The sequence below is a fragment of the Entelurus aequoreus genome, linkage group LG21 (genome assembly GCF_033978785.1).
Source record: "Entelurus aequoreus isolate RoL-2023_Sb linkage group LG21, RoL_Eaeq_v1.1, whole genome shotgun sequence".
In the NCBI taxonomy this organism is placed as follows: domain Eukaryota; kingdom Metazoa; phylum Chordata; class Actinopteri; order Syngnathiformes; family Syngnathidae; genus Entelurus; species Entelurus aequoreus.
Window position 1 is genome coordinate 37,178,300 of NC_084751.1, and position 70,000 is coordinate 37,248,299.

Genomic DNA, 70,000 nt, shown 5'->3' on the forward strand with positions numbered 1-70,000 from the left:
CAAGAATGTGTGTGTGTGTGTGTGTGTGTGTGTGTGTGTGTGTGTGTGTGTGTGTGTGTGTGTGTGTGTGTGTGTGTGTGTGTGTGTGAGTGTGTGTGTGAGCGTGTGTGTGTGTGCGCGTGCGTGTGTGTGCGTGTGTGTGTGTGATAATGACTCAAGTCAATAACTGAATCAGCTGTCGTATATTTTCGGAGCAGTTTTCAGTAGAAGTGATAACATGTACACAGCTGTCAGTGATATCAGTATATTGGTAAGAAATATTAATAGAGTTATATTAATAGGCTTTTGTTGCATACTGAAAATCTTGTGAAAGTGTGTCATCCTCGAAAAACAATTTATACAAAGAACATGTACAAAACCCAAAACCAGTGAAGTTGGCAAATTGTGTAAATGGTAAATAAAAACAGAATGCAATGATTTGCAAATCATTTTTGAACTTATATTCAATTGAATTGATTGCAAAGACAAGATATTTATTCTTCGAACTCAAAAACTTAATTTTTTGCAAATATTCATTTGGAATTTGATGCCTGCAACATGTTTCAAAGAAGCTGGCACAAGTGGCAAAAAAAGACTGAGAAAGTTGGGAATGCTCATCAAACACTTATTCGGAACATCCCACAGGTGAACAGGCTAATTGGGAACAGGTGGGTGCCATGATTGGGTATAAAAGCAGCTTCCATGAAATGTCATTCACAAACAAGGATGGGGCGAGGGTCACCACTTTGTGAACAAATGCGTTAGCAAATTGTCGAACAGTTTAAGAACAACATTTCTCAACCAGCTATTGCAAGGAATTTAGGGATTTCACCATCTACGGTCCGTAATATCATTAAAAGGTTCAGAGAATCTGGAGAAATCACTGCACGTAAGCAATGATATTACGGACCTTCAATCCCTCAGGCGGTACTGCATCAAAAAGCGACATCAGTGTGTAAAGGATATCACCACAAGGGCTCAGGAACACTTCAAAAAAACACTGTCAGTAACTACAGTTTGTCGCTACATCTGTAAGTGCAAGTTAAAACTCTACTATGCAAAGCGAAAGCCATTTATCAACAACACCCAGAAACGCAGCCGGCTTCGCTGGGCCCAAGCTCATCTAAGATGGACTGATGCAAAGTGGAAATGTGTTCTGTGGTCTGAGGCGTCCACATTTCCAATTGTTTTTGGAAACTGTGGACGTCATGTCCTACAGACATAAGAGGAAAAGAACCATACGGATTGTTTTTGGCGCAAAGCCAGCCTCTGTGATGGTATGGGGGTGTATTGGTGCCCAAGGCATGGGTAACTTACACATCTGTGAAGGCACCATTAATGCTGAAAGGTACATACAGGTTTTGGAAAAGCTTCAAAAATTGGTCTCCTCAGTTCCCAAACGTTTACTGAGTGTTGTTAAAAGGAAAGGCCATGTAACACAGTGGTAAAAATGCCCCTGTGCCAACATTTTTGCAATGTGTTGTTGCCATTAAATTCTAAATAATGATTATTTGCAAAAAAAACAATAAAGTTTCTCAGTTCGAACATTAAATATCTTGTCTTTGCAGTCTATTAAATTGAATATAAGTTGAAAATGATTTGCAAATCATTGCATTCTGTTTTTATTTACAAATTACGCAACGTGCCAACGTCACTGGTTTTGGGTTTTGTACTTTAAATGTCTTCATTTGAGATCCAAGTCATTTAAATTCACCAGGCTACTGGTTTACTTCATGTATTATCAAAATGACAATAAGGAAAATAACATGATCTATTTAACATGCCTAAAAAAGAGCAGCAGGGTTCTTGGAAAAGGGAAATTGCTCTATAATGGTCCTACTCGACCTAAATTAAGTGTGCATTTAATACGATCAATCATCAAGTCCTGAATAAAAAGTAACGTGGGGTGCCAAAGGGTTCTGTTCTGGATCCATTTTTTCTTTTGACTTACTTTTTTACTCTTGTATAGTGTTACATGTCGCTAATTGTGTAGTAGACTTGTGTAATGTATAAAGTATTGTGTACAAGAAATGAGCAGCATGACACACTGTGAGGGGGGGGCCTGGTCTGCGGGGTGTGCAAGGACCGGCCTCGAAGCCAGCGGCAGGTGAGTAGATTGCCCAGCTGGGGCTGGTTATCTAATCACCTGTCGCCCTTATTAGCAGCAGCCGGACCGAGACACATTGTTGGAGTTGGAGAGAGAAAAAGACACACGCTGGAGAGCACAAGGGAGAGCAAGAGATACTGAGGCTGAAAAGTCGAGTGCGGTTGCCGCAGAGTGCACTAAATAAAAACATTATTGAATCCAGAATACCGGGGCTCTCGTGCAGTGTGTCACACACACAATTGCAAAATAGCAAAAACAAAGAAGAGCTATCAATCAAAGTTTATTTGTATAGCCCTTAATTAGCCCTTAGGCTGGGAAGTATAATGTGAGTTTATTCCGACCATACATATTGGTTGGTTACATAGAAGATAGACCTAACAAAAAATTCACCGACGGGAGATGGCAACAGGAACACCCCCTTAAAAAAAAGGAAACATCCAGAAAACGGTAAAATTTGGTGTGCATTGAACACACTCGTAGCAAGAGTCTAACATTTTGTTTAATGTTATTATTCTGTATGTTATTTTGGTATACTATATTGTAACTTATGTATTATTTTGAATGTTGATTTTAGGCTGTGAAACACCTTGTAAATTATGTCTGCTACAGTGCTATAGAAATAAAATTGTACTTTTTTTTCTCTTTTTTTTAAATTAATCAATCCAACGAAATAATACACAATAATACCATATTAACACAATTCCAATTCCAAAACCAAACCCGGCCCAGCAACATTCAGAATAGCAATCAACAGAGCAATCGAGAGGACACAAACATGACACAAAACAATCCAAAGGTAGTCAAACAAAAATGAATAATATCAATAACAGTGTCAATATTAATAAGAATTCCAACATAATAGTGATTAGAAATTCCTCATTGACATTATCATCACAGCCATTTATAAAAAAATATAATAAAAACATTTTAAAAATGCCGTACATTTAAACAATAGACATTACACATCACAAACAAAAATAACAAAAAGACATCATACATGACCAACACATTTACAGGCTCCATAGCTTGTGTATAGAGATGTCCGATAATATCGGACAACCGATATTATCAGCCAATAAATACTTTAAAATGTAATATCGGAAATTATCGGTATCGGTTTCAAAATGATCAGTATCGGTTTCAAAAAGTAAAATGTATGACTTTTTAAAACGTCGCTGTGTACACGGACGTAGGGAGAAGTACAGAGCGCCCATAAACCTTAAAGGCACTGCCTTTGCGTGCCGGCCCAATCACATAATACCCACGGCTTTTCACACACACAAGTGAATGCAAGGCATACTTGGTCAACAGCCATACAGGTCACACTGAGGGTAGCCGTATAAACAACTTTAACACTGTTACAAATATGCGCCACACTGTGAACTCACACCAAACAAGAATGACAAACACTTTTCGGGAGAACATCCGCACCGCAACACAACATAAACACAACAGAACAAATACCCAGAACCCCTTGCAGCACTAACTCTTCCGGGACGCTACAATATACACCCCCCGCTAACCCCCTACCCCCCAACCTCCTCATGCTCTCTCAGGGAGAGCATGTCCCAAATTCCAAGCTGCTGTTTTGAGGCATGTTAAAAAAAATAATGCACTTTGTGACTTCAATAATAAATATGGCAGTGCCATGTTGGCATTTTTTTCCATAACTTGAGTTGGGTTTTTTTGGAAAACCTTGTTACATTGTTTAATGCATCCAGCGGGGCATCACAACAAAATTAGGCATAATAATGTGTTAATTCCACGACTGTATATATCGGTATCGGTTATATCGATATCGGTAATTAAGAGTTGGACATTATCGTAATATCGGATATCGGCAAAAAAAACATTATCGGACATCTGTAATTATTATATCAAATTTCCTACTGATATCATCTCCATAGCTTGTGTGTAGCAGTCAGTATGAGTTGGACTATTAATATCTATCCATCCATTTTCTACCGCATTTTTTTTATATTACCGGTTTTTGTTGTGGTGCATGTTGAAAGAAATGCATTTTTACTTTATGATAGCACGTTACTAAATTGATGCAGAGCACCAAGAATACACATTTGCAGTGTCATTGGGATGTTTATATTTGGGATTGTGATTGCTTCTTCTGTTGTTTTCAACCATAACTCTTTTATTCTCTGACATTCCCACAATAAATGAACAAGAGTTCCCTCAGCTGCCCGACACTTCATAAATTGTACTTTTGATTTATATCGACAGACTCCAACCTGAACAGGATAAGTGGTCGGGAAAAAGATAAAGAATTGTGTTTATTAAGGAGGACTACAGTGATGTTTAAGATCAAAATGTTGGCTTTGTTGTTAATTCCTCTTGGTTAAAAATGCAATAGTTATTATTATAATACATAAAAGTATACTCCTAAAACAGTTTAAACAGGAATGAATATTATTTGATGTTTCTTTAAGCTTCATTGCAGAGGAAATAATCTACTCGTGCAAAAACCCTGTTGCTGCAGTTTAAAGTAAAAAGACCACCACACAACAATGACTTTGTTGATTGATCCGTGACTCCTTTAATAACTCCTCCCTTTAATGATTCACACTGAAGTAACAGGAAGAGCAAAGGTACAGCTGTGGAGTAACACTGTTGTGTCACACAGACACAGACGTACACACTTATCAGACTCTTACTCTCCTGTAAAATTCCACAGACCCGCACTCGGTCTGTCTAAATGATGAATAAATTCTCCGTTTCATCAAGCGCCACTTTTCATACAGTGCCTCAGTCACATGGTCGCCATGACAAACTTCACAGTTATCGGATCAGTCGAGCCAAAAACAGTTAAACTGACACTAACGCTAAAAATCAAGTCTGCCAAAAAAAATCCACTGCCAAATTTTTTGATGTATTTTCCTCTCCTGGAATATCTGCACAGCAGCAAACAGAGAAGACAAATATTAGACAGACTATATGCATCAGTGGGACTTAAAAGGGAACTACACGTTTTAGGAATTTGGTCTGTCATTCTCAATCCTTGGGTGAGACAAGCACACATAGGTAAAGTCATATAAAGCAAATGCGAAGAAGCTTACATTGGAGGTTACGTTAATATACATGCTGTAAGTACAGTATATAAGTCATGTAGTAAAAAGCACAATCATAATAATATATCATATTTACGTATTTTCACAGACACATCTCAACGTTTGCTATTTCCTTCAACAACAACCACTACTAACCATGGCAGACTTCATGAGAGACAACGACGACTACTTTGGGGGAAAATGATGATCCAGAAAACGTATATTTTTGAGCCTGAATATAAGGAGGATGAGCTACAAGTGTTATTGTCATGATCCGTGGTCCGGATCATGTTTTTGTTACGTTCTGTTAGTTTAAAAAAGAAAGGTTTAAAGTCATCCAACACCTTCAATCACTGTCCCTGAAAACCTGAAATAAAGCCAGAAATCTTGGGGTTATTTTAAAATTCTGATTTACATTTCGACAGTCACATCAAATCAGTAACAAAATCGGCCTACTATCACCTCAAAAATGTAACAAGACTTAGAGGGCTCATGTCAGCTCAAGACTTAGAAAAACTTGTGCATGCCTTTATTACCAGTAGGCTAGACTATTGTAATGGTCTCCTTGCAGATCTTCCCAAAAAAAACTGTCAGGCAGCTACAGCTTGTTCAGAACGCTGCTGCTAGAGTTCTAACAAAGACCAAAAAATGTGAGCACATTACACCAATTCTAAAATCCTTACATTGGCTCCCTGTACATCAGAGAATTGATTTGAAAATCCTCCTGCTCACATATAAATCACTACATGGTCTAGGGCCCAAGTATATCACTGATATGCTCCCACTATATAAGCCTTCTAGATCACTAAGATCTTCTGAGACCAATCTGTTAGCGGTTCCCAGAGTAAACTCAAATCAAGGGAGATCATCATTCAGTCACTATGCAACAAATAGCTGGAATAAACTTCCTGAAAATGTCAGACTTTCCCCAACTCTGACTACTTTTAAAACTAGACTGAAAACGTTGATGTTCACCTTAGCTTTCAGCTAAATCTTTTAATCTTTTAACTTTTAACGCCCGCACTGTTTTTATTTTTATTGTCTGCATTTTAATTTTGCTTTTATTTTCTTTCATTTCACTTTGTTGTCTGTGAAGCACTTTGAGTCTGCCTTGTGTATGAAAAGTGCTATACAAATAAAGTTGCCTTGCCTTGCCTTCCCTTAACTCCATAGTTCCTGTTTTTTGTGCACTCTTGTTTGTTTTGGTTGCCATGGTTGCATATGATTTTCACCTGCCGCTGGTGTTCGGGACGCTCACCTGGCTCTAATCAAGAGACACTATTTAGACCTGCCTTTGCCAGTCAGTCGGCCTGGCGTCATTGTTCGGTTCATGTCTGATTCCAAGTTTATGCCAAGTGTTCGCTTCATGCCTTGTATACGTAAGTTTTTGTTTGTTCTTGCCACAGCTAGTAAATTTTCCTTGTTATAGTTTATGCTAAGTGTTAATTTAGCTCCAAGTGCGATCAGCGCGTTGTGCCTTCGCCTTGTTTTCCGTTTTTTTGTAGTACTTTGAGTTTTGAGAAGATTAAAGGCCTACTGAAACCCACTACTACCGACCACACAGTCTGATAGTTTATATATCAATGATGAAATTTTAACGTTGCAACACATGCCAATACGGCCGGGTTAGATTAGTAAAGTGCAATTTTAAATTTCCCGCGAAATATTCTGCTGAAAACGTCTCGTATGATGACGTTTGCGCGTGACGTCACGGATTGTAGCGGACATATTGGGACACCATTGTGGCCAGCTATTAAATCGTCTGTTTTCATCGAAAAATTCCACAGTATTCTGGACATCTGTGTTGGTGAATCTTTTGCAATTTGTTTAATGAACAAGGAAGACTGCAAAGAAGAAAGCTGTAGGTGGAAAGCGGTGTGTTAGCGGCTGGCTGCAGCAACACAACCAGGAGGACTTTGAGTTGGATAGCAGACGCGCTACTGTGAGTACGTAGTTTTGGCTCCCAAACATTTGATCGCTTGCCCGTACGTGCATGCCGCTATGTGCATGTCACGTACGTAACTTTGGGGAAATATATGTGCTGTATGAACTTTACGGAGGTGAAGGGTACTTTGGGCTGTGGGATTGAGTGTATTGTGCGGGTGTTTAAATTGTATTGGCGGATTATATGGACGGGAGGGGGGAGGTGTTTGTTATGCGGATTAATTTGTGGCATATTAGATATAAGCCTGGTTGTGTTGTGGCTAATAGAGTATATATATGTCTTGTGTTTATTTACTGTTTTAGTCATTCCCAGCTGAATATCAGGTCCCACCCGCCTCTCACAGCATCTTCCCTATCTGAATCGCTTCCACTGCCCTCTAGTCCTTCACTCTCACTTTCCTCATCCACAAATCTTTCATCCTCGCTCAAATTAATGGGGTAATCGTCGCTTTCTCTGTCCGAATCGCTCTCGCTGCTGGTGTCCATGATTGTAAACAATGTGCAGATGTGAGGCGCTCCACAACCTGTGACGACACACTACAAGCTACACCCAGGCAAGGCTTTTTTATCAGCGAACAAAAGTTGCGAACTTTATCGTCGATGTTCTCTACTAAATCCTTTCAGCAAAAATATGGCAATATCGCGAAATGATCAAGTATGACACATAGAATGGACCTGCTATCCCCGTTTAAATAAGAACATTTCATTTCAGTAGGCCTTTAATAAATATGTTCCTACCTGCAAGACTTGTCCGGAATAGTCCGTTTGCATTCCGGGAGAACAAACCTCGCAGTAAGCTGCAAAAACCCTGGCGTGACAGTTATAAGCTGGAGTGATAAGCAGATCCAGCAGGTAGCGCCGTTGCTAAGTGCTCAACAAGAAATACAAATGACAAACATAATTTAACAATCGCTTACTGTACAATGTCTGCTCTCACTGGTGGGATGTTCATATCTTCCCAATGAGGTAAAGAGTTAATCATGATTAATTGGTGCAAATAAACGTCTTTTAATGTCTTTCTCCTGGATCTCAAGTTGTCCAACTTCTCGGTAAATGGCCGCAACTCTCCACTATACGAGTGAGAAGCATGATTTATAAACTGGAATGACCTTTTACCAACTCAGAGGCAATGCAGCAGCTCACCGGCTCAATATGTCAATAGCTGAGTAATCTAGTTACCTCTCTGTGATCATGGCACCCTCTAAAATGAGTGCCTCTGTGTAAAGGCTTATAATAACAATATCGTTAATACTTGGTTAATATGCAGGTTACGACATTTAAATGGAGTATTGTTTGCCGTTTTTGGATGTTTAGGGCTTTATATTAGCTGCATTATTACCGTATTTAACGACTTAGAAATGCATTATAAAATAAAAATATATGTGTTTTTGTCTTACATAGGGATTGGGAATGATAGGCAAAATCAATTTAAAAAAAATCATTCCAAAACAGATATAATGCATTTACAGTAGAGTGGATAGTAGTGTTCCCAACTGTGTTGAAAACTGAATTATCCTGGACATAGAAACTATATACACGTCTCGTATGTTGTTTATATGGGACATATGTTGTCAGTATCACTGGGAAAATCAAAACTAGTACTTTAAGTAAGTACAGTATGTAGCGGTATGCTGTTAAACCGAGAGAGTATTTAGTAATTAAGTTAGAGCGTATAGTTATAATATATATTTTTTTGTAATGAGCCGTACAATTACAACTGGTAAGTTAAAGTATTGTTATAACTTTAATGTAATTAAACACAGTTACAGTAAATTGCTGCAAACATATATCACGGTAAATCTTACTGCAATTGTAGCCAGTAATTTCCTGTGAATCTACAGTTTATTTTTTTACAGTGTATAAATGCTTTTAGGGCACAGTCATACTGGAAAAAAATGAATATTATATTTCCTAAACTGTTCACATTCAGTTGGAAGCACATGCTTTTCAAAATAAGTCATATTGTTTTAAAAGAAGAGCTGTACAAGTGCAGTCCCTTAATGGTTGTGTCTTAATACTTGTAACCATAAAGTTTTAGTAATAAAAACGTACAACATAACGTTTAATGCGCCGACAATCCATCAAGCGGTGCGGCTTCATAGCTTACCAAAGTCGTACAAAAAACATTTTGACAGATTTTTGAGTGCATTTAAAGTTTTGGTGTTGTTTACTGCCATCATATTGCAGTCTACACGTATCTCTTATTTATGACTGCCATCTACTGGTCCCACTTATCATTACACCATGTACCAAATAAAATTGCTTCGAGGTCGGTAAGCACAACCAGAATTATTCCGTACGTTAGGCGTACGTTAGGGTTATAAGGCGCGCTGTCGATTTTCATCCGAAAAATACGGTATGTTGCACATTCTTGTATAGTTAGTGGGGGTTTGCTGTTAAACCGAGAGAGTAATTAGTAATTAAGTTAGAGAACATAGTTATAATATATATTTTTTTGTAATGAGCCATAAAATTAGAACTGGTAAGTTAAAGTATTGTTATAACTTTAATGTAATTAAACACAGTTACAGTAAATTGCTGCAAAGATATTTCACGGTAACTCTTACTGCCATTTTAGCCAATAATTTGCTGTGTATTTACTTCTTTTTTTTTCACAGTGTATACATGCTTATAGTTCATACTAGGGAAAAAAACTGAAAAGTGTATTTCCTAAACTGTTCACATTAAGTTGGAAGCACATGATTTTGCAAATAAGTCATATTGTTTAAAAAGAAGAGCTGTACAAGTGCAGTCCCTTAATGGTTGTTTCATAAGTATCATGTCTTAATAGTTGTAACCATAAAGTTTTGGTAATAAAAGTATACAACATCCTTATTCATTAACTCAAGTGAACTGAGTTTCCCACCCAATCATGTGTTGCACACCCAGATGTTTGCTGAAGAAACAGATATATTTGCGACATGTCATCTCATGAAGTACAGGCTGTCTTCATGACACATGCGGGGAATCTTCTTACTCAACCCTCCCCTCAGTCCTATGACAGCCCTGCCCAGCCTCCCTGCACAGCATACTTAAGCATCACATAATACCAAATGTCTCACACATCTCTCTGGAGTTGACATACACTCACTTAAAATACAATACACCATACATACATACATACATACTTTTTAATACAAGGACTTCACAGCTATTCCTGTCCCAAAGGGGAAGGTAAATGAATAATATTTGTTTTATTTGACTCACTTTTACCCTTTTTGGCATTTGCAATCTTGGGTTATATGTATCCTGTTGTATCCATGTATTTTTATTTTTTTATTTGTTTTGCTTTTGCAGACTAGGACCAGCCAGAGATGACACTTCTACCATCTTCACTCATCTTTTTCCTTCTTGCCACAGCCGGTAGCAAACCAGTAAGAATTCATTTGAATAAATAAGTATTCCGTGTCTACTTAACTTTAAAGTTCTTCAAGTAATTCTATTGTAAATGGAAACTATGACAAAGGGAGACATCGTTTTTTTTTTCTGGAATGCGTGGAGTTTATTTGTTTTGCTAAATCAGGGGTCCCCAAACTTTTTGACTCGGGGGGCCACATTGGGTTAGAAAAAATCTGGCCGGGGGCCGAGCTGTATATAAATATATATATATATACACGTTAGGTCAGGAAAAAACACAGAGGCTATTTCATACCTACAAGCCTGTTTCGCAGGTTTCCCTGCTCTTCAGGGGATTTTATAATATATACAATATAACATATAACAATATACATAATACAACAAAGCTCTACCCCGGTATTGAGCACTGCATAACGGATAAACCACAGAAACCTTGACTATATATATATATATATATATATATATATATATATATATATATATATATATATATATATATATATATATATATATATATATATATATATATATATATATATATATATATATTATTATATGTTATATTATATATTTTTTTTATTATATATATTACAAAAATCCCCTGAAGAGCAGGGAAACCAGCGAAACAGGCTTGTAGGGATCAAATAGCCTGTGTTTTTTCCTGATCTAACGTGTATATGTATGTATATATATATATATATATATATATATATATATATATATATATATATATATATATATATATATATATATATATATATATATATATATATATATATATATATATATATATATACATACATACATATACACGTTAGATCAGGAATATATATATATATATATATATATATATATATATATATATATATATATATATATATATATATATATATATATATATATATATATATATATATATATATATATATATATATATATATATATATATATATATATACACGTTAGATCAGGAAAAAACACAGGCTATTTGATCCCTACAAGCCTGTTTCGCTGGTTTCCCTGCTCTTCAGGGGATTTTTGTAATATATATAATAAAAAATATATATAATATAACATATAACAATATACATAATACAACAAAGCTCTACCCCGGTATTGAGCACTGCATAACGGATAAACCACAGAAACCTGGACTATTATTATATATATATATATATATATATATATATATATATATATATATATATATATATATATATATATATATATATATATATATATATATATATATATATATATATATATATTATTATATGTTATATTATATATATTTTTTATTATATATATTACAAAAATCCCCTGAAGAGCAGGGAAACCAGCGAAACAGGCTTGTAGGGATCAAATAGCCTGTGTTTTTCCCTGATCTAACGTGTATATGTATGTATGTATGTATGTATATATATATATATATATATATATATATATATATATATATATATATATATATATATATATATATATATATATATATATATATATATATATATATATATATATATATATATATATATATATATATATATATATATATATATATATATATATATATATATATATATATGTGTGTGGCGAAGTTGGTAGAGTGGCCGTGCCAGCAATCGGAGGGTTGCTGGTTACTGGGGTTCAATCCCCACCTTCTACCATGTTAGTCACGTCTGTTGTGTCCTTGGGCAAGACACTTCACCCTTGCTCCTGATGGCTGCTGGTTAGCGCCTTGCATGGCAGCTCCCGCCATCAGTGTGTGAATGTGTGTGTGAATGGGTGAATGTGGAAATACTGTCAAAGCGCTTTGAGTACCTTGAAGGTACAAAAGCGCTATACAAGTATAACCCATTTATCATTATTTATTTATATATATATATATATATATATACATGTATATATATTTATATATACACTACCGTTCAAAAGTTTGGGGTCACCCAAACAATTTTGTGGACTAGCCTTCATTTCTAAGAACAAGAATAGACTGTCGAGTTTCAGATGAAAGTTCTCTTTTTCTGGCCATTTTGAGCGTTTAATTGACCCCACAAATGTGATGCTCCAGAAACTCAATCTGCTCAAAGGAAGGTCAGTTTTGTAGCTTCTGTAACGAGCTAAACTGTTTTCAGATGTGTGAACATGATTGCACAAGGGTTTTCTAATCATCAATTAGCCTTCTGAGCCAATGAGCAAACACATTGTACCATTAGAACACTGGAGTGATAGTTGCTGGAAATGGGCCTCTATACACCTATGTAGATATTGCACCAAAAACCAGACATTTGCAGGTAGAATAGTCATTTACCTCATTAGCAATGTATAGAGTGTATTTCTTTAAAGTTAAGAGTAGTTTAAAGTTATCTTCATTGAAAAGTACAGTGCCTTTCCTTCAAAAATAAGGACATTTCAATGTGACCCCAAACTTTTGAACGGTAGTGTACATACATATAATAATATATATATATACAGTATATATACAGTATATATATATTATACATATTATTATATTATATATTGTATATATTATAAAATCCCCTGAAGAGCAGAGAAACCTGCGAAACAGGCTTGTAGGGATCAAATAGCCTCTGTGTTTTTTCCTGATCTAACGTGTATATGTATGTGTATATATAAGTAGCGGTAGAAAATGGATTAGAAAGGACAGATTTTTAAAAATTATAATAAAAAAAATATATATATATATATATATATATATATATATATATATATATATATATATATATATATATATATATATATATATATATATATATATATATATATATATATATATATATATATATTTTTTTTTTTTTTTTTTTTTTTTTTTTTTTTAACTTGGGACTTGGGCCATAGTTTGGGGACCACTGTACTAAATGTTTTATTTTTGTATGTTCCCTTTAAAGATTGCTGAGAACCGGCACCAAGATGCTGATCAGCAAAAACCGGGATCACTGGATGAGTACGACGGAATCTCTGAGTGGCTTTCTTCTGGCTCCAAAGTAGCTAAAGCACATGACTTATATGAGTCCAGAGATTTTTCCGAAAGTCAATCCACCGAGGGGACGTCGCAAGAGTCAAATGAGGAATCAATGGCGGAATCCTTAGGGGAGTCTTCGGAGGAATCATCGAAAAAACCTTCGAAGGAATCATCTGAAGAATCCTCAAAGGAATCATCCGAGGAATCCTCAGAAGAATCTTCGAGCAAATCATCTGACGAATCATTTGAGGAAACCTCAGTTAAATCTTTTAAGGCACCCACAAAGGAATCATCTGAGGAATCATCAGACGAATCCTCAAAGGAATCTTCTGAGGAATCTTCTGAGGAATCATCTGAAGAAATTTCATCTGAAGAATTTTCAAAGGAATCATCTGAGGAATCATCTGAGGAATCATCTGAAGAATTTTCAAAGGAATCATCTGAAGAATCCTCAAAAGAATCTTCTAGCGAATCATCCGAGGAGTCATCCGAGGAAGTTCCTGCCACAGGTGATCCCACCATGTCGCCCACTGCCACAGCACCAGACACAACATATGACGGAAGAACCCCCACACCCAGTCCTGCACCCACAACGCAGAACATGGATGAGACAACTACACCTGAAAAAAGAGGAGACAACTAAGACGGTGAATAACTAAAAAATATAATGTCATTCATTTTCTTGTTCCTTTCAATTTGGAATAATATTGTGACTTAATATTGTATTTATTGAATTACTGTGCAATTATTACAAACAAACATGGTTGTTCCTGCATAGAATGTATTTAAATAGTTTTTGATGCTCATGTATTTATGAATGAATATAATATCACATTAAAAGCGACTCCAAAAATGTTGAAAAAAAACCTAGACAATAAAAAATGTTGAAATGTTTATTTTGTCACACAAGACATTTACACAATGCATGCAATGTACAGAATGCAATGAGACAGAATGCGTGGAGCTCTTTGTTCTCATATCGTTATTTAGCTGCCGGCTAAATAAAAGTGTGAAAAATACTTTAATGCCTCTATGTAGTGTTTAGAACCTTTTTTTGAGTTTAAGCGCATATTTTATCACATACCCAGGGGTCGGCAACCAAAAACGTTGAAAGAGCCATATTGGACCAAAAATACAAAAAAATAATCTGTCTGGAGCCGCAAAAAATGAAAAGCCGTATATAAGTCTTATATTGAAGTCAACACATGATGTAAGTGTCTAGATTAGCTATAAAAGCCTACTATCAAAATGACTATGGGTCGCAGGCTGAAGCAAATCTTCGTTGACAGAAATGTTGAAATGTAATATTTATTCTACACATTTTTACATTAGAAACCATTACTAAATCAGAAGCTACTCAGAAGGTGAAATAACTCCTGGAAATTACTGGCTTTTAATGGCCAAAGGTATAGATGTGTGTGTCCAAGTTAAAGGAAACGGCAGGCTGTCTTCTTTTAATAGATTTATTACAATCTCTGGCAAGCTAGAGGATGTTTGCTGTGGTCTGGAACAACGTGGCACACAAACAACTATCAGAAATGCAGCCAATATTACATACATATAATGTGTCATTAGACTTAGACTTAGACTTAGACTTAGACTTCCTTTTTATTGTCATTCAAATTTTAACTTTACAGTACAGATAATAATGAAATTTCGTTGCATTAGCTCATGGTAGTGCAGGATAGAAAAGCAATAAGGTGCATATATAAATAAATAAATAGGTTACTGTACAGATAAATATATTGCACTTTTTCATATGCATCCACGTTTATTGTGGATGTATGTTATATTGTCTTTTTTATTCCAGCATGTTAATCCATTTTGGGGATCCATTAGACATGCAAAACTAAATAATATACAAAAAAGATCAAAGTAAAGGATATTAAATGAGCTCAAATATACATACAAATGAGGCATAATGATGAAATATGTACACACAGCTAGCCTAAATTGCATGTTAGCATCGATTAGCTTGCAGTCATGCACTGACAAAATATGCCTGATTAGCACTCCAACAAGTCAATAACATCCACAAAGCGCACCTTTTGTGTATTCACACACAGCATAAAAATTTTGGTGGACAAAATGAGACAAAGAAGGAGTGGACGATTTTACATGTGAACAAACTGTTACGTCACAGTTCACACTATGGTGAGTTCAAGAACTGCCGAAATTAGTAGGACAAAACCATGTTCACCAAATAGTGTCATCAGTGAAGCATACACACAAACATATTAAACAGTGGGCTGTCTAACAATTGGGAAGGTTTGTGTCATGTTTGTTCTCAAACAAAAAACATACTAAAACAAAAAAATATATTTTTGCCCCATCTTTTTCCATATTCAATTTTTTTTTTTAAATGCTCCAGGAAGCCACTAGGGCGGCACTAAAGCCACGGGTTGCTGACCCCCACCCCCCAGTCCCCATATACCAATGGTAAATTACCTACCTTCTGCTATCTAGTGGAAGAGCATTGCATTGTTCTGTCACTAAACTATTATGTCTTGGCATATACAGATGCACAAAGGTACATTATTTGGTACAGTACGGTGTGGTTTATTACAAGTTACATGAAACAACATCACATGCACAATGAAACATGGCTGGAAAGGATTAGGACTAAGCAGATATTATTTAATCCAGCTAGCGCCAGGACGGACAAGCTTCACAGTGTCTTGGCTGAATGAGCAGGTATCGGACACCTCGGTCTCCTTGGACGTATCCTCGCTCATCCATGCAGACTGGACACTGGCAGAGATTTAGTGGGCGGCCGAAGGTGGAGTCGGCTCTCTTGGTTGCTTTGTTGGGTCTGCTCCAACAGAGCCTTTTCCATTGCCGCCCCTAAGCTCTGGAACAGCCTTCCCCTCCACATTAGGTCAGCCCAAAACCTGGAGGTCTTCAAAACCCTTCTTAAGACCTACCTCTTCTCGCTGGCCTTTGACCTGAGCTGAGTCCGCCCACTAGGCCACCATTTCTAGTCCCCCCCACCCCCACCCGCTTCGCTTTAGTTTTGTTTTGTTTTCTTGTTTTTTTAAAGTTTTTTTTTCAATTTGTCGCACTTTTATTATTATTTTTATTTTGACATTTTTACTTTTTATTCGAATCCTTTTACCGTATTGCTTTTGCACTATCTTGTTTAGCTCATTCATTGTTTATGTTATTTGTTTGTTTTTGTTTTGTTTTTTTGCTCTATGCTTTTTTAACCTGTAAAGCACTTTGGTCCAATTTAAGAAATTGTTGTAAGCGTGCTATAAAAATAAAGTTGACTTGCCTCGCCTTGCCTTGCTTCCTGTCTCTGGCCATGCTCCCCCCAGCAGACGATGGCGTGGAACACCGCAGAGGTCACCACAGTGTATATGTGATTTTTTTGTTTGTTTGTTTTTTTGTAGTTTTACTTTTGTAGCTGTATGTAGAAATGGCTGGTTGCATCAGCTCTGCTCCTTTGATGTCTTTAATGTCCTTCGTGTTCTTTGATGTTTGAAATTTCCCCTCTTACACACATGTATATGTATATGTGCTATGGCTATGAGGTTTTTTTTCCCTTGGCCTCAGTCTGGATCCCCTCTCCAGGGGCCCAGGCTTAGCGTTTACCTGTTTCTCATCTTTTTTGTAAGTGGTGCCGGATTTTGGCAGACCCGTCAGCGATCCTGTTCTGTCTCCCTGTAATGTTTGTCTGCTCTTGAATGGGATTGTGCTGAAAATCTTAATTTTTTTCTCCGGGATTAATAAAGTATTTCTGATTTTGATTCTGATTCACTTCCACACGTCTGTTTCCTTTGATTACATTTTTTAAATTGAATTGTGTTCACTTATTGTGTAAAAAAAAAAAAAAAAAAAAAAAGGAAAATGACAGATTAGGGAAGGAATACAAATTTCAAAACAAAATTAAACATTTATTAAAAGCAGTGGCAAGCCGTGCATTTCCCACCTAGGCCTTCAGTGATGTCTAACTTCAATAAATACCTCTCAAAATACCATCATTGATGTCGCCATAAAATGAAAAATACTATACAGAAACACACTTATGCACTGCTGGACATCGAATCACCTCAATTTTTCACTAGTGTACGAAACGGGCTATTTTTTGGCACATTTAAAAATCAATAAACCCGCATCGGACGTGGTTCTGTCAAAAAAATAATAAATGTAAAAAACATATTCAATGTAAAAAAACATATATTTGTAACGGCCATTTGATGCCGTATAAGCCATTGGTACCGTTCATAGTTGGTTGATTCGAGTGGAAGTGGAAGCCATACCATTTCACCGCGAGAACAGCTTAACTAGTTTCCAGGGTCGACCAACCTCGTCTCACAAGATCTAGTTTATTTTTAAATATCTTTCTTGAAAATGCCCTTGCAAATATATATCTGCCACCTAATCAACGTTTTGCTCTGCTTCTTTGTTGACTATAAAAGGGAGTACCGCTGATTTCTCCGCTGGCCGGGTATGGCTCCGGTGCCACTTTCTGCTTTCGTAAATCACAACTTGTAATTGCATACTTGGGAGTGACAAATGAGTATCCGATCACAGTCACGTTCAACGTGAGGCTACCTAGATGGGCTACCGGACAACCGCCGCTAATGTTGGTTCAGAAGGCCTCCGGCAGAATTCATACACCGCTGGCAACAAGCTAGCTAAATTCTGATTGGATAAAAGCTCTACCTTAAAAACAGCAACACTGGGGCCTAATATGACGTGAAGAGAATGTGATGAATGATAAATGATTAATTAAAAATAAAATTTACTTTTATCAATTTATGATCATGATTTATGGTAGGCCAGCAGAGAAGGCCTTGCTGGCCCTGACGGCACACCACTGATTAAAAGTACTAAAATAGTTGTTAATGTTATTGTTGTTGCGGTTGTTGTTGTCTCTCTGTCTTATCCCCCTCTTATCCCCACAATTTCCCCCTCTGTCTTCCTTTTTATCTCTTCATATCCCCTCCTGCTCCGGCCCGGCTGCACCAAATAATAATATAAATCCATTTAATAAAGTCAAATACAAATAAGTATAGTAAATTTGTACAGCCGATATGGGCATCTACATCAACAATATGATTTGCCTGAGTAGCTGGACAGGACAAAAAATTAAAAAAAAGTAATAAAATAGGAGTTATTTGAAATATTATTTGAAAAAAACATAATAGAAATATATTATTAATAATGTTGGCACAAATTCTGTGAAATTAAAACTGCTGCTCTGGCGTATTAATTTGAATAATTCATACAGGAGAGTGTTGACACAAAAAAAAAAACAGAAGATCTGGTTGTATGTAAAATAATTTTATTCAAATTTTAGACAAGGTACAAAATAACACATTACAGTAAACCATGCCATCCACATGGGTAAGTAAGAATTGATGACACAAGCAGATTTGATACTAGCAACATATACATACTATTGAAAAGTTTCAATATTTGACGCTTTATTATTCAAATATGGCTTTAATTGCCTGTAATGTAACCCTGCTGACATTTCATGATTTGATTCTGCATTGTGCTGAAATGTTCTTTTTATTATCGTTAATTCTGACAAAAAAACACAAATTGGCTTTTGCAAAAACCTAATAGAAACGGACTGATTTTCTTCATAGAAATGACCCCTTAAAAAACAGCTCTCAAAGTCACCATATCATTTTTGTGGCCTGTGATAGATAGCCTGGAAATAATGTGCGTCAATAAAGCATTCCATCTTTAATGTAGTTCTTAACTTTATATTATGCAATGCAATAAGCTTTTCGGCATTTTTAAATAAACATTTGATGCTAATTGAACTTGAATATCTGCCCGTCACTTTAACTTCGGATTCAAGTTTTTTGGTGAATAATGATAATTGTGTCATAATATCATGATGCGACCCTCCGAGGACTTACGTAAATACGACGTGACCCAAGATGAAAATGAAAAGTAGTACTTGGTTGACCTTAACGGGTCCTAGACTGGTTCTTAGGAGGATACATGCACTTGGTTGTTGAGGATTGTACAAAGCAAAACTTTTTTAAAAAGTGCCTCAGAAAGGGAAAGATCACGCTTGAATGTGGCATGGAGTCTTTATTACACCACCCCCCACTTCCTGCATGACTTATTTGGCAGTAATGACCACGGTATCGGCGTTGGGTCCGGGGCCCGTCCCGCGTTCATCCGAATCACTCTCCGAGCTCTCGCTCTCGTCGGAATCGCTGTCGGCGGCTCCGGGCGTGGCCGCCGCCTCCTGGCTGGCGCTCTCCTCTTCTTCCTCTTCCGGGTTGCTGGAGCTTCCGCTATCGGTGGTGCCCGCGTTCTCCTCCTCCTCCTCTTCCGCAGGGAGGACATCCTGGTTCTCGGAAGGTCCAGAGGTGTCTAGGTTCTCGCTCTCCTCCTCAGGGGTGCTGCTATCCCCCTCGAGTAGGTCGGAATGGACCTGAGGGTAGCTCTGGAAATGAGTTAAATAAACATCAGATGTGCGGCGACCATTCCCGTGATGTTAAGTAAGCTGGTGTAGGTTCCAGCTCAACCTTCATAAGAAGCCATGGTGCACAGGTGTCAAACTCAAGGCCCAACAACATCATTTTATCTGGCCCAATAAAGTACTTCATATTTCTCACTAAATGTAATATATTTTCTTCATTTTGACAGAAAAAATATATGTAATTGTAAATAATATGTGTAATGTTCTTTATTTTCAATGGAACATTTTAAGTTTTGGTGTTGTTTACTGGCGTCATATTGCAGTCTACACGTATCTCTTATGTGTGACTGCCATATACTGGTCACACTCATCATTACACCATGTACCAAATAAAATTGCTTCGAGGCCGGTAAGCACAACCAGAATTATTCCGTACATTAGGTTAGAAGGCGCACTGTCGATTTTTGAGAAAATGAAAGGATTTTAAGTGCGCCTTATAGTCCGTTCTTCAAGAAACTTCCATTTTTGCACAGGGCGTGTTACAAAGGCTTACTTAGCAGAGCACAAGTATGGCGAATGGTAAGGATTGACCCTGCAAAAATTAGGGCCCTAAGCAGAATTTGTTTTGGAAGTCAGCCCCGCCCCATCAGCGGGGGACACAATTGCGTCACTGGTTTGATTGATTGATTGATTGAAACTTTTATTAGTAGATTGCACAGTTCAGTACATATTCCGTACAATTGACCACTAAATGGTAACACCCGAATAAGTTTTTCAACTTGTTTAAGTCGGGGTCCACGTAAATCAATTCATGGTAACCCATAACGTCAACTCTTACTAATGTAACGCATTGCTGCTTTTCACCACCAGGGGCTATGACATCAGCACTAATGTAACGCATTACCGCTTTTCACCACCAGGGGCTATGACATCAGCAGTAGAATGTTGCTGTTTTTCATCACTGACGGAGCAGGAAGTGGCTGGGGAATAAGTTTCATACGAAGCGCCCTGTCATACCTAATTGAAATATTACATGCGCCTCTTCATGCAAAATGCCCCCCCCCCCCCCACGTATCACCAATATGGTCAGCATGTCTGAGAGTAGGAAGATGTTTAAAATGTAAACATACAGTAAATGTTTTAGATCAGTTGTGTCAAACATACAGGTTTTTTGAGTTTGCCAAGTATAAAAATGAGCTGTTTTTTTTTTTTAACGAAAGAAACTGCTGTTCTAAATGTGTCCACTGGATGTCACAATAGCAATTCTGTTAGGGAAGCAAACGGTACACAGTAAAGGGTGACTGTGGCTCCTCCTCCTCCTCCTCCTCGACCCACATGAAACTTAAAACCTGCCGTTTTATGTCTTCTGCTTCGAACACATCGTCATTTGGCGCCCTCGTTGCCCCAAAATGTCTCTGTCAAACACGATAAAATTTAACTTAACCAATTTGAATAGTTTTTACCTCCGTTTCTTACGGTTTGTTGAGTTAGCGCCGGATCCAATCCCAGAAAGTGCAATAATGTTATATGTGTATATGTATATATATGAATATGTATGGATAAATGCATATGTGTGGATATATACATATATATAGATACATATCTTCTTTTTTATCTTTTTATTACTATTTATTTTACTAAATTATTGTGTATGCACCTTAGGGGATCTGCTCCAATTTCGTTGTTCCTTGAACCTTGTTCAAAGTAATAGTGCTTACAAAGTACAAAGAAGAAGAATTATGAGAAATACTTTCAACCTTATTGAAAGTAAGATATTCTTCATCTGAGTATGTTAATAATGACTGAATTAATTAATTACATATTACAAAACTGTTGTGTATACTAATTCACAGATGTTATTTTATTATATCAAAAGGTCAGTAAATGATTCTATATATTTGTAAACGCTCTGAAGTGGGAAATGGGTAGGATTAAATAAACTTTGCTTCTTCCTACTCCTTTTCCGACATGATGAAAAGTGAAATGATATGAAATTGTGATGTATTATACTGTAAGTGTGTTCATGTTCGAAAATAAACTAAAAGAAAGAAAGAAAGAAAGAACCTGTTCACTGTAATAATGACAAATAAAATGACATTCTATTCTAGAAAGACTGTGACTTAAAGTTTGATCCTGGCTTTGTAGATGCACTGAGAAAAAGTCCAAGCTCATTGTGTTTCTGAAGCTGCGCCAATTTCCTCAGAATTTTCCACAAACATGAAGTGTTTTGTCCAAAGGATTATTTGTGATTTGAACATTTTCATCATGTGCTCGTTCTATTTTGGGCCAAAGTAAAACAAAGAAAACAACCTGGAGTTGTCTTTATTTTTAAGTTATCATGCCATGATTTTACCATTTAGATGTTAGTGCTCATTTGAAACAGTTATGCTTTATAAAACACTAATTATGTACGTTACCAGGCAGGCCCAACTGAACACAATAAATGCTTGAAAAAGCAAATTTGACACAAATCTCATGCTGAAAGGGATTTTTTTAACCAAATTTTACCTCCATCTTGTACCCCTTCTCCACCTCATTGCCAGTGGGCATGTCGTAGCCCGATTTCTTCCCGCTGTCATATCCGTAGGACTTGTAAGGCGAAGGAGCCTTGTGATAGTTCTTCTCCTGCATGTAGACGTAGGACTTGTAATCGCCGGGATATCCCCCCATGCTGTCACCGCGGCCCGAGTCTGTGTCTGTGACGATGGTGGGCACCAGGGGCTCCTCTGTGGTTTCATACAGGGGCTCATCCGTCACAATTACGGGGGTCACGGTGTCTGGAGCGAGAGTTGTAGACTCGCCCGACTCTGAGGAGTCATCCTCCTCCTCCTCGTCCTCCTCTTCACTGTCCTGTGAGGACAAAAATGGAGTGAAAAACATCATTTGAATCTGGTCTGAAAAAACTAACCTATTCATTGTTTCCTGTCTGGAATGGACATTTACTGTTTTTAAGTTGAATTGGAGCGGTAATTGTTTTTTGGTGACACCCAATGATCACAAAAATGTATTAAGTTAAGCTCAAATGCAGTATGTTGAATGATGTGGACACGTTTGTTACTGAATACTTTTTAATACGCTTCTGCCTTGGAGACTTGGTATGTGTAAGTAATATGCAACTCTAATTAAAAATGTGCTGTTGTATTGTTCAGTGAATATTGCGTATGTCTAGCTTTTGTGCTACTGTGTGCTTAGCTGTTGTGTAGATGCTAGCTCCTAATAGCTTATAGCCTATATTTTTACTTTTTTAAATGACTCGACTAAAATACAGGAAACGGCGGGCTTATTAGAGGACATTTAGATGTTAACTGGCTGTCCGATAAGTAAACACGCTGCAGGACTGCTTGTGGTAAAACTAATTATGCAAACTTTAGATGCAAGTCGATATAATCTGATACTTGTTTTGTTTTTTTTATGCTACTATTGTACCGGAGTTTAAAAAAAAAGGTGCGTAGGAATATGTATTGCAGTTGGAAGCCACCCTAAATTTGGGCCTGGGCCACTCTTCGACACCCATGCTCTACTCAATATCACACTGGCATGGGAACAGGAGCTCAGAACATCCCATTAAAAGTCATATTTAACAAATAAGAATCATTCCTTTCAATTAATTGACTTTTCATTTTTACTTACACTTTCTTCCGAATCATCATCATCATCATCATTGTCTTCGTCATCGTTGTTGTCGACAGGGGGTGTATCTGACGCGGCAGGATCCGTGGTTTCATAGTTGTTATAATTGACTACAGCTGGGGTGTCGACTGCTACCTGCTATAAAAAAAAAAAAAAAGTCTCAAACAGCGTCGCAGTCGATCTAGTGATTATTCAGGATTGATCAAAATTAAATGAATTCTAGCTCACCTTGTCAGAATTGTCGCTGCTCTCATCTGAGTCGAAAATAGCTGGTGCCAGAAACCTCTGCAAAGCCTGTGTGAAGTTGAGACGTTTGCCACATTAGAGGGATATTACACTTTTATTCAAGCGTTGGATTCAAAAAATGGTAAAAGGGCTGCACCATTTCCTTACTTAGACTTGAAATCACAATTATTTTGAAGAAACTATAATATAAAACACGTTTTCAGTTATTTCACCTTTTTTTGTTAAGTACATAACTCCACATGTGTTCATTCATAGTTTTCATGCCTTCAGTGACAATCCACAACAGAGGTGTCCAAACATTTTCCAGCGAGGGCCACATAGAGAAAAATTAAAGGATGCGAGGGCCACTTTTGTACATTTGTATATGAAAAATACTCAAACCAAAACAATGTAGGTGAACATACAGTATGCTAACATTTGAGGAAAAAAAACATATACATCTTAGCTTTGTGTTATAGATAACAAAGCAATAAAATAATTAATGATTATTTTAATAAGGATTTTATTTGTATTTACACTACCGTTCAAAAGTTTGGGGTCACCCAAACAATTTTGTGGAATAGCCTTCATTTCTAAGAACAAGAATAGACTGTCGAGTTTCAGATGAAAGTTCTCTTTTTCTGGCCATTTTGAGCGTTTAATTGACCCCACAAATGTGATGCTCCAGAAACTCAATCTGCTCAAAGGAAGGTCAGTTTTGTAGCTTCTGTAACGAGCTAAACTGTTTTCAGATGTGTGAACATGATTGCACAAGGGTTTTCTAATCATCAATTAGCCTTCTGAGCCAATGAGCAAACACATTGTACCATTAGAACACTGGAGTGATAGTTGCTGGAAATGGGCCTCTATACACCTATGTAGATATTGCACCAAAAACCAGACATTTGCAGCTAGAATAGTCATTTACCACATTAGCAATGTATAGAGTGTATTTCTTTAAAGTTAAGACTAGTTTAAAGTTATCTTCATTGAAAAGTACAGTGCTTTTCCTTCAAAAAAAAGGACATTTCAATGTGACCCCAAACTTTTGAACGGTAGTGTAACTCCACATGTGCTCATTCATAGTTTTCATGCCTTCAGTGAAAATCTACAACAGAGGTGTCCAAACATTATCCAGCGAGGGCCACATAGAGAAAAATGAAAGGATGCGAGGGCCACTTTTATACATTTTGCTTATGAAAAATACTCAAACCAAAACAATGTAGGTGAACATATGCTAACATTTGAAAAAAAAAAAACTTCTACATCTTAGCTTTGTGTTACAGATAACAAAGCAATAAAATAATTCATGATTAATTTAATAAAGATTTAATTTGTATTTATGTGAACTGTGCTCTAAAGTAAGCTTGTATTTACTATTATTGCTAAGAGGGATGTGTGCTATGGCTGAGTTGTTTTTTTCCTTGGTCTCAGTCTCTCCAGGGGCCCAGGCTTAGACCGATTTTAAACTGTTTACCTGTATCTCACCTTTTTTGTAAGGGGCGCCGGAAGTTGGCAGACCCGTCAGCGATCCTGTTCTGTCTCCCTGTAATGTTTGTCTGATCTTGAATGGGATTGTGCTGAAAATGTTCATTTCCCCTCAGGGATTAATAAAGTATTTCTGATTCTGATTATGATTATACCGTCAACTGAAACGCTTTTGAGAGCTTTAGTACAATCAAAAACATATGTCTCACAAGAAATGTGTACACTTTTGCATCATGACAGGACACACGGAAATCATCAAAGACCTTATAGAGTAAGACGCTCAGGTTGTCGACCATTTTGGTTTTCAGGTCCCATTTTGGGGGGGATTTGATCCCGTTTAATTTTTTATAGTTTTTTCTTCTAATTTGGGACCTGTTTAGTTTGTCTATAGCAGGGGTCGGCAACCCGCGGCTCTAGAGCCGCATGCGGCTCTTTAGCGCCGCCCTAGTGGCTCTCTGGAGCTTTTTTTAAAATGTATGAAAAATGGAAAAAGATGAGGAAAAAAAAAAAGTTTTTGTTTTAATATGGTTTCCGTAGGAGGACAAACATGACACAAACCTCCCTAATTGTTATAAAGCACACTGTTTATATTAAACATGCTTCACTGATTTGAGTATTTGGTGAGCGCCGTTTTGTACTACTAATTTTGGCGGTCCTTGAACTCACCGTAGTTTGTTTACAAGTATAACTTTCTCCGACTTTCTAGGACATGTTTTATGCCACTTCTTTTTCTATCTCATTTTGTCCACCAAACTTTTAACATTGTGCGTGAATGCACACGGTGAGTTTTGTTGATGTTATTGACTTGTGTGGAGTGCTAATCAGACATATTTGGTCACTGCAAGCTAATCCATGCTAACATGCTATTTAGGCTAGCTATATGTACATATTGCAGCATTATGACTCATTTGTAGCTATATTTGAGCTCATTTAGTTTCCTTTAAGTCCTCTTAATTCAATTTATATCTCATGACACACTATCTGTATGTAATATGGCTTTTAATTTTTTGCGGCTCCAGACAGATTTGTTTTTGTATTTTTGGTCCAATATGGCTCTTTCAACATTTTGGGTTGCCGACCCCTGGTCTATAGAATGTGTCGTGGGCCAATAAAAACCGAGCTGCGGGCTGCAAATGGCCCCCGGGTCGCACTTTGGACACCCCTGATCTACAATGTAAATAGTCATGAAAATAAAGAAAACCCATTGAATGAGAAGGTGTGTCCAAATTGTGGTCTGTACTGTATATAATTTAAAAATTACATAGAAAATTATGTGAATATAGTTTTTTTTCTTTATTGCAGCCCTTGTACAATATCAATTTTAATTGAAACCCTGTTGTACCCTGACAGCTGCTGCACGGATTTGGGAAACTCGGTCCACCTTTTTCCTGAAGATAGGAGCGGCAGGTCGTCTCACCTGCGAAGCAGAAGCACGTCAGTCAATGAGAATGTCACACTCTCTCTGTCTGTCTGTTGATACGCACCACTTCTTCAGAGCTCTCGGCAGAACTGTCATATTTTCTTGCCTGGAAAGCAAACAATGACAGTCAGTACGAAGCTATTGTGAAAAGACTTGACTATTGTAAATATGACAGCATTCCATAAAAATCCCCTGATACCGTTCTTTCAGTGGCCATTTTATGGAAGTATTGTTCGAGCAAAATCATTTGTAAATGTGCGGCTCAGTCTGTGCGTCTGTAATCCAATTCACATGCCTGTGTACTAGGGTTGTACGGTATACCGGTACTAGTAAAGTACAGCGATACTAATGAATCATAATCGGTACTATACCGCCTCTGAAAAGTACTGGTTCTCCTTTTTTTGCACAGTTGTCAACATCATAAAATTGATGTATTACGAGCAGAGGAGCATGTTCGGCAGCGCACAATCACGGGATACTTACAAGCAGACACAGTGTGTCGACACAAAAGGGAGAATGGACACATTTTGGCTTAAAAACTAACATTAAAGGTGGAGTTATAACACTAAAACGCAGCTCTGCAAGAGGTGCTTTAAACATGGCTACGTAGCTAGTGGCTAAAATCCATCCGCAGTCTGCAGTGTTTTGGCTACTTCTAAAACACCAATCCTCACTTCTATGGCGACAAATAAAGTACGTTTCTTAAAAGTATCATCCCTGCAGGACGAGGAATAGCTAAATATGCTTCACTACACACTGTCGGAGGATACAATAGCTCACCGCTAACAGGCTAGTTCTCCTCAATGTAAACAAATGCCATGGGTGGATCGACACCTGACATCCACTGTAATGATACCAAGTACAAGAGCGTATCTACTCGATACTACTATGATTACATCGATCCTGTAACAACTTGGTATCGGATCAATACCCAAATGTGTGGTATCATCCAAAACGAATGTAAAGCATCCAAACAACAGAAGAATAAGTGATTGTTACATTTTAACAGAATTGTAGATAGAGCATGTTGAAACAAAGTAACCAGGTATCAACAGTAAATTAACAAGTAAATTAATAATCCATTTTATACCGCTTGTCCCTCATAATGTTGACAAAATAAATGAATAAGAAATGACACAATATCTTATTGCATACGTCAGCAGCCAAATTAGGAGCCTTTGTTTGTTTACTTACTAAAAAAAGACAAGTTGTCTTGTATGTTCACTATTTTATTTGAGGACAAAATTGTTCTTTGATTGCAATAAGAAACAATTATTAAATGGACCATGAGATTTTTTGTTAAAATAAAGCCAATAATGCCTTATTTTGTGATCCCCTTTATTTAGAAAAGTATCAAAGTATCGAAATACATTTTGGGTACCAGTACCGGTACCAAAATACTGGTATCGGGACAACTCTACTGTGTACTAATGTGTGTGTCTGTTTATCAATCTGTGTTGGCGTTGATGCTTAAAACAATGGACTTTTCATCACTTGTTTTACCAAAATGGCCGAAATGATCTGCTCCAGCCTATGTCGCCGACAGAGGAAACGCAATCATTTTGGCCGCTATGTAATTATTGATAACTTACTTGGATACAAAAATACATCTGGCCACTAAGTTACTGCTAAAACATGAACTTTTATTCACAGCGATCGATGAACAGTCCCTTGTTCTTAGCATCAACGCCAACATGAGTGGGGGCGGCTGCAAGGCGTCAACTAGTGGTGAATATAAGGAAAGGCAAGGTGAAGTTCCAGTCAAATCTTTTTGCATGTTCAAATCGTTGTACAGACATACAGATGTGTCGCAAAAGTCACGTGTAAAAAGACAGCCATTAGAGGGTTCCTGCTTCACACACGTTTAAATTCTCACACACATGCCGATCGAAATACTGTGTGTAATGATCTAATTCACAGGTGTCAAACTCATGGCCCAAACCACTTCATTTCATATGGCCCTCGAAAGCCTGGAAATAATATGTATCATTGAAATACTGTAACTTTTCTCACTCACTGTATTCTTTCTTTCTATTTTGGGAGACAAAAAATATATGTACTCCATGTGATCGCAAATTATGTTAACTTAAATATTGTCTAATTGTGCAAAAATGTATTATCAAACATTCAAACCATTTTTTAAACCGAAATAAATACTAATAGTAATGATTTCCAAGCAAGTTATCCATTAAATTGTGCAATGTAAAAGTAGCAATAGATCTCATGTTAAAATTATGTAATTTACTGTGGTTTTTACAGCATTTTTCTCTAAATGAAAAAAAAACAGTATGTTTTTTACTGCAATAAACTGGGATGTCGTTTTGGCATTTACAGTAATACACCGAAAAATCTACAGTTGTGGATTTGCGGTAAAAACAAACTGGCAGCTCAGGTGCCAACATTTTACTGTAAAATTGAATTTTTTTTATTTTAAATGAAATGAAATTTAAAAAAAATCATCAACCATTTCGTGTGATCGGTTTATCAGTACAGATTAGACATATTTAACAATCATACACATTTACACACAAAAAGAAAAGAAAAAGAATGACCGAAAAAGGAATAGGCTGAAGCCAAAGCTTATATTTGCCTATCCCAGGGGTCGGCAACCCGCGGCTCTTTAGCGCCGCCCTAGTGGCTCTCTGGAGATTTTTCAAAAATGTATGAAGAATGGAAAAAGATGAGGGGAAAAAAATCTATTTTTTTGTTTTAGTATGGTTTCTGTAGGAGGACAAACATGACACAAACCTCCCTAATTGTTATAAATCACACTGTTTATATTAAACATGCTTCACTGATTCGAGTATTTGGCGAGCGCCGTTTTGTCCTACTAATTTTGGCGGTCCTTGAACTCACCGTATAGTTTGTTTACATGCAGAACTTTCTCCGACTTTCTAGGACGTGTTTTATGCCACTTCTTTTTCTGTCTCATTTTGTCCACCACACTTTTAACGTTGTGCCTGAATGCACAAAGGTGAGTTTTGTTGATGTTATTGACTTGTGTGGAGTGCTAATCAGACATATTTGGTCACTGCATGACTGCAAGCTAATCGATGCTAACATGCTATTTAGGCTAGCGATATGTACAATAATATTGCATCATTATGCCTCATTTGTAGCTATATTTGAGGTCATTTAGTTTCCTTTAAGTCCTCTTAATTCAATTTATATCTCATGTCTGTATGTAATATGGCTTTTAATTTTTTGCGGCTCCAGACAGATTTGTTTTTGTATTTTTGGTCCAATATGGCTCTTTCAACATTTTGGGTTGCCGACCCCTGGCCTATCCTATACCTTCACTGAAAATTACCGTGGATTGCCTGGAACATCAACGTTAAAAAAAAATCAATGGGATGAAAGTAATTGTTACTATATTTTATAATTTTCAATTATTTCACCTTTCAAGGTTTTCTTAAACCTTAAAGAACTGCATGTCTTCTGCTCATCACTGAGCTTGTTCCACCATTTAACTCCTAAAACTGAAATGCATTTGTATTTTATATTCGTTCTTACTTTACGTATTTCAAAAATCAACATCCCCGTAAATTATAGTTTTCTCCTCTTAATTGAAATAACCTAAGAATACAAGCTGGAAGGCTGTTGTTCTTTACTAGAAACATAATTTACATTGTTTTTAAAAACACAATATCTGAAAATTTTAACACATTAGAACTTATAAATAATGGATTGGTATGTTCATAGTAGCACGCTTTGTGTATTATTCTAATGACCCTTTTTGGAAGAAATTTACAGTAAAAAAAATAAATTGTGGCAACTAAGCTGCCCTTTTTTACAATAATAACAGCAGTACTGTTTTTCCATATACAGTAAAATACACTAAATTTTGAGGTGAGATTAATGCAATTTACCATAGTTTTTTTACATTTTAGTTTATTTTTTAAATATACTAATAAAATGCATTAAAAAATTGTGTAATAATAGTATTCACTGTTAGATGTGGCCAAACATAACTGCAATGTGGCCCTCAGTGACTTTGACACCTGTGATCAAACAACACACACACACACACAGATTGATACACAGACACACACATTAATTAGTACACATGTGAATCGGGTTACACACGCACAGACTGAAATACGCGTTTGCAAATAATTTTGCTACAATAATACCTTACAATACTTTCATACCATTTGACCATTATTGGTCAGGTTGCAAAGATCGGTGGCCCTCAGCAAGAGTGCCTTATGAGACGATGCAAATATGCACCTTTCTGATTGGGCGTTTGCTGTTAGCATCTACTCCATATATGCCTAAGCGTTGCTAACTCAGCGTTCATGTATTAAAGCTGGAGTTAAAACGGATGAAAACATAAGTTGCGGTTGACATTTTAAAGGAATTATAGACGAGAGAGGAAATGACTCACCGATCTGCAAAGAACTCCGGCGAAGAGCAAAACAAAAACAACGGCCACTTTCATGTTGTCCGTTTCTTGTCTGGATGGGAAGGAAACAGAAGTACATGTTTTCCAAATAGGGGAACTAACAATAGTGAATCAGAGTATTTGTATTCTAACAGAAGATACACAACAACATGGACATTTGGCTCTGTCTCAATTTGTTCACTAACTCATAATTCACAATTAAAAAGGACAATAGAAGGACTAAACGGAGAAGGTAAATAATTTGACTGTCCTAATTTGGGAGTGATACAGATACTGTGAGGTAAATGTTTTGGAATTCATTTACTGTGGTTGAAAGAATTTAAGCAAATATGTCAAAATAATTTACAGTACCGTATTTTTCGGACTATAAGTCACAGTTTTTTTCATAGTTTGGCCAGGCTCCTGTAGTGGATTGTCCGAAGCATAAACAGCAACAAAAGTGAGTTTAGTACAAAAAGTTTATTTACCCTTAGTCAAAAGTGCAAGTCGGATTGAGCTGTCCCTGCAGACAAACAAAACGTCCTCCGGAGGACACACGAATCAAGCAATCTTTTTGAGTCCTGGTCTCCTGGCCATTTTTATCTGTTTCCCCATGCGTTTATCTGTTTTCCTCGCGCGTCACGGTCTTGTTGTTTTTGACCTGTCTGTTCCATAACAACCTCGAATCCCTTAGTCATACTTAGACAATCAAAACATTTTGTAGACAGGTTGGCACGACTTCATATTCAACTTTGTCCTACATCTGGTCTATTCAATGGTATAGAATAGAAGAGAAATAAAATGAGCAGACATTCTTAATAGACACAAAATATAGTTCAAAGGTCAGAAATTCTACTACACTCCAGTGCGACTTATATATGTTTTTTTCCTTCTTTGTTATGCATTTTCGGCAGGTGCGACTTATACTCCGAAAAATACGGTACTTCCTTAATTTATGTGAACTTTACAATGATAAGTGTTACAGCAGGCCTGGGCAACTATTGTGACTTGGGGGGGGGGGGCAAATTTTGAGAAAAAAATGTGTCTGGGGGCTGGTATATCTGACTTTTAGAAACACTAATACAAAATCTCCCAATAATGTCTGATTGAATGCTAAAAACGGAATGGAATTTTAAATTTTTTTTACTGAATGAGACACCCAGAATGTACATGAAAATAAAGAATGTGGGATGTACAATATTAACTATGAATGATAAAACACTGAATATTGACAACATATGAACGTCACACCTCCTCTCGATCGACATATTTTACAATCAAGCGAAACGCAACAAAAATGCAACAAACACAGTGAAATATGAACGTGAAGGGTAAAAAAAAAACCACCTGCAATCTGATAAATCACTAAGCTTTAGAACTTTAGTCTGTGTTACAGTATGTAAAATGATTGGCTACAAGAACATTTGGTTACTGCATTATTTTTTGTGCTCTCACAATGTGACTTTATTATATTTTAAAAAAAAAAGTATTATATCAAATAAACAAAATATAATATTCTGGCTATCCTTGCTTCTAATTAAAAAAGCCAAATACAGTGGTACTTCCCTACAATGCTAGTTTGCGTAGCGAATGTCACAGTGAACCCGGTCTTCCTCGCTAGCATTTTCTTATAGCTAGAGATCAACATAATTTTTTTTTCTAACCGTTGGAATGAAGAAAGTAAGTGTGAAGGACAGTGCTGAGAAGAAGAAGCAGATGTTATTTGTGGAATTAAAGAAAGAAATTAGCAAAAACATAAAGCGAATAGGCAGTGCATTTTGAGCAACACACTGCGAGTGTGCACCACATTGGTGCAGAATGAATCTAACTCCAGCCAACGATGTTAAATCTATACATAAACCGGCGGACATTTATATTTAAAAAAATGGAGAACCTGATGATGGTGTGTTTGACGGAGAAGCAGCTGGAATGAGACACTGTAAAGCCCACTCTCCATATTAATTGCTTTACATTGTTATTATACTACTTGAGAAAAAAGTTGTTTGTACTACCGATTAAACCGATTTCCATTCATTTCTAAGGGCAATGCCGTTTTGCAATACATCATTTTCGTCACAGAACCAATTAAACTAAGATCCCGAGGTACCCCGGTATCTAAATATACTAACAAAATCAAGTACCGTATTTTTCGGACTATAAGTCGCAGTTTTTTTCATAGTTTGGCCGGGGGTGCGACTTATACTCAGGAGCGACTTATGTGTGAAATTATTAACACATTACCGTAAAATATCAAATAATATTATTTAGCTCATTCACGTAAGAGACTAGACGTATAAGATTTAATCGAATTTAGCGATTAGGAGTGACAGATTGTTTGGTAAACGTATTGCATGTTCTATATGTTATAGTTATTTGAATGACTCTTACCATAATATGTTACGTTAACATACCAGGCACGTTCTCAGTTGGTTATTTATGCCTCATATAACGTACACTTATTCAGCCTGTTGTTCACTATTCTTTATTTATTTTAAATTGCTTTTCAAATGTCTATTCTTGGTGTTGGGTTTTATCAAATACATTTCCCCAAATAATGCGACTTATACTCCAGTGCGACTTATGTATGTTTTTTTCCTTCTTTATTATGCATTTTCGGCCGGTGCGACTTATACTCCGGAGCGACTTATAGTCCGAAAAATACGGTACAGTGGTACCGCGGTCTTCCTACGCCTTACATTTTGTATGATTCGGTTTTCAAATAAAATCTTCTTTAAAAGTTTGCCAAGGTTTTCGGACACCGTCTTGGTCATTGTACAGCTAAACAACGTGTGTAAAAACTACCCTGTTTTGGTGACCTAAACTCTGCGCCTTTTTTTTTTTATTGTGTACGACTGCAAGATCAGCCACCCTGGGGCCAAAGAAAGCTGTGAGTGCCAGCACTTTGATTAAAAAAAAGGTGAGAAACATGATTGAATTATTTCAGTAGTTTGCACTTTAGCCTCACAGTATATTGAATATTTTTGAATGTGCCAGTTTGGATCTTCGAGATTTTTTGTTGTTGAATTGTTTCTGAACTCCAAGAAAAAATAACAAGCTTAGGGTGTGTAAAACAGTGGTATAATTGGTTACTATTTTTCGCATCCACATTTGAGACACAGTATACAGTTAAAATATGACCGTACACCACAAGACCAAAAATACGTGGACACTGGAGGCCCAAGTACTCACTCACACACACCACACACACACACCACACACGCACACGCACACAGACAGAAAAGCTAACATCTCATTGCAAAACGATGCCTACTAATCTACTGCCGCTTATTTGGCTTCCCACCAAGTTGCCAGGATTTTCTCTTGCTCTCGCTCACCAGCAAAAAGTGTAGAACCAGACAACTGACGTCCGTCAAGCTCACTTCAGCTCACACTAAATATGTTGGATCTAGCGCCATGGGGGAGAAATCAAGTGCACCTTTATCTTTTTTATGCAAAACACACTTGGAAGTATGTTGTAGTGCCCAGGTGTCAAACTCAAGGCCCGGGGGCCAGATCTGGCCCGACACGTAATTTAAAGTGGCCCGCGAAAGCCTGGCAATAATATGGATACTTCATCTTTCTTACTAAATGTTTTCATTGTTTCCATTATGACAAAAATGTCATATGTTTTAAACTTTGATATATATATACAAATATTCGATTGTTATTGGTGTGAATCATAGGGCACCTCGCCATTCGATTCCGATTCTTGGGGTGAGGATTTGATTCATAGTTGATACTCGATTCAACACGATTCTCTATTCAAATTGATTTTTGCAATGTATTATTTGGTAGAATAATAACAACACCTTAACAAAACAGCTTACAGGTTACAAAACCTCCTTTTGGTTGCTGACGTATGACACATACGTGCACCAAGTAAGCATAGAGATGGCCTAAAAAAAAATGTTTTTATTCTTTATTTATTCGTTAAAAAAAATACAATAAATTTAAAAAAAAAAAAATTACTAAAAAAAAATCGGGATTCGATTGTGATAAAAAAAAAAACATTTTTTAGTACCCCTAATTATTATATACTGTATGATAGTTTGTAAAAATAACAATAAATACTTAAATATCTGCTCGTCACCTTGACTTGCGATTTTAAAGCAAGTTATCCATCAATTTGTACGTACAAAAATCAAATAACCAAATGCGTAGGCAATAGTATAATGAGGCGATTATACTTTTATATTCTTACATTCACTGTTACAGGCGGCCCTCTGAGGGCAGCCATGACTGCGATGTGGCCCTGGAAAACAAGTTTGACTCCTCTCTTGTAGTCGTACATTTTTCATTGCAATAATCCATGCATTATTTGTATGGAGTAAAAAAGCCTTTTAAAGCAGAAGGGCCATTTCACCCAATTGGTGCCATTGATCCTCAGGAACTAAAATGCATAAATGCTCAATAAAATTATTGTAAAATAAATATTTTTTTACTCTGAAGTGTCCTGCACTTTGATGAATACAGTTAAAAATATTAATTTAAACGATCTTAAAAAAATAACGTTTCAATACTGTCCTGTTACCTAAATTATTTTTTTACAGTAGAGTTATTTAATAACATGCTATTAGCATATATTTCATGTATTTGCTAATTGTAAGCTAAAAACGCGCTCCTGTTACTTTTATTCCTGTCGCTTTGTACAGTATATTAATCGAAGCAAAACTAAAGTTGCCTGAGATGGGCCAGTACATATTTTGACTAATTCAATTAATTATTTTGAGAGTTTGGCTGGAATTGCTTAGGTAAAAGTACACATAAAATAATATACTGTCATTCTATTCCATCCAAAACTTTGTTAAATAACAAGTTCCCAGATGTTTTTGCAGCTATTTAAAGTAGCTCGTACCGAACATGCAACAACAGCTCCACCCAAAGACTTCATTGCACCAACAAGATGTCATTAATTGGTTCTGACCTTGTTCGGAATAGCAGGAAGCTGCAGAAAGAAGATGTCAGATGAGGTTTGAGCTCAGTATGATCCTGGATGTTGCGCGCTGCCCTGTGATGCTGCTGCAGACTCCCGGCTGCCTTATAAATCCTTCTGATTCTTTCTACAGCCAATCAGAGCAGAGCCTGCGTTGTCATGAGGTTAACCGCTCCATGATCCAGTTCTTTTCTGTCACCCCCACTCTTCCTGTGGCTGGCAGTGTGGGGGCTAAAACACACACACACATACGGGGAATTGAGTGGGTCCACAGACATGATGTAGATTTGAAAAAACATCAACAAGGGTGATGACAATGATTCAACTTCCCTACAGACAAGGGAATGTCTGACTGAAGTCCCTCGAGGTAATCAACAATTTGTCTGCAAGGGGAAGATGGATTCAACTTCAGATGTCAAACAGGACTTCTTTGGGGTTTTCCCTTTTTTTTTTCGTCTATGACTTTAAACCTGTCAGGCACGGATTATATGACATCAACATGGTTCTGGGTTTGACTGGCGCAACCACTAAAAAGTCAATCACCACTAATGTTGTTTAACTTCTAGGGATACACATGTGTGATAGGGATGTGTACCATATTCAGCACTTTTTGAGGATCCATCAAAATAGTACTACTGAGTACCGATTCCCGTAAAATCAAATGGTACCATATTTCCATGCCTTTTCCATATATTTCCAATCATACATGTTTCAAGCCAACAAAGCAAGCATGCCAGATCGAAAATGTTCAAAAGTAAGGCAACCTCGATGTTAATTTACATTGGATATATCATAATAATGCTCCTGATTAGCATGAGTAATTTTACGTGGCGATTTCAACGCCTCCAAGTTTGGTAATGAAAACTTAAACTAAGATACCATCAAACAGCTGGTGTGTAATAAGTACAATACTTACACTATAAACACTTTGTAGGACTCAACAAAAGACGAGACTGGCACATTCAATTTAATGGCAAATACTACTTTCTGGTTACCGCAACATACAATGTAATGTATATTTTCTGCTGTATCTACTAATATTTTTATGCTGCCCCTTTTTTGCTGGCAGCTATTACATACTCTGTAATCTTGTAAATGGTTATTGTAATTTGTTATATATTATGCATGTAAAATATTAAAATCTTACATGTTATATTTTATATTGCTTCTATGGTACATTTTTAGTCTACTTTTTACCTTTTGTTTTCGCCCTCTTTCTGTGCCTTTGTGTGCATTATCCTTTTCATCCTTTGTAACTAAGCTACTGTGCAAAACAATTTCCCTTGTGGATCATTAAAGTTTGTCTAAGTCTAAGACTATACCCACTAAAACCCATACTGGGAAATGAGACACAGAAGTGTAAACAAACAAAATATAAGCTACATATACAGTAACTGGACAGCATCATTTATCATTATCAGCGCGGTGTTAAACAAACAAATATAAATAAAAAATGTTTTCATCCAACAAATTCACATTCATTACCACATGAACATAGACACTACTACTGGTACCGTTGAGTGCCAGTAATGATTCCCGGTACCAGGAATTGGTACTTTATCAATTCAAAGGTGAAAGGTAGACATTCCTGATAGTTTTATTTAATATGAACAAATCTGAGTGTGACAGAGTAGGGGTCAGATAATGTTTACATTTTAAACCAATACTAGTTCCAGATAGGTATTTTAAAAATGGTGCAGATGCTCTAAACCCTACACTTAAAAAATGGAAAATAAAAATTTTGTAAAAAAAATTGTTTTTAATTTTATCAAATGTTGTGACATTCAATTTGAACAGAATAGTAATTTTATTATAACAGATAAATGATAACTAGGTTTCACATTAAAATAAATAAAGCAGATTGTCATAAGTATTGCAGCAACGCAGAAGAACATGGAGAACGTGCAAAAGAAAAATTGCTTTCTGATACTCATAATTCCGGGGTTTCGTGAATGCAACCTCACTCGTCGTTGTCATGATCCGTTGCCCGGATCATGTTGTATTTTAGTCAGACTACCTTAGTTCTGTTTCAGCACTCCTGGGTTTGTGTGTTTTTGGTTACCATGGGTGCTGATTAGTTTCACCTGCCTCTGATTAGTGCTCGGGACGCTCACCTGCTCCTGGGCACTAATCAAAGAGCTATTTATTCCTGAATTTTGCCACACTCAGGCTGGCTGTCTTCTGTCACGTCAAGGTCGTATGGTTATGCATGAGTCATTTTCCTAAGATGCAGGCGGAAACTCCGGAGGCAAGGTGCAGGTAAGACAGTGATTTATTCTTCATGAATCAGTCAGGATACAAACAAAACAGAAGCGTGCCGATTGCACGGGGAGCTGAGGCAAAACCTAGCACAGGAATCAAGACAGGTGAACAACATAACTGTTGCATTGAGCAAATAAGACAGCCAGACTGAGTGTGGCAAAATGCAGGAATAAATAGCTCTCTGATTAGTGCCCAGAAGCAGGTGAGCGTCACAAACACTAATCAGAGGCAGGTGAAACTAATTAGCACCTGTGGTAACCAAAAACACACAAACCCAGGGGTGCTGAAACAGAACTAAAGGCCTACTGAAATGATTTTTTTTTTATTTAAACAGGGATAGCAGATCTATTCTGTGTCATACTTGATCATTTCGCGATATTGCCATATTTTTGCTGAAAGGATTTAGTATAGAACGACGATAAAGATCGCAACTTTTGGTATCTGATAAAAAAAGGCTTGCCCCTACCGGAAGTAGCGTGACGTAGTCAGTTGAACATATACGCAAAGTTCCCTATTGTTTACAATGATGGCCGCATGAAGTGAGAGAGATTCGGACCGAGAAAGCGACGATTTCCCCATTAATTTGAGCGAGGATGAAATATTTTTAAATGAGGAAAGTGCAAGTGAAGGACTAGTGGGGAGTGGAAGATGCTGTGAGAGCCGGGGGTGACCTGATATTCAGCTGGAAATGACTACAACAGTAAATAAACACAAGACATATATATACTCTATTAGCCACAACACAACCAGGCTTATATTTAATATGCCACAAATTAATCCCGCATAAAAACACCTAGGTGTTTGTTATGCTAGCTCCTAGCTACTAGCTCGAGCTAGTTATAGCTCGAGCGGGTAATATGGACGGGATCCTGTATATATAACCCGCCAATACAATTCAAACACCTGCACAACACACACACTCACTCAGCCCAAACAACCGTTCACCTAACCCAAGGTTCATAAAGCTTATATATTTAATCAAAGTTACGTACATGACACGCACGTACTGGCAAGCAATCAAATGTTTGGAAGCGCGCGGGTGGGACCTGATATTCAGCTGGGAATGACTACAACAGTAAATAAACACAAGACATATATATACTCTATTAGCCACAACACAACCAGGCTTATATTTAATATGCCACAAATTAATCCTAATGCTAGCTCCTAGCTCCTAGCTACTAGCTCGAGCTAGTTATAGCAAGCGATCAAATGTTTGGAAGCGCAGCTGTGTACTCACGTTATCGCAACTTTGTATCCAAATCAAAGTCCTCCTGGTAAGAGTCTCTGTTGTCCGAGTTCTTCCATCTTGACTGCATCTTTCGGGAATGTAAACAAAGAAGCGCCGGCTGTGTACGTGTTGTTGCTGACTTCCCTCGCAAAATAGACACTTCGCACCGACAACTTTCTTCTTTGCTTGCTCAGCTTCTTTCTCCATAATGCAATGAACAAATTGCAACAGATTCACCAACACAGATGTCCAGAATACTGTGGAATAATGAGATGAAAACAGAGCTATTTCGTATTGACTTCAATGGTGTCCGAATACTTCCGTTTCAATGATTGACGTCACGCGCATACGTCAACCCTCAGAGGCGTTTCGAACCGGAAGTTTAGCGGGAAATTTAAAATTGCACTTTATAAGTTAACCCGGCCGTACTGGCATGTGTTGCAATGTTAAGATTTCATCATTGATATATAAACTATCAGACTGCGTGGTCGGTAGTAGTGGCTTTCAGTAGGCAGTCTAACTAAAATACAACATGATCCGGGCAACGGGTCATTACAGCCGTACCTGTCATTGGTGCATAATAAAAAAGTAATGTGCGTGTGTAATGTTGTGAAGAAGGTGTTATAAGGGCTGCTGTTTCGCCATGTTGAGCTCAGCAATAACATTTAAAAAGAGCGTCAGACTCTGTGTGCTTCTGTCAGTGCGCTATATTACTTACAATACAGTACAATATCAGCCCTAAGTACTTGTTGCAGGTGGCTGAACATGCAAAAGACGTTTCGACTCTCAACAAAGCAAGCTTCATCAGTTTATGCTCAGTTTATGGCCAGATCCGGTTTTAGATTGGTCAGATTAGTCAATGTTTGACCAATCGAAGTCTATGAGCACAAACTAATGAAGCCTGCTCCGGATGAGAGGCAAAACGTCTTCATAGACAAACTGTACAATCCAGTTGTGATCGATTGACTGCCCTGAGAATACAATGACATGGATGAACGAGAACATCCAATGACAGACTTAGTTAAATTGTGATGAGAACTGCCCAGGACAAAAATGATGGTACCTTTAACCTCGTCTGTAGTTGCCCACTCTTTTGAACCAGTGACTGCAATCAAGTGCTTCCTGTAACTCTTAATGAGACTACTGCACCTTTCGATGGGTATTTTTGACCACCACCTCATGAGTAAACAGCTCCACCTCTTTCAGGTTTGATGTGTGCGTTCTCCGGACATCCAGTTCCAGTTCTTTCCACAGATGTTCGATTGGATTTTAATCAGGGCTCATATAGAATGCCAATTCAGAATAGTCCAGTCCTTTTCAATGATTTCATGGTATGTCCCCACGAGGAGTTAGAAGAAAATTTGCGCCCCCTCCCATTATCCACTGTGACTATAAGTAGTGTCATTTGTCTATAAAAGTGTTACAAGTACACCTCTGCAAAACATTGTTTCCTTAACATTAAATAAAACAAAACAAGACAAAATAAATATACAGTAGATCAACCCTACAACAAAAAAATAACTGTTTTTTTTTTGTCTGTAACAGAAAAGATTTAAAGTGCATAAATTTGCCTGAAATAAAATTTGAAAAAAAATCCTTGTTTAAACTGCACACATTTTTTTGACCGACTTGAGCCATTTGATACTGAAAAATACAATTACATACAGTAAATAATAATAAACTCAAATTGATCAGCAAAAATATCTCGGGAGAACATTTATAACACTCTAAACTACGAAACAAAAACGAATGAAACAATTTGTGCTATCTTTTTTTATAAATCAAAATGAGGAAGTCAAGATTAATGGCGACAATGACCACGTTTTGTAGTGCACAGCTTTTCGAAGCAGGGTTTGAAGCATGGAATTGATAAAGCATGTTCCCCGGTGGTCACAGGCGCACCCCTCGGTGGGCCCATCCCACTATTTGAAAAGTACTGGAATAGTCCAAAATTTCACCCTTAGCCATTGTTGATCAGTTTTGGGTCGTTGTCCTGTTGGCTGAACCTGTACCTGCGACTAAGACCAAGTTTCCTGACACCAAACACATTTGGTTGAAATCTACACATCGATTAACAATTAGTGGGCCTGGACAATTTTAGTTTTTAAAAATTAGTGAAAATGTGTCACCGAGCCACCAAGGAGAAAGATCGGTTCAAATTAAGAGCCCAACATTTCTATATAATTGATAACTGATGGGTGTATGTAAATTTGTAGCGCAACTGTGAATACATATTCCATTATGTCAGTTTCGTGTTGTTGATTCAACTGCATCTGCCAGGAAGATAATGTTTGCAGCAACTATGGAAATAACTTCTTTTTTTTCTCTTTTTTTTAAGTCTGTACAGTCATGTTTGGTACTTGGCGACAGCTGTGGTTATAACTAAATCCTGAAGTCAGCATGCAGTGAAACAAAAATTGAGCTGTTTGGCCACAATACCCAGCAATATGTTCGGAGGAGAAAAGGTGAGGCCTTTAATCCCAGGAACACCACTCCTACCGTCAAGCATGGTGGTGGTAGTATTATGCTCTGGGCCTGTTTTGCTGCCAATGGAACTGGTGCTTTACGGAGAGTAAATGGGACAATGACAAAGAAGGATTACCTCCAAATTCTTAAGGACAACCTAAAATCATCAGCCCGGAGGATGGGTCTTGGGCGCAGTTGGGTGTTCCAACAGGACAATGACCCCAAACACATGTCAAAAGTGGTAAGGGATTGGCTAAATCAGGCTAGAATTAAAGTTTTAGAATGGCCTTCCTAAAGTCCTGACTTAAACGTGTGGACAATGCTGAAGAAACAAGTCCATGTCAGAAAACCAACAAATTTAGCTGAACTGTGCCAATTTTGTCAAGAGCACTGGTCAAAAATTCAAGCAGAAGCTTGCCAGAAGCTTGTGGATGGCTACCAAAAGCGCCTTATTGCAGTGAAACTTGCCAGGGGACATGTAGCCAAATATTAACATTGCTGTATGTATACTTTTGACCCAGCAGATTCGGTCACATTTTCAGTAGACCAATTCATAAAAGAACCAAACTATATGAATATTTTTGTGACCAACAAGTTAAGTTAAAGTTAAAGTACCAATGATTGTCACACACAATAGGTGTGGTGAAATTATCCTCCGCATTTGACCCATCCCCTTGTTCCGTCCCCTGGGAGGTGAGGGGAGCAGTGAGCAGCAGCGGTGGCCGCGCCCGGGAATAATGTTTGGTGATTTAAACCCCAATTCCAACCCTTGATGCTAAGTGTCAAGCAGGGAGGTAATGAGTCCCATTTTTATAGTCTTTGGTATGATTCGGCCAAGGTTTGAACTCACGACCTGCCGATCTCAGGGCGAACACTCTTACCACAAGGCCACTGAGCAGGTCTAAGTATGTGCTTCAATCACTCTATCACAAAAAAATAAGAGTTGTAGAAATTATTGTAAACTCAAGACAGCCATGACACGGAATTCCATCCATCCATCCATTTCCTACCGTGTGTCCCTCTTGGGGTATACTGGAGCCTACCCCAGCTGCACTCAAGTGAATGGCAGGGTACACCCTGCACACTAAAACAGGTTGGGTTAAAAAATAATCAAATTTTAACCCAACTGCTGGTCCAGAAAAGGACATAGTCCTAATTTGAGTTATTTTAACTTAACATTTTGAGTTAATTTTTTCAACCCAACTTTTGCGTTTAAATATTTAACCAAAAAGTTGAGGTATTGTAACTTAATTTTGGATCATTCCCAACCAAACTATTGTGTTGAATTATTTAACCCAAAAATAGATTTATGCTAGCTCAATGTTGGTTGATTCATAAACCAACTATTGGGTTTAATTTATTTAACACAAAAGCTGAGTTATGCTCATTACAATGTTGGGTTATTCCCAACCCAACTATTGGGTTGCACAATTTAGCGCTCCTTCCCCCAATACTTGGTTAAAAATTATACATTTTACAGCTGGTTTGTCCTACTCCTTCCCAACTACTGATCAAAATTAATTTTATTCCATTAAAAAATACTCAAAAGCAAGACAGAGTGACAAATTTTACAAGAATTGCCGTGTATGGTCATAGGAGTCCTATACAGCAGTGGTCCCCAACCACTGGGCCACGGCCCGGTACCGGTCCGTGGATCGATTGGTACCGGGCCGCACAAGAAATATGTATTTTTTTTTTTTTTTTTTTTTTTAAATCAACTTAAAAAACACAAGATACACCTACAATTAGTGCACCAACCCAAAAAAACTCCCTCCTCATTCACACTCATTCTCACAAAAGGTTTGTTTCTTTCTGTTATTAATATTTCTGGTTCCTACATTATATATCAATACAGTCTGCAGGGATACAGTCCATAAGCACACATGATTGTATTTTTTTTATTGTACTAATCCTTAATAAAATTCAAGAAAAAAGTAACTTTTTATTTTTTTTTAAAAAGCATTTTACCCTAAATGTAACCCAACACTAGCAACTCATAAATTGGGTTATCAAAATAACCCAGCATTTTTTTGAGTGTGGACAATTGGCCACTTCATCGCAGGGACAACACAGATAGACAGACAACATTCACACATTAAGGCCAATTTAGTGTTACCATTAACTCAATGTACCTCACGAAAGTAACACAAGAGGGAATAATTAAAATGGTGAAAAAAATGCAAATCCAAGTCTTCAATCGATTGTAATAGAATTGATATGGAAACGATAAAAAAGGTTATTGAAGAGATCTCAGGACCATTAATATATATCAGGTCCTATCATTTCAAACCGGCAAATTCCCAAACATAATGAAAATAGCTACAGTTGTACCGATTTAATAGGACTGGAAACAAACACCAATTTACAAATGATATACCTGTTTCTTTACTTCCACAATTTTGTAAAATCATTGACAAACTGCTCAATAACAGATTGGAGGGGTTCATAAACAAACAAAGAATACTCGCTGAGAACCAATATGAATACAGACTTAATAATTCAACATTGATGGCTGTAATCGAAAATACCATTGCAATAGATTGTAAACATTGTGCGGCAGCAGTGTTTATGGATTTAACTAAAGCATTTGACACAATTAATCACAATATTTTAATAAAAAAATTCTAACGGTATGGCATCAGAGATTTGGTTCTTAAACTGGATTAGAAGCTACTTAACCAACAGGAAGCAATACGTGACGCTAAGCGAACGCACTTCTACAACACTAAATATATCCTGTGGCGCACCCCAGGGATCAATACTGGGACTAAAATTGTTTAATCTTTATATAAATGACATTTGTAAAGTTACAAAGGACTTAAAGTTAGTATTATTCGCGGACGATACAACAGTGTTTTGTTCAGGAGAGAACACACAGAAGCTAATACAAATAATAACAGAATAAATGAACAAATCAAAAAGATGGTTTGACAGAAACAGACTATCCTTAAACCTCAGTAAAACTAAAATAATTCTATTCGGTAACAGTAGAAGGGAAAGTCAATCACAAATACAAAAATAGACGTAGTAGATGTTGAAAGAGTAAATGAAATAACATTTCTTGGTGTAATGATTAATAATAAAATGAACTGGAAATCTCATATAAAATATACAACATAAGGTGGCAAGAAACACGTCAATAAGCTCCGACTTTCAACTCCTGAGGTACTGTAAATGGAACACACCACTATGTCAGCCCTCTCGACTGGGCTGGATCATTTTGCCGTGTTACTCAATGTGCTGCATAGTATTCCACACGCTTCCTGTGCACTACCGTGCGTGCAGCCCCAGGTTTGATTCCCAGCCAGGGCCCTAAAACCCAGACAATTAAGATATCCAGGACATTAATGGGGGAGGTTGTCAGGAAGGACTACACCGTGGTGTTGTGATGGTACATTTTTTTCATGGCAGAGATCATGGGTTCGATTCCCAGAATTATGAAGGACATTTGGCGTAAAAACTATGCCAAACAAATCATGCCATTAAGTCAATGTCAAAGACAACATAACCCCAAAAATGTAACACAATAGTTGGCAAACCCTTGGTTAACAACTCCACAAGCTAATATTAATGTTTGTTACGTCCTATTAATTTTGACATCAAAAAAGTTGTTTCCAGATAGACATGCGTTATGTCACTTTGTGTGAAATTAAGAGTTTGCATTGGCAGCATTTTTAAGTTGACAGAATTTTTAACTGGTTGAGTTGAGTGGTATAACGTCTTTCTTTCAACCTGCAATTACATTTAAGTGTCTGTCTGACACATTGATATATGGGCTTCACATACAGTAAAGCATGACTATATTCACACAGGGCCATCATTAGGGCCCACAGCCAGCTAAGGCCCACACACAGCCCCCAGTAGCCTCCGTGACAAAATGATTATGCATACACTGAATTAATACATATTCATACGAATGAATTAGAATTAAAACAAAGCCACAAGTCATACAATATTTTAGTTTTAATCATTTCAATGATTTGCATTTAAGAATTGGAAATAGAATGAACGGAAGGTACGCGGACCAAAGATGTTACCGTTATGCTAAAGTCTATGGAAAAGGTAAAATACTGCTTCCGGTTCAATTTGTCATCACACAGATAACCACGCATTTTTGCATTTTGGATGAACATGAATTGGATTTTTGTGTTTATCTGTAAAAATGTAAATCCATAAAAGGAAAACAGCACAAAATAAAATGTTATGGCGATATTTTATTGAAAATCAACCCTTTTTTGTTTATTTTAAAATCTGCCATTTATAATAAAAATCGAAAAACGGCCGTAATTTAGATTTTTGGACCCATAAGTAATTTTTGAGCACACCCAAAGATAACCGTGACCATTTTTGTCACAATAACCAAGCAATGTAATGTTTTTTATTACGTTACATCCCTTTGATTGATTGATTGAAACTTGTATTAGTAGATTGCACAGTACAGTACATATTCCGTACAATTGACCACTAAATGGTAACACCCGAATAAGTTTTTCAACTTGTTTAAGTCGGGGTCCACGTTAATCAATTCATGGTACAAATATATACTATCAGCATAATACAGTCATCACACAAGTTAATCATCAGAGTATATACATTGAATTATTTACATTATTTACAATCCGGGGGGGGTGGGATGCGGAGGGGGTTGGGGAGGGGGGGTTAGGTTTGGTTGCTATCAGCATACTCCCTATTCGAAACATGCCCTCAATTTTTTTCCCTGCTTGTCAGTCGTTCTTACGTCTCACTTTCCACAACTAACAAAATGCACCCATTTTAATTTAGCCCAAATGGAGGAAAACGATGCTGGCAAAAATAATTTATTATCACCCGTTGTTCTTACGGCTCTAGCAAAAGTCACAAGTAAATGTGCAAGCGATGTGTATTTCTGGTCTTGTCGTCCTCGTCCGGACAGAAGGGTGACGCGGCAGTGCGGCTGGATCAAAAGAGACGTCGGAGACGCTTTATTGAACCAAAAGTTGCTATATTACAAGCGAGTGTCATTATACAGGACTGCAGTTCCTGGAGGAGGTCAAGTCAAAAATGAGGCACTCCTAACTAGGAGAAGCCAAACCATCAGTTTTATATTCCTACCTCCTGTCTGTGTGTGTTAGTGTGCTAAGTCAGGAAGCACATCCTGGCCATAAAGGAGATGTTTGTGTGTAAGTGACTGAAAAGAAAACAGATGCCGGTCGTATTTTAGGCCCTGTCTACATTAAGCCGGATAACTCCTTAAACGAATAATTATTTAGCCTAAGCACCGTGTCAGCCGTACTAAAATTTCCTATAAGGTTCCCCTCCTTGGATATTTTTTTTACACGGGTAAGTGCACCGTGTATTTCTTGAATCTCCGGCTCTTAGCTCTGTATGGACTCATCGATCGTTTACAAACTGAGTTCGGAGAGGAAGTGACGCCAGAAAGACCGCGCCCCGCACAGGAAGTGACGTCAGAAAGAACGCACCACTGCCAGCTTCATAACAAGCGGTTTCGTAACTCTGAGCTAACCGCTAACCACAAATGAATACCTTAAGAGAAGAAAACGCGCAATTGCAGCTATTTCGGATACAACACTTCTTAGACGGCAAGAGAACTTTCGAATGTCCAGGTCAGCTGTGATTCTACTTACCGAAAAACTCTGTCCATTTGTCAAAGGAGAGACAACGAGAATGCGGGCTCCAGCAGATGTGATAAAAAAAAGTAGCGTGTATTTTGTATTACCTGACCGACGAGTGAAGACTACGGAAAACAGCGAATACTTTTGGACTGGCAAAGCAGACTGTATCAGTTATTGTCCACCATGTATGTTGCGGACTCAACGTCTAGGTCCAGAGTATATAAAGTCACCAAAAACTAATGGACAATGAAGGTGAAGGCAAAAGAGTGAGGAGTGTCCTGACCAGATATCTAGATCCCTATATGGATTGATGTAAAATGTTCTTTATCACATTGTTAATTATGTCAATTAAAGATTGTATTATTTTATGATGGCTCAGGTGTTATTCACTACAATAGGGCCCCACAGTGCACTGGATTCCAGGTAATTGAAATACCACAACACTGGATATTGTTCAGATAAGTCTTATTTAATTTAAGAACTTGCACACAAAGCAACACTGGAGGTGACTATGACATGCGCATTTTCCGTGCATGTGTACTAGGTCGCGTTGCACCGGCGGACGGAGGTGGGGAGGGGGTCTTAAACGACCATTGTGTGTGTGTGTGTGGACTGTCAAGACGAGGGTTTTTTCGCAGCTTACTGCAAGGATTGTTTTCCCGGGATGCTATCGGACTATACTGGACAGGGCTTGAAGGTAGGAACATTATTTAATTATTCAAACTCAAAGTACTACAAAAAGCGCTCAAGGCGAAGACAAGCTTAACGCAGGAAACAAAAGCTAAGACTTAGCATAAACTATGGACATGAACCATGAAACTAAAAACATGAAAAAAACTCACTAAACTGTGGCTTGAAACAAATAGCAAGAACTATGGACATGAAACAAAAAGACTTACTGGACACGGCATAAATCGAACAGCATGAACTATGGCAAGAAAAGTCAAAACAGAGCAAATAGAGTAATGTCGCCAGGACGACTAACTGGCAAAACAGGCTTAAATAATATCCTCTGATTAAAGCAGATGCGTGAGTCAAACACATGAGACAGGTGAAACTAATCAGTCGTCATGGAAACTAAAACAAACAAGGGAGCACAAACAGGAACTACTTGGAGTCTTAAACCGAAAATAACAAAAAACATGATCCAGACCACAGATCATGACATGGACAAGGATAAGGTTAGGTGGGATTTACCCTGGATAACCTTAGCCGGCTTAGTGTAGAAGGGGTCTTGGATGCTGTCATTAAGCTAAACATGTAGTCTCTTCTCACGGATAGGGCTATCACCTTTGCATACCAAGGTCCAATTTTATTGCCTTTTCTTCTGCGAGAACTTATCCACACACAAATGTCAATACTGAAGAGCCTTATGTTATTATGTGCCCAAAACTGGTGGTTTGCTTTCTCCCAGATTCACCACAAACATTCACCATATGCAAAACTAATGGCTACCGTATTTTCATTTGTGTCAACATCCACTTATGTCGGCAACTGTTTATGTCACGTAAGTCAGCCAATTCGAGAGATGTCGAGCAAAACATTTTGCACCGTAGTATATTAAACTTACAGTTTACATTGACCAGATTCACCGATCAAAATAATGTTGCCAGCGCGTCATAAGTCGCACAGCTGTGCGGATGCCATGTTTGAAGATGCTTCAGAGTCACAACAATATAATTACACTCCATCATAGCTTTTTCTTTTTCTCGTCTCATAGGAATGTTGCACTTGAACTCTGGCAGTACAGTTCGCCTGGTCTGGTACGTCGATCTTTTATGTCTGTCTGGTTGATTTACTGATTGGGCCACAAAAACTAGCCAACTCCTTCAAAATAACCCATAAATATGATCCAAAAGACTCAACCCAGTATCTGGGTAGAAAAAATAACTTAGCATTTGACGCGATCGCTGACCATAGAGTGACCCGCACGCCGTTCGGCCAAGCCTATTGGGGTAAAAATGTATATCCGGTTAAAATACATTGTGTGATTAATTTGCGTTTATAAATGTTGTTGTTGTTTTTTGGTTTTTTTGATTAATCGCATTTGTGTCAACTTTGGTAGCCCTATTTTTAATGAATATCATTTTAACAATGCCATAATTTAATGGCAGCGTTCTGGCTCCATATCCAGCTGACAGCTTCTATAACACACGTGTCAAACTCAAGGCCCGCCACATCATTTTATAAGGCCTGCGAACGCCTGAGAAAAAATGTGTCAATAAAGTACTTTATCTTTTCCTACTGAAAGTATTCTGTTTTTCCATTTCGACAGAAAAAAATTGCTGCGTGCAATTGCGTCTTTTTAAAACCTAAATATCATTTAATAATGCAACAAATATATTATCATACGTTCATTTTTTTTGTAAACAAATATTTGAATATCTGCTTGATTTGTGGTTTCAAAGCAAGTTATCAAATTGTACACTGTAAAAATTATAGTAATGGATTTTAAGGTAAAATCCTGGCTTTTTACCATAAAATAAACTAGTTTTGTTTTTCTATATACAGTACCGTATTTTTCGGACTATAAGTCGTAGTTGTTTTCATAGTTTGGCCGGGGGTGCGACTTATACTCAGGAGCGACTTATGTGTGAAATTATTAACACATTACCATAAAATATCAAATAATATTAATTAAATCATTCACATAAGAGACTAGACGTATAAGATTTCATCGGATTTAGCGATTAGGAGTGACAGATTGTTTGGTAAACGTATAGCATGTTCTGTATGTTATAGTTATTTAAATGACTCTTACCATAATATGTTACGTTAACATACCAGGCACGTTCTCAGTTGGTTATTTATGCGTCATATAACGTACACTTATTCAGCCTGTTGTTCACTATTCTTTATTTATTTTAAATTGCCTTTCAAATGTCTATTCTTGGTGTTGGGTTTTATCAAATAAATTTCCCCCAAAAATGCGACTTATACTTCAGTGCGATTTACATGTTTTTTTCCTTCTTTATTGTGCATTTTCGGCCGGTGCGACTTATACCCCGGAGCGACTTATACTCTGAAAAATACGGTAATACAGATGGGGGGAAAATATCCATAGAATTTCAAAGAAAAAAAAACAAGGATACTTTTGTTACATTTACAGTAATAACCCAGCAGGCACAAAACATGAAAACAACGTTGAGAACTTGTTGAATTAGGTCCTGACGTTGAGCAACTCAAACATAACGTTGGAACAACATGCCTCTTGACGACGTTTATACAATGTTGGGTTCTGACGTTGATTGACCATTGAATTTTAGTCATTTTCCAACCGATATTCTACAACACAAACACAACGTTGAAACATGCTTTTTGACAACGTTTATTCAATGCCATGTTGTGACGTTGAAATTCGATCATTTCCCAACCAACAACGTTGATCCGACGTTAGACATCAACGTTGTCTCAATTTACAAATACAACTATTTTGCAATGTTAATGGATGGATGAATGGATGTTTCAAAGACAGTTTTAAAGGACATGTTTGTATCATTAAAGGCCTACTGAAACCCACTACTACCGACCACGCAGTCTGATAGTTTATATATCAATGATGAAATCTTAACATTGCAACACATGCCAATACGGCCGGGTTAACTTATAAAGTGCAATTTTAAATTTCCCGGGGAACTTCCGGTTCAAAACGCCTTTGGAGGATGACGTATGCGCGTGACGTCGCGAGGTCAACGGAAGTGTTTGGACCCTATTGGACACAATACACAGAGCTCTGTTTTCTTCGACAAAATTCCACAGTATTCTGGACATCTGTGTTGGTGAATCTTTTGCAATTTGTTTAATGAACAATGGAGGCTGCAAAGAAGAACGTTGTAGGTGTGATCGGTGTATGCGGCTGGCTGTAGCAACACAACAAGGAGGACTTTGTTGGATAGCAGACGCTAGCGCCAGCGACCTCACCTTGACTTCCTACGTCTCCGGGCCGCCGACCGCATCGTCGATCGCTGGAACGAGGTGAGCACGGGTGTTGATGAGCAGATGAGGGCTGGCTGGCGTAGGTGGAGCGCTAATGTTTTTCTCATAGCTCCGACGAGGTCCTGTTGCTAAGTTAGCGTCGTTAGCAACAGCATTGCCAGGCTTCGTCAGGCGGCACAGCATTAACCGTGTATTTACATGTCCAGTGTTTGGTTCGGTGTCTCCTGATAGTAGTATTGTTGATCTTCTGTCTATCCTTCCAGTCAGGGTTTTCTTTATTTTGTTTCTATCTGCATTTGAGACAGATGCTATCACGTTAGCTCAAGCTAAAGAGCTTCGTCGATGTATTGTTGTGGAGATAAAAGTCACTGTGAATGTCCCTTTCGCCTTCTCGACTCTCATTTTCAAGAGGATATAGTATCCGAGGTGGTTTGAAATACAAATCCGTGATCCACAATAGAAAAAGGAGAGAGTGTGGATTCCAATGAGCCAGCTTGTACCTAAGTTACTGTCAGAGTGAAAAAAGATATCTCTTGAACTGCATTCTAGTCCGTCCCTCTAACGTTCCTCATCCACGAATCTTTAATCCTCACTCAAATTAATGGGGTAATTGTCGCTTTCTCGCTCCGAATATCTCTCGCTCCATTGTAAACAACAGGGAATTGTGAGCATCACTACCGCTTGTGACGTCACGCTACTTCCGGTAGGGGCAAGGTTTTTTTTTATCAGCAAGCAAAAGTTGCGAACTTTATCGTCGATGTTCTCTACTAAATCCTTTCAGCAAAAATATGGCAACATCGCGAAATGATCAAGTATGACACATAGAATGGATCTGCTATTCCCGTTTAAATAAAAAAAATTCATTTCAGTAGGCCTTTAACGTTGTATCAATGCCTTGTGCCTGGTGAGAAGCTGTAAAAAAAACACTGTAAATTTGACTGTAAAATTGTGGCGATTGAGCTGCCATTTTTTTCCCATTAAGTATACGGTGTTTTTTACAGCATATCGAAAATGGAATTGGAAAAATCTAATCACTGTTTTTTCCGATAAAAGTCTGGCAACTGTAGCACATCGAGGATTGATTGATTGATTGATTGATTGCGACTTTTATTAGTAGATTGCACAGTACAGTACATATTCCGTACAGTTGACCACTAAATGGTAACACCCGAATAAGTTTTTCAACTTGTTTAAGTCGGGGTCCACGTTAATCAATTCATGGTAAACGACAAACGTAGAAGTTTACCGAAAAAACAACAACATTGGTACTGTTTTTACATTTACAGTAATATGCTTTAAAAAAAACGAATGTAAATCTAACTGTTTTTACATTGTATGTACAAAAAATATAATAATCAAATGCTAAGGCAATTGTGTAATAATATCATTCACAGTTAGATGCGGCCCTCTAAGAGCAGCCATAACTGCCAGTGGCCCTCAATTAAAAATTAGTTTGACACCCCTGTTCTATAACTTTAAACAGCATCAATTCATTGCCGGTGAATGGTTTCCTTGTCAAGAAATTTCCATTATGGAGCACTTTGACCTGGTGAAGACACAAGGGATGGGATTTTCCCTCACGATGCCAGTCATAGCAACGGTTGACTTGAACAATGGAAGAAACCAAAGTCATGTGTGCCACAATGACACTGTACCACATGCACACCACCATGATGTAGGATATGACATAAGCTTGTGACACAATAACCAAGACACTTTAATAGCTCCTGCAGCAAAGTGAAGACTATAGCAAGCCATAACGTATTTATATCAGTTGGTTATATATTGCTAATAATAGCATGCATTACATTTAGAGCAGCATATACTGTGTAGGACTAGGCCAGGGGTCGGCAACCCAACATGTTGAAAGAGCCATATTGGACCAAAAATACAAAAAACTAATTTGTCTGGAGCCTTATGTAAGTGTTATAATGAAGGGAACACAATAAGTTCGCGTCTCAGAGGGTTAGATAATTCCTGGAAATGACTGGGTTAAAACTGCCAAAGGTATAGATGTGTGTGCTCAAGATAAAAGAAAGGACAGGCTGTCTTCTTCTAATGGATTTATTACAATCTTTGCAAGCTGGCTTAACGTTTGCTGTGGTCTGGAACAACATGGCACTCAATCAGAAATGCAGCCAATATTACATACAGATAATGTGTCATGAGTAGAGATGTCCGATAATGGCTTTTTTGCCGAAATCCGATATTTCAATATTGTCCAACTCTTAATTACCGATTCAGATATCAACCGATACCGATATATAGCCTACAGTCGTGGAATTAACAGATTAGTATGCCTAATTTTGTTGTGATGCCCCGCTGGATGCATTAAACAATGTAACAAGGTTTTCCAAAATAAATCAACTCAAGTTATGGAAAAAAATGCCAACATGGCACTGCCATATTTATTATTGAAGTCACAAAGTGCATTATTTTTTTTAACATGCCTCAAAACAGCAGCTTGGAATTTGGGACATGCTCTCCCTGAGTGAGCATGAGGAGGTTGCGGTGGGCGGGGTGGGAGGGGTTGAGGTGGGGGGAGGGGGTAGCGGGGGGTGTATTTGTAGCGTCCCGGAAGAGTTAGTGCTGCAAGGGGTTCTGGGTATTTGTTCTGTTGTGTTTATGTTGTGTTACGGTGCGGATGTTCTCCCGAAATGTGTTTGTCATTCTTGTTTGGTGTGGGTTCACAGTGTGGCACATATTTGTAACCGTGTTAAAGTTGTTTATATGGTCACCCTCAGTGTGACCTGTATGGCTGTTGACCAAGTATGCATTGCATTCACTTGTGTGTGTGAAAAGCCGTAGATATTATGTGATTGGGCCGGCACACAAAGGCAATGACTTTAAAGGCATTTTTACCACTGTGTTACATGGCCTTTCCTTTTAACAACACTCAGTAAACGTTTGGGAACTGAGGAGACCAATTTTTGAAGCTTTTCAGGTGGAATTCTTTCCCATTCTTGCTTGATGTACAGCTTAAGTTGTTCAACAGTCCGGGGTGTCCGTTGTGGTATTTTAGGCTTCATATTGTGCCACATGCATCAACAGTTTACCCAAAAAGTTTTAAATATGGACTTGTCAGACCACAGAACACTTTTCCACTTTGCATCAGTCCATCTTAGATGATCTCGGGCCCAGCGAAGCCGGCGGCGTTTCTGGGTGTTGTTGATGAATGGCTTTCGCTTTGCATCGTAGAGTTTTAACTTGCACTTACAGATGTAGCGACAAACTGCAGTGGTTTTCTGAAGTGTTCCTGAGCCCATGTGGTGATATCCTTTACACACTGATGTCGCTCTTTGATTCCGTACCGCCTGAGGGATCGAAGGTCCGTAATATCATCGCTTACGTGCAGTGATTTCTCCAATTCTCTGAACCTTTTGATGATATTACAGGCCGTAGATGGTGAAATCCCTAAATTCTTTGCAATAGCTGGTTGAGAAATGTTGTTCTTAAACTGTTCGACAATTTGCTCACGCATTTGTTCACAAAGTGGTGACCCTCGCCCCGTCATTGTTTGTGAATGACTGAGCATTTCATGGAAGCTGCTTTTATACCCAATCATGGCACCCACCTGTTCCCAATTAGCCTGTTCACCTGTGAGACGCTCCAAATAAGTGTTTGATGTGCAATCCTCAACTTTCTCAGTTATTTTTGCCACTTGTGCCAGCTTTTTTGAAAAATGTTGCAGGCATCAAATTCCAAATGAGCTAATATTTGCAAAAAATAACAAAGTTTACCAGTTCGAACGTTAAGTATCTTGTCTTTGCAGTCTATTCAACTGAATATAAGTTGAAAAGGATTTGCAAATCATTGTATTCTGTTTTTATTTACCATTTACACAACGTGCCAAGTTCACTGGTTTTGGGTTTTGTATTTTATGAAGTTTGAAAAGTTACTAAGTGTTGCTTTAAATGAAGCTTCCTATTACACGATGCTCAGTTTTCCTTAACGCATTGGTCAAATTTCAGCGAAATCAAACTGCACGGCCACAAAAATAAAGACTTCTTGAAAACATTCAATGTAGCCTGAGGACTTTTCCTTCCATGTATTTTCCTTCGTGCGTGTCGCAAATTTTTTTCCCCCTTCAACTCCTGTCAAGCGTGTAAAAGTCTGGTCTGTGTCAGACCACAACATGACCACAACGGCCATCCTCACAGACACAAATATCCCACGCAGCCCCCGTCTGCAGACACACCCTTTGACAAAAACAACCCTGACTAGAGAACATACGGCACTTGCGGGAAATTGAGATTTTTTCTTTTTTTCTTACACAAATGTCATACCTCATGGACACATTGTTTTAATACGAACAAATCAAGGCCGGTAGTTTATTCCAGTAGATTCATCACTGAATCAAAACAATGCATTATAAAACCATAATTGTTTTGTTTGTTGGAAGGATACAGAATTATCCATCTATCTTCTTCCGCTTATCCGAGGTCGGCTCGCGGGGGAAGCAGCCTAAGCAGAGAAGCCCAGACTTCCCTCTCCCCAGCCATTTCGTCCAGCTCCTCCCGGGGGATCCCGAGGCATTCCCAGGCCAGCCGGGAGACATAGTCTTCCCAACGTGTCCTGGGTCTTCCCCGTGGCCTCCTACCGGTCGGACGTGCCTAAAACACCTCCCTAGGGAGGCGTTCGGGTGGCATCCTGACCAGATGCCTGAACCAACTCATCTGGCTCCTCTCGATGTGGAGGAGCAGCAGCTTTAGTTTGAGTCACCCGGCGGAGGAAGCTAATTTCGGCCGCTTGTACCCGTGATCTTGTCCTTTCGGTCATAACCCAAAGCTCATGACCATAGGTGAGGATGGAACATAGAACGACCTGTAAATTGAGAGCTTTGCCTTCCGGCTCAGCTCCTTCTTCACCACAACAGATCGATACATCGTCCGCATTAGTGAAGATACCGCACCGATCTGCCTGTCGATCTCACGATCCACTCTTCCCTCACTCGTGAACAAGACTCCGAGGTACTTGAACTCCTCCACTTGGGGCAAGATCTCCTCCCCAACCCGGAGATGGCACTCCACCCTTTTCTGGGCGAGAACCATGGACTCGGACTTAGAGGTGCTGATTTCCATCCCAGTCGCTTCACACTCTGCTGCGAACCGATCCAGTGAGAGCTGAAGATCTTGGCCAGATGAAGCCATCAGGACCACATCATCTGCAAAAAGCAGAGACCTAATCCCGCAGCCACCAAACCAGATACCCTCAACGCCTTGACTACGCCTAGAAATTCTGTCCATAAAAGTTATGAACAGAATCCATGACAAAGGGCAGCCTTGGCGGAGTCCAACCCTCACTGGAAACGGGTCCGACTTACTGCCGGCAATGCGGACCAAGCTCTTACACTGATTATATAGGGAGCGGACCGCCACAATCAGACAGTCCGTTACCCTATACTCTCTGAGCACTCCCAACAGGACGGTCGAATGCCTTCTCCAAGTCCACAAGGCACATGTAGACTGGTTGGGCAAAGATTTGTTGTTATTACAAACGCATTCAAAACGTATCTCTGTGATGCATTCTGGTGTTGAATTACAATCCAGTTTGACTGTCTACAGACAGTAAATCACAAGCTCTACAAAAACGAATCTACATTTTCCAGCTAATAATCCGAGCAACATAAAGGTCCCGGCCACAACTATGAAGAACACGCCCTGGTGACACAAACCAAAATGTTGCCAATCAAACATGAAACTATCAGAGGTTTTCTTTCCATTCTGTCGCTTTGCTCCAGTGCCAACTCTGCCAGTCAATCAGCAGACAGCAGGGTGTCTAGAATAGATCCTGCAGTGCTACGACCGAAGTGATCAATGTGAGGATTGGCGTACACTGTTGTCCTTCTGTGCGACTGGGAGAACTAAGCTTCTAAAAGTAATAACACCCTTGAGGACAAATGCAAAAGACATGTGCCAAACCAAACAGTTCTGAGCTGAGAACAGCAATGGCTGAAAACAGACTCAAATTGATAGGAGTTGAGTTTGAGTCCTGCTCTGCTGTGCTCTGCTCTGCAATCTCTGAAAATGATTTTTTTGTGTGAAAAGGTTTGATGTTTGTTCATATGAGGGACTAAAAGTTTGCAGGGTAAACAAAAACTATCATATTTTCCGGACTATAAACCGTTCAGTTCAGTTCAGTTCAGTTTCAGTTTATTTCAAACATGCATACGATACAAAGTAGTTATAAGATAAGTAGTACATATTTCCAGTTGTTTTATTACAACACGTCCGAAAAGGAGTAGGAAGAAGCTGAGCTTATTTAGTCCGAACCCTTTTCATACCATAGAAATATCATCCCATTTCCTTGTTCTCTGTAATGGAACAGTGAATAAATAAATAATATACCATAGTAAGTAAACACTACTACCCCGCCTTCCGCCCGAATGCAACTGAGATAGGCTCCAGCGACCCCAAAAGGGACAAGCGGTAGAAAATGGATGGATGGATGGATGGATGGATAGTAAGTAAACAAATATTAAATACATAAAAAAATCTTAATCTCAATCTGTACTTCCTGGTGTGCCAGTAACCTGAGGGTTCCTGGTTCAATCCCCACTTTCTACCATCGTAGCCACATCCGTTGTGTCCTTGAGCAAGACACTTCACCCTTGCTCCTGATGGGTCCTGGTTAGCGTCTTGCATGGCAGCTCCTGCCATCAGTGTGTGAATGTGTGTGTGAATGGGTGAATGTGGAAATAGTGTCAAAGCGCTTTGAGTACCTTAAACGTAGAAAAGCGCTATACAAGTACAACCCATTTATCATTTTATCATTTTTTTCCCAAGCTTTGAACCCTGTTTGACAATTTGCTCACGCATTTGCTCACAAAGTGGTGACCCTCGCCCCATCCTTGTTTGTGAATGACTGAGCATTTCATGGAAGCTGCTTTTATACCCAATCATGGCACCCACCTGTTCCCAATTAGCTCGTTCACCCATGGGATGTTCCAAATAAGTGTTTGATGAGCATTCCTCAACTTTCTCAGTCTTTTTGCCACTCCTGCCAGCTTTTTTTAAACATGATGCAGGCATCAAATTCCAAATGAGCTAATATTTGCAAAAAATAACAACGTTTTCCAGTTTGATCATTAAGTATCTTGTCTTTGCAGTCTATTCAATTGAATATAGGTTGAAAAGGATTTGCAAATCATTGTATTCTGGTGTTTTTTACGATTTACACGGCGTGCTAACTTCACTGGTTTAGGGTTTTGTATTTGAGGAACAACATTCTACATTATAAAACCTTTTTGACTTGTATGACTTAGAATCCAGCCAGTGTGATTTTGCTGCCTGTGAACATTAGATGAGATATCCATGATTCTTCTCAAAGGTACTGTAGGTGCCTCAAAAAGCTCAAATGAACATGTGATCATGAACTAACCATTTGATAGTGTTCTATGTTTGTGTATACCACACACACACACACACACACACACACACACACTCACACACAGAGTAGACCTTTACAAACAACAGGAGGTCAACGTTCTCTCAGTTTAATATTGGAGTCTTCCAAATCTTAGAAATGTACCGTAGTACTATACCTAGAATTGACCAGATAAAAACGGTCAGGTTTTACTTTAATCATGCCCTAATGGAAGAAAAAAGTGAGACGGTACAAATCAGACAGTCTAGTCCACCCAATCACCATGGAAAAGTTGAGAGAGGCTGTAAAGATGACAGACTTATGTTTGTGTGTAAAGCCTATGCTTTCTGTCTCATTGTGTCGTCATGTGTTAATTGGCTGCTCGTACACTCCCTTACGCCTTGTTGGTACTTGTGTGTGAACTAAAGTAGAGCAGTGAACGACAAAACAGGAGCAAGAGACTAACAATTTAGTTTTGTATTTGGTTCAACTTACCTTAATTTAAAGACCGAAGGTTTAAAAAGTCAAAATCTGCACTAAAATGGATTTTAATGTAATTTCTCTCACACATTCACCTGGACGTGACCTTCTGACAGCAATGGTGGTCATTGCTGTCAAAACTCACACTGTGTGTGTGTGTGTGTGTGCAAGTATTTTGTTTGTGGTGTCAGGTTTGATACTTATGGTGGTAAAAAAACAAATTTGTGAGCATGTGGGAAGCTCTGAGGTCAGTGACACATAACAGATGTGTGACTGAGTCCAAATATATACATTTTTCCCCTAAAATTGTTATTTGTGTGTGTGTGTGTGTGTGTGTGTGTTTTCTTGTATTTCTACCCTTCTTGAGACATCAACAAGGAGTGTCCATCCATCCATCCATGTCGGTTTTAAAAGTGCTCCCCCTCTGGTCAAGGTATGAAATAACAAGTGTGTGTAAAAATGTGAAGTGCTCCCCCTCTGGCCAACATATGTAAAAACAAGTGTGTGTACGAAATTTAAATGTGCCCCCTTTTGGCCAAAATTAATTCAATATATGTATATATTTAGAAACATGCTGTAATAACTTGAAGTAAATAATGAAGATCAGAAAATTAAAAAAAAAAAAAAAAAAAAAAGCTTTTTCATATTTGCACAGTATGTATATATTATTAATGTTGTAAATACATTCATCCATCCATTTTCTACCGCTTGTCCCTTTCGGTCTTTATATATCTACAAAGGGTGGTCCTAAAGAGGTAGGCATTGTGTGTGTGTGTGTGTGTGTGTGTGTGTGTGTGTGTGTGTGTGTGTGTGTGTGTGTGTGTGTGTGTGTGTGTGTGTGTGTGTGTGTGTGTGTGTGTGTGTGTGTGTGTGTGTGTGTGTGTGTGTGTGTGTGTGTGTGTGTGTGTGTGTTCTTGTATTTCTACCCTGCTTGAGAAATCAACAAGGAGTGTGTCAGTTTGTATAAGTGCTCCCCCTTTGGTCAACATATGAAATAACAAATGTGTGTAAAAATTTGAAGTGCTCCCCTTTCTGGCCAACAAATGTAATAACAAGTGTGTGTAAAAAAATATATATATATATGAAATGCGCACCCTTTGGCCAAAATGAATTAAATATATGTATATAGAAAAATACTGTAATAACTTGAAGTAAATAATGAAGATTAAAAAAAAAAAAAAAGCTTATCTTTTTCATATTTGCACAGTATCTATATATTATTAATGTTGTAAATACATCCATGCATCCATTTTCTACTGCTTGTCCCTTTCGGTCTTTATATCATACTTGCCAACCTTGAGACCTCCGAATTCGGGAGATGGGGGGCGGTTTGGTGGTAGTAGGGAGGTGTATATTGTAGCGTCCCGGAAGAGTTAGTGCTGCAAGGGGTTCTGGGTATTTGTTCTGTTGTGTTTATGTTGTGTTACGGTGCGGATGTTCTCCCGAAATGTGTTTGTCATTCTTGTTTGGTGTGGGTTCACAGTGTGGCACATATTTGTAACAGTGTTAAAGTTGTTTATACGGTCACCCTCAGTGTGACCTGTATGGCTGTTGACCAAGTATGCCTTGCATTCACTTGTGTGAGTGTTAGAGCTGCATATATTATGTGATTGGGCCGGCACGCTGTTTGTATGGAGGAAAAGCGGACGTGACAACAGGTTGTAGAGGACGCTAAAGGCAGTGCCTTTAAGGCACGCCCCCAATATTGTTGTCCGGGTTGAAATCGGGAGAAATTCGGGAGAATGGTTGCCCCGGAAGATTATCGGGAGGGGCACTGAAATTCCGGAGTCTCCCGGGAAAATCGGGAGGGTTGGCAAGTATGTTTTATATATCTAGAAAGGGTGGTCCTTAAGAGGTAGGCTGTGTGTGTGTGTGTGTGTGTGTGTGTGTGTGTGTGTGTGTGTGTGTGTGTGTGTGTGTGTGTGTGTGTGTGTGTGTGTGTGTGTGTGTGTGTGTGTGTGTGTGTGTGTGTGTGTGTGTGTGTGTGTGTGTGTGTGTGTGTGTGTGTGTGTGTGTGTGTGTGTGTGTGTGTGTGTGTTTTTGTGTTCTTGTATTGCTACCCTTCTTGAGACATCAACAAGGAAAAGTACCTTCCATATTAGGACCGGGGAACAAGTTAGGACCGAAATCATGGTCCCAATACGGAAAAGCATTGCGTCTAACAGAGAGCCAAATACTAGAGTCCGTGAACATTGCTCCAAAGTCAGGATTTTTTAATTGATTTAATGTGCATACAAAAGTAAACATTGAGAGGTCCAAAGGCAGCAATATACACCACCGTTCAAAAGTTTGGGGTCACATTGAAATGTCCTTATTTTTGAAGGAAAAGCACTGTACTTTTCAATGAAGATAACTTTAAACTAGTCTTAACTTTAAAGAAATACACTCTATACATTGCTAATGTGGTAAATGACTATTCTAGCTGCAAATGTCTGGTTTTTGGTGCAATATCTACATAGGTGTATAGAGGCCCATTTCCAGCAACTATCACTCCAGTGTTCTAATGGTACAATGTGTTTGCTCATTGGCTCAGAAGGCTAATTGATGATTAGAAAACCCTTGTGCAATCATGTTCACACATCTGAAAAAAAGTTTAGCTCGTTACAGAAGCTACAAAACTGACCTTCCTTTGAGCAGATTGAGTTTCTGGAGCATCACATTTGTGGGGTCAATTAAACACTCAAAATGGCCAGAAAAGGAGAACTTTCATCTGAAACTCGACAGTCTATTCTTGTTCTTAGAAATGAAGGCTATTCCACAAAATTGTTTGGGTGACCCCAAACTTTTGAACGGTAGTGTATGATCAAACAAGACCGCAGCTAAAGAAGGACTTCCCTATTCATCCCCGAAAAAACCCGCCAGGTGAACAGCTGATTTTACGACTTCCGGTGCTGACGTAAGATAACCCGCGTCCCACATGTGACCATAGGATGAACAAATACACTACAGTACTAAGACTATGGTGGCCATTAACAGTTAGCTTCTACAGCTGTGTTGCCCAAAGTGCGGGACAGGGGCCATCTGTGGTCCGTGACTCATTTGTCATCAGCCTTAAACAAAAAATATTGCACCCCTGGTGGTGAAATCCATTAAAATTAGGGTGGTCCCAAAAAGGAGGGATTTTTCAAATTGACTGTCGGTTTTAAAAGTGCTCCCCCTCTGGTCAACATATGAAATAACAAGTGTGTGTAAAAATGTGAAGTGCTCCCCCTCTGGCCAACATATGTAATAACAAGTGTGTGTAAGAAATTTAAATGCACCCCCTTTGGCCACAATTAATTAAATATATGTATATAGAAACATAATGTAATAACTTGAAGTAAATAATAATAATTAAAAAGCAATTACAAACAAAAAAAATTTTTAAAAATTAATAAAAGCTTATCTTTTTCATATTTGCATAGTATGTATATATTATTAATGTTGTAAATACAAATCTTTATATATCTAGAAAGGGTGGTCCTAAAGAGGTAGGCATTTTTCAGAGGTCTCAAGAAGGTAAGAAATACAAGAGAGAGTGAGTGAGTGAGTGAGTGAGTGAGTGAGTGAGTGAGTGAGTGAGTGAGTGAGTGAGTGAGTGAGTGAGTGAGTGAGTGAGTGAGTGAGTGAGAGAGTGAGAGTGAGAGTGAGAGTGAGAGTGTGTGTGTGTGTGTGTGTGTGTGTGTGTGTGTGTGTGTGTGTGTGTGTGTGTGTGTGTGTGTGTGTGTGTGTGTGTGTGTGTGTGTGTGTGTGTGTGTGTGTGTGTGTGTGTGTGTGTGTGTGTGTGTGTGTGTGTGTGTGTGTGTGTGTGTGTGTTATTGTATTTGAACCCTTCTTGAGACATCAACAAGGAAAAGTGCCTTCCATATGAGGACCGGTGAACAAGTTAGGACCAAAATCATGGTCCCAATACAAAAAAAACCATTGCATCTAATAGAGAATGTCTCATTTGCACTCCTGGTGGTGAAATCTATCAAAATTAGGGTGGTCCCAAAAAGTTTTTTTTTGTTTTTTTTTAATTGACTGTGTGTCGGTTTTAAAAGTGCTCCCCCTCTGGCCAACATATGAAATAACAAGTGTGTGTAAAAATTTGAAGTGCTCCCCCTCTGGCCGACATAGGTAATAACAAGTGTGTGTAAGAAATTAAAATGCGCCCCTTTTGGCCAAACTTAATTAAGAAAATAAAATATATATGTATTTAGAGACATACTGTAATAACTTGAAGTAAATAATGAAGATTAAAAACCAATTGAAAACACAAAAAATTCAAAAAATAATAAATTACCTTAAAGCAGTCTTTTTCTCACAATGTGTCGACTTTTTTCTTATAAAATCCGGAGCAATTTCTCATATTCTTTTTGCTTCTGTAATATTGCAATATTTTCATTACTTTTTAAGGCAAAATGGTGACATTTGTCATAAAATTCTGACTTGTCGCAATATTGCCAATTTTTTTGTTGTTCTTGTAAAATGGTGACATTTTTTGAGTAAAATTATGACTTTTGTCATAATTTGCCACTATTTTAAGGTTTTCTTATAAAATTGTGACTTTCGTCGAGAAAAATTTACGACTCTTTTCATAAAATTGTGCGCGTGCGTGCATGCTTGTAATTCTACCCTTCTTGAGACATCAACAAGGAAAATTACCTTCCATATGAGGACTGGTGAACAAGTTAGGACATAAATCATGGTCCTAATACGGAAAACCATTGCATCTAATAGAGATTGTCTCATTTGCACCCCTGGTGGTGAAATCTATCAAAATTAGGGTGGTCCCAAAAAAGTTTTTTTGTTTGTTTTTAATTGACTGTGTGTTGGTTTTAAAAGTGCTCCCTCTCTGGCCAACATATGAAATAACAAGTGTGTGTGTGTAAGAAATTGAAGTATGCCCCCTTTGGACAAAATGAATTAAAAAAATTTAAAAATATATATACATAGAGACATACTGTAATATCTTTAAGTAAATAATGAAGATTAAAAACCAATTGCACACACCAAATTAAAAACAAACTGAAAGCAGTCTTTTTCTCACATTGTGTCGACTTTTTTCTTATAAAATTGGGAACAATTTCTCATATTCTTTCTGCTTCTGTAATATTGCAATATTTTCTCGTAAAATTATTACTTTTTTCTGTAAAATTATAATTTTTTGAATGCAAAATGGTGACATTTGTCAACCTCCAGAAGCTCGCTCAGCTGTTCCGGCGATGAGATGGAGAAATGTCCGCCATTTCCACTCGAGTAAGCCGACGACGAGGGGTACCACTGGTTTATACGGCGTCGAATGGGTGCTACAAATTGTGAGTTCAAATATTTAATTTTTTCACTTTTAATATGTTTTTTGGTATTTTAATTTTGACAGCACCACATAAGATATGTTCTAATTGTGTATGCTTTGTAATTGATTTTTAAATGCGCCAATAGTGCATACATGTGTTCCTGTATAGTATTTATCCAGCAATGGTCATGTGGTGACATAAATGATTGTTATTTTGAGAGGTAATTATTGAAGTCGGACATCACTGAAGTAAGGACTAGGTGGGAAATGCACGGCCCGCCACTGATGACCATGGACCAAATACAATCTTGTCACCTAAAATAATATTTGAATAAATAGTTTTCATTATGATGTAGATAAGCACTATGTAGAGTAGCTGCAAGCTACACAATAATGCACACGTCTCTGTACACTCAACAGCCATGAGGCTTACACTTAGATAGTTTTAAAACATCTTTCCACGTTGTGCCGAGGAGGACTTCATACATGGTATAAATGTTTGGTATGGTACACCACTACTTATTCTGATGCAATAACACATTGTAGTTTCAATTTGGCTCGAATATGGCTCTCGGGGTTCTTTTTGACCACACGGAGGGTGTGTGTGCATTTAACTCCAACATCCTAAAATAGGGTTAAAGATTCTGTGAACCTGCAAACCTCTCCAGAATGTTGGGATACTGTTGTAAATGTATGCTTTAACATGACAAATTCATCTGTTACGGGGTTTTAAAGAGGAACTCCACATTTTTTTATTGTGTATATCATTTACATATCAAACTAATACCGTATTTTTGGACTATAAGGCACACTTAACATCCTTTCATTTTATCAGTGCTAGTGCACATTATGACCTGGTGCACCTTATGTATGTATTGTGGTTGTGCTTACCGGCATCAAAGCCCTTTATTTGGTACATGGTGTAATGATAAGTGTGACCATTGATCGATTGATTGATTGAAACTTTTATTATTAGATTGCACAGTACAGTACATATTCTGTACAATTGACCACTAAATGGTAACACCCGAATACGTTTTTCAACTTGTTTAAGTCGGGGTCCACTTAAATTGATTCATGATACCAGTAGATGGCAGTCACACATAAGAGAAACCAATTGTTCTTACTGTCAGGTTCAAACACTGATGACATCTATTAAACAAGACAAGAGGCAAAGAATTAAACAGAGACAGAATTCAATTTGGACTAAATATTGAGGAGAGTCGTCTGTACACTCTACCCTTGCACAGTGTCTCAGCACGCTCTCCCAAAACATTGCACGCCTCCTTCTTTTATTTTGGACCCTCTCCGACCACATGCCCACCGCTGTTTCCAAAGGACAAAGGTCGCAAAAAGTTCACAGAAAAGGTCGTAAACAATTCACAGAAAAGGTCAGTTCAAAAAGAGTTCGTAAAATAGTTAAAAAAGAGGTCCATAAATTAGTTCAAAAAGACGTTCGTAAACCAGTTCAAAAAGGAGGTTCAAAAAGAGGTCGTCTGGAAATTGGGCAGATCCTGTCTTCTCTCTGCTTTGAAGTCCTGGGTTAGAACAATATCTTTCTGTTGATTACCATACATGAAAGAACACAGGAACGCCTTCATCTTGCTCCCCCCCCCCCCCCCCCCCCGCCCCTACACAGTGGAGTTGTACGAGCCTTACTCTTGGCTTTTGTCTTCTCACCAGACCCTCAATGTAACACAAAGTTTTTGTGATAATTTAGAAACAATTATTCTAACACTTACCAATTGGAACATGCTGTTGTGTATTTGGGATCTGCATACCGCGGTAAGTCCCGAAAATGCGCGCGCCTTCGCAATTGTAGTCCGCGCCATAGTCAATAAGGTCTTTCTTTTTCTCTACGCTCTTGTTGTGGGGCATTCACCCTCCGCTGTTGCCATTTCTAATACAAATTACCGTACAATTCCAATTTATATCTGTCAGTATACTCGCTATGAAAGCGCTAAAAACTACCGGTACAACAAAAATGACGAGGAGAGGACGCTGTCGAAGTGGAGGCACGTAAATAAGCCCGCCCGCAAAACATCGCTTCCTGAAGAGACGGTCAGAAAGTGGCTTGAAAACGGTCTGTAAAATATAATCTCTGCAAAATGTTGACCAAAGAACCACCATTACATGTTATTTAGATGTACATGTTTTGTCCAAATTAGCTAATATTTGCAAAAAATAACAAAGTTTACCAGTTCGAACATTAAAGGCCTACTGAAATGAATTTTTTTTATTCAAACGGGGATAGCAGATCTATTCTATGTGTCATACTTGATCATTTCGCGATATTGCCATATTTTTGCTGAAAGGATTTAGTATAGAACGACGATAAAGATCGCAACTTTTGGTATCTGATAAAAAAGGCTTGCCCCTACCGGAAGTAGCGTGACGTAGTCAGTTGAACATATACGCAAAGTTCCCTATTGTTTACAATGATGGCCGCCAGAAGTGAGAGAGATTCGGACCGAGAAAGCGACGATTTCCCCATTAATTTGAGCGAGGATGAAAGATTTGTAAAGGAGGAAAGTGCAAGTGAAGGACTAGTGGGGAGTGGAAGATGCTGTGAGAGCCGGGGCTGACCTGATATTCAGCTGGAAATGACTACAACAGTAAATAAACAAAAGACATATATATACTCTATTAGCCACAACACAACCAGGCTTATATTTAATATGCCACAAATTAATCCCGCATAAAAACACCTAGGTGTTTGTTATGCTAGCTCCTAGCTCCTAGCTACTAGCTACTAGCTCGAGCTAGTTATAGCTCGAGCGGGTAATATGGACGGGATCCCGTATATATAACCCGCCAATACAATTCAAACACCTGCACAACACACACACTCACTCAGCCCAAACAACCGTTCACCTAACCCAAGGTTCATAAAGCTTATATATTTAATCAAAGTTACGTACATGACACGCACGTACTGGCAAGCAATCGAATGTTTGGAAGCGCGCGGGTGGGACCTGATATCCAGCTGGGAATGACTACAACAGTAAATAAACACAAGACATATATATACTCTATTAGCCACAACACAACCAGGCTTATATTTAATATGCCACAAATTAATCCTAATGCTAGCTCCTAGCTCCTAGCTACTAGCTCGAGCTAGTTATAGCAAGCGATTAAATGTTTGGAAGCGCAGCTGTGTACTCACGGTATCGCAACTGTGTATCCAAATCAAAGTCCTCCTGGTAAGAGTCTCTGTTGTCCGAGTTCTTCAATGTTGACTGCATCTTTCGGGAATGTAAACAAAGAAGCGCCGGCTGTGTACGTGTTGTTGCTGACTTCCCTCGCAAAATAGACACTTCGCACCGACAACTTTCTTCTTTGCTTGCTCAGCTTCTTTCTCCATAATGCAATGAACAAATTGCAACAGATTCACCAACACAGATGTCCAGAATACTGTGGAATAATGACATGAAAACAGAGCTATTTCGTATTGACTTCAATGGTGTCCGAATACTTCCGTTTCAATGATTGACGTCACGCGCATACGTCAACCCTCAGAGGCGTTTCGAACCGGAAGTTTAGCGGGAAATTTAAAATTGCACTTTATAAGTTAACCCGGCCGTATTGGCATGTGTTGCAATGTTACGATTTAATCATTGATATATAAACTATCAGACTGCGTGGTCGGTAGTAGTGGCTTTCAGTAGGCCTTTAAGTATCTTGTCTTTGCAGTCTATTCAATTGAATATGGGTTGAACAGATTTTGCAAATCATTGTATTCTGTTTTTATTTACGATTTACACAACGTGCCAACTTCACTGGTTTTGCAGCTAAAAATATAACACTCCATACTGTGTGTATTGCTGAGAATTATTCACTATTAATTCAGCTCATATTAAGTGTGTAACCACTGATACAGTTAGGACTTGCCCAGAACTGGTCAATGTGCTCTCTCATTGGTTATACAGCTCCATACTCAATGTATCCTAAAGCCTAATAGAAAGTCAGAATTCAGAAGCTCACATTCTTTAACCGTGTATGCCTTCATGTGTCTAAACGCACATTATGCAAGCTTGTATAGCATTTAAACACAGTCTTGCTTTAACATACACGCGCATGTAATTACATGTTTATACACGTGCGTTTCGGCTGTAATTTGAAACATTTTAGGAGAAGTTCCTCGTTCGGAACTAACAGTCATGTGGCTCTCATTGGACCGACCTGGTGTAATTACAGATCACCACAGTCGAGGCCGACACTCCCAGTCGAGAGGCCCCGCTGCAGGGCCCAGGAAGTGACCATATATGGCACTTCCTTGTTGTGGCATAGAGCCCACCACTGTGACCCACGGCAACCTTTTTGAAATGTGCTGAAAGAATGAAAATATAAATAAGCATGACTAAGACATATAGGAAGTGCTCGCAGGTAGTGTGACTTTGTAGTTACTGTAAGTGCTAAAGTAGGTGGCCAACCTCTTCCTCTAAATGCTAAATTAACAGCAAGAAGTGGCCTGGAATTACTCGGTTTTTTTTATGATGACCAACCTTTTATTTATACAGCTGATCTACACCCAAAACAGCTCATTGGTGGCAGTTATAGAATATCAAACATGCACATTCGGACTTTAGAAACACCCTTTGTAGGATGTCCCGATCCGATATTGATATTGAAATGGCATGAAATTGGCTTGCATATAAAACTATGATATACAAAACCCAAAACCAGTGAAGTTGGCACGTTGTGTAAATCGTAAATAAAAACAGAATACAATGATTTGCAAATCCTTTTCAACTTATATTCAATTGAATAGACTGCAAAGACAAGACACTTAATGTTTGAACTGAGAAACATGTTTTTTTTGCAAATAATCATTAACTAAGAATTTAATGGCAGCAACTCATTGCAAAAAAAAGTTGGCATAGGGACATTTTTACCACTGTGTTACATGGCCTTTCCTTTTAACAACACTCAGTAAACGTTTGGGAACTGAGGAGACCAATTTTTGAAGCATTTCAGGTGGAATTCTTTCCCGTTCTTGCTTGATGTACAGCTTAAGTTGTTCAACAGTCCGGGGTCTCTGTTGTGGTATTTTAGGCTTCATATTGTGCCACACATTTTCAATGGGAGACAGGTCTGGACTACAGGCAGGCCAGTCTAGTACCCGCACTCTTTTACTATGAAGCCACGCTTTTGTAACACGTGGCTTGGCATTGTCTTGCTGAAATAAGCAGGGGCGTCCATGATAACGTTGTTTGGATGCTCCAAAACCTGTCTGTACCTTTCAGCATTAATGGTGCCTTCACAGATGTGTAAGTTACCCATGCCTTGGGCACTAATACACCCCCATACCATCACAGATGCTGGCTTTTCAACTTTGCGCCTATAACAATGCGGATGGTTCTTTTCCTCTTTGTTCCGGAGGACACAACATCCACAGTGTCCAAACACAATTTGAAATGTGGACTCGTCAAAGCACAAAACACTTTTCCACTTTGCATCAGTCCATCTTAGATATGCTCGGGCCCAG

General features: G+C 38.2%; 2 protein-coding genes across 3 annotated transcripts; one reads left to right on the forward strand and one right to left on the reverse strand.

Annotated features, from left to right (window-relative positions):
- The first annotated feature begins 10,159 nt into the window (after positions 1 to 10,159).
- LOC133639016 (uncharacterized) lies at positions 10,160 to 14,440 on the forward strand. Its single transcript, XM_062032071.1, has 3 exons — positions 10,160 to 10,263; positions 10,387 to 10,463; positions 13,353 to 14,440. Exons 2-3 carry the CDS (start codon positions 10,404 to 10,406, stop codon positions 14,067 to 14,069), a joined length of 777 nt encoding a protein of 258 aa, XP_061888055.1. The 5' UTR covers positions 10,160 to 10,263; positions 10,387 to 10,403; the 3' UTR covers positions 14,070 to 14,440.
- A 4,298-nt stretch (positions 14,441 to 18,738) lies between these two features.
- On the reverse strand, positions 18,739 to 39,709 carry spp1 (secreted phosphoprotein 1). 2 transcript variants are annotated; one of them, XM_062032073.1, is made up of 9 exons: positions 39,403 to 39,709; positions 35,892 to 36,283; positions 30,971 to 31,040; positions 26,648 to 26,689; positions 26,506 to 26,580; positions 23,679 to 23,744; positions 23,451 to 23,588; positions 22,329 to 22,670; positions 18,739 to 19,844 (listed from the first exon to the last, which is right to left on the reverse strand). In XM_062032073.1, the coding sequence occupies exons 3-9, from the start codon at positions 31,022 to 31,024 to the stop codon at positions 19,515 to 19,517; spliced, it is 1,047 nt and encodes a 348-aa protein (XP_061888057.1). In that variant the 5' UTR covers positions 31,025 to 31,040; positions 35,892 to 36,283; positions 39,403 to 39,709; the 3' UTR covers positions 18,739 to 19,514. The 2 variants fall into 2 exon arrangements, with proteins under 2 accessions (XP_061888057.1, XP_061888058.1); XM_062032074.1 differs by lacking the exon at positions 39,403 to 39,709 and having other exon boundaries at positions 35,892 to 36,296.
- Between the last annotated feature and the right edge of the window lie 30,291 nt (positions 39,710 to 70,000).

Coding starts and splice junctions, on each gene's coding strand:
- LOC133639016 (XM_062032071.1), top strand. CDS start 10,404: ATGACACTTCTACCATCTTCACTCATCTTTTTCCTTCTTGCCACAGCC. Junction 10,464..13,352: donor CCACAGCCGGTAGCAAACCA/GTAAGAATTCAT, acceptor TTCCCTTTAAAG/ATTGCTGAGAACCGGCACCA.
- spp1 (XM_062032073.1), bottom strand. CDS start 31,024: ATGAAAGTGGCCGTTGTTTTTGTTTTGCTCTTCGCCGGAGTTCTTTGC. Junction 26,690..30,970: donor CCGGAGTTCTTTGCAGATCG/GTGAGTCATTTC, acceptor TTTGCTTTCCAG/GCAAGAAAATATGACAGTTC. Junction 19,845..22,328: donor AGAAGGGGTACAAGATGGAG/GTAAAATTTGGT, acceptor ACTCATTTCCAG/AGCTACCCTCAGGTCCATTC.